At 32.6% G+C, this 72,089-nt stretch overlaps 1 protein-coding gene and 1 long non-coding RNA gene across 2 annotated transcripts; one reads left to right on the top strand and one right to left on the bottom strand.

Moving 5' to 3' along the window:
* The first annotated feature begins 9,862 nt into the window (after window positions 1-9,862).
* On the top strand, window positions 9,863-28,292 carry LOC127723708 (uncharacterized). Its single transcript, XM_052230458.1, has 5 exons — window positions 9,863-10,342; window positions 19,166-19,303; window positions 20,078-20,228; window positions 25,039-25,314; window positions 27,503-28,292. The coding sequence occupies exons 1-5, from the start codon at window positions 9,984-9,986 to the stop codon at window positions 27,677-27,679; spliced, it is 1,101 nt and encodes a 366-aa protein (XP_052086418.1). The 5' UTR covers window positions 9,863-9,983; the 3' UTR covers window positions 27,680-28,292.
* Window positions 28,293-49,896: 21,604 nt separating this feature from the next.
* On the bottom strand, window positions 49,897-58,116 carry LOC127723717 (uncharacterized). The gene is made up of 4 exons (XR_007992221.1): window positions 58,007-58,116; window positions 53,817-54,063; window positions 52,748-52,957; window positions 49,897-50,143 (listed from the first exon to the last, which is right to left on the bottom strand). It is a non-coding gene; the product is annotated as an uncharacterized LOC127723717 (long non-coding RNA).
* Between the last annotated feature and the right edge of the window lie 13,973 nt (window positions 58,117-72,089).

Below are 72,089 nucleotides of genomic sequence, written 5' to 3'. Positions count from 1 at the left end.
GTGGGATATCGTATCTATACATCTTTAATAATTGTTACAATTTGCCAAAAACTACTATTGGAATTTGTAAATATTGAACTGGTTCCGCATCTTGTCTAATATGAAGCCACTTCCTGTTGAAGACCTGCGTAAGCGGGAATATTTGTAAACCGGTATTTGGTTCCTGGAAGTCTTTAAAATTGCCAAAAGAAACATTTAATACTTATAATTACATTTTATTGCTAGGATCATGAAAACACGATTTCTATAAAGTTTTTCTTTTATTTACATGTGCACTTTATTGGGGAAGCTCGTGTCATTATGAATGTGACATTTCATTTTGAAATGAAGGTTAATTTCAGAACGACGCGAGATGCTGTTAGCCAATCAAAATAACGTATTATAATGAAACATAAATGTAATGTAATTATTTCTCCGTAAAGTTTAAGTGTTCCTGTTAATAAATATTTTGTTTCGTTTAATGGAAATAAGTGGTTTGCACTTTTATCAGTAATCTTTCATTTCCTTGTTTTTATATAAACAATTAGATGGAAATATTCATTTTGATAAGAGCTTTTTTAACTTCCTTTTTACAGGGCGTTTCTTTCATAATTCTAAATTATACTTATAATGCTCTTACTGCTAGCAATCCCAGATAAAAAAGAAAAAAACAAAGCATATTTCTTTGCAGTATTATTTCACTGACAAAAGTAAAATTCCCGACTGTTCATTTAACATGACACAGTATAATGATTAAGATGTTAATATCATGTGATAAAGAAACATAAGTCATGTGCCATGTACTCAGTACATGTATCTCACAGTTATTGAATGACTCACTATTTTGTCAGTTTAAAATACTAATAAATCATTCACGTACATCTTCATTGTTGCACTAAAACATTCTATCACTGCGTCGATAACGCTGTTGGTGGACTGCTTGTATCCAAGGATATCATCAGCTCAGTAGTCAGTGATGCGGTATTGGCGTGTTTTTTTGTTTTTTTTTTTTAATGTGGCAGAAAATACGAAACGGATAATTTCGAAATTAATAAGTCGAAGACAAACTGACAACACCATGGTAATAATAAATAAATAATGACCATAAAACAAACAACATTCTACAAAAAAAAAATACAACGTAGACAACTTAAGAATAAGAATTAAAGAACCCCACCAAAACCGGATGTGATCTCATGTGCTCCGCGGTAAGGTAGCAGATCCTGTTCCACCTGTGGCAATTGTCGTGTTGCTTATGTAAGTTCACATTCGGTGAGAAGTCTAATTCGGTAATGTCATATTCGAGGGAAAATGAAGGTGTTGTGTTTACGATAATTGGATCATATCCGTCGTCATCTGTGAAACAGATATTCCATAACTGTCAACCAGCTCTTGATGACGCCCGTGAAATTTTCAAAGGGATGACTTGAACCCTTGCTTCAATCGCTTCCTTGTAAGCAGTACCCTCCATCAAGGAAATTGTGATAGGAAACGCAAGCTCTGGGGTATCGTATCAACTGATGCTGATGTATGTTGCTACATAGCAATTGAAAGTTCACAATTGGGAAGCTGAAATTATTTTCTAACTAAAAATGCTTTACATTTAAGTTCGTTTGTTTTATAACTATTATTTATGAGTGTAACAATTATAAAAGACAATGAGATATTGCATATGTTCAAAATAAATAAAAGGTAGATCTGGCTATTAAAGTGAAGTTTGCGGAGTTTTGTTTTCTTTCGTACACTGTAAGCAATTGTTTTGCACTTTATCTCCGTAACTTTCCAACTCTTCATTTCAGTTGAACAAAAAGATCATTTAAGTAAAGTTTTAAACTTCCTTTTAACAGGACGTTTTTTTCCCGGTACTTACAAAGTTCACTTAAGATTATATATTTATAGACATTCTAAGGCCAAAAAAAAAATGTCTGTTTAAGGTTACATCATTAAAAAAAATAGGCCAGCTAGGTCAGTATTTCCATTTTATTTTATGCGACATGATTTCGAGTGGTGCATTCTGTCTTGCTGTGGTCTGAGGTGTCCATGGGATCGAGATTATTCGTATTTTTAATGATTTGATTATTTCTCTTTGTTATTGGTTGAAAACTCTTTTGAGTCCGTATTTTGAGAATTACACCTTGTAAATGCAACTCCTCTGAGATTATTTGTCAGAAAGCTCTTACACTTGGTACTATTGTTTGCCACCCCGTGTCGACATTTTGATTTGACCATTGTTACGGGAGTTATTGGACTTTGACCATTTTTGGGTCCAGGAGTATTGTTACAACAACACTTTTTGAAAGCAACTCCTCCTACTTCACCATAGTATACCATCATTTTGCTTTGACCATTTTTACGGGAGTTATGGGACTTTTTTAGGAGTACTTGTTTTACTATGTGAATGCAACTAACATGAAATCATTTGACAGAAATTTCTCATACTGTGTAGGAGTCTTCGCTATCATATATAGCTGAATAGATTATACCGTCATTTTGATTTCGACATTTTTAATGGAGTTAAGGGACCGTTACCACATTTTGACAATCGTACCACGATAACACACTAATACGCACAATTTATATATATAATTCCTCGTTTATACAGCACGGGGGAGAATTTGGCAATCTTATTGTACTTATTAGTCATTGGACAAATATCTGTAATTAATATGTACCTGATATTGATAACAATAGTTGTATTACATGTATCTAATATAACCTGTATGAAATATTCCACACAGAATGTACACGGAATATAGTAGGAATATTGCATTGAATTCCTACCAGAAAAGAGTGGTATTCTAGTCAGACAGTAGTAGGAATCCACACGGAAAATAGCCGAAATATTTAAATTAGCAGGAATTTTTTAGTACGAATATTGTATATTCCTACCAGGAATATTTAAATTAGCAGGAATAATTTGGCGGGAAAATAAAATTCCTACTAGAAAATCTGGCAGGAATTTTTCAAAACAGAATCTAAAAATATACAAAATGTAAGTGTATATTCACAAATACACAACTGGGTCAATCATTTAAGTTTGAATCTCAACAACAAAAAACAAAGGAAATGCATGGAATATATTCATTTAAAAAAGTTGACTTTTGAAATGTATGAGGAAGCTGTGATATATCCAAACATATATGTAAACGGGCAAAAATGTTGATTCTAAGATGAAATTCAAGAGTTATGAAAAATTAATAAGTAAAATTATGCACTATTGTTGAATATACTAATGACTAAATATATTGGCAAACAGATCAAAAATTTCATCTTAAAAGTATAAATTTTACCTTCAATCTACAGGAGCCATATTTTCTCATATTTCAATATTGTAGTTGTTTAACCCTTGCAGCATATTGACGGTGTGCATATAGCTGAGTCTACAAACGTAACGTCTTCAAAATACTTAAATCATTTACGACGTCGACATTTTTTCCTCAGAAAACAAACGCGTAACAAAAACACTGGACACTTAGTTTATCACATAACTTTAAACATAAACGTTAAACATATTTCTTTTTTTTTCGAACAACAAAGTGCAGCAAATACACATTCCGGAAATATAAATAGATATATGCTAAGAGCAGTCTAACGGAAATAATAAGCGACTACGTCGTGGACCCTATTCAGAAAATTGCGTTAAAACGTCATTTCTTTAAATCGTAACATAATAGCTGGACATTTAAAATTTTCAGGTGTTCAGCCTGGACTATCGAATCATTCATATTTTTCAGATTTTTTTAAACCTCTTGTTATGTACATATGGGATATCAAGTTATTTCGAAATTAAAAAATAGCAATTACATATTTTTCTTACCGATTCTTACATTTTCGAATATTAATCCTTCCAAATAACTACTTCTTACACATAACGAACTACATTCAAAACTCATCTTCCATGGCCGTTTTTGAATTTTGTTGCATTGAATTTCGTCTGACGTTATAGTCCGAATCCGAAAAATTCTATTATAAGAAAATGCGGGAAAATATGTTGAATTTGTATAAATTTTAGGTCAAAAACTCTATTTTATGCTTATTCAATGTTACAAGTTTCACCTATTTTTGCCGTTTTCTCTATGGTCGTTTCATACTTTATAGATTTAATTTTGATAACCTTACTAGTAATGTGGATTTTAATGGCTAGCATTCAATATTTTATCATAAAAAAACTTCCTATTCAAAAGATATTTTAAACACGGTTGTATAAAACTACTTTTAAAAGCGCATTTACAGTTGCCGTCAACTTTGTGCACGCCGTCATTGTATTCCAACACAACTTTTCATTCTTCTACCCTCCAACTTTTGAATTTGTGAACTGGAACTTGTTTGCATTTAACACAGCAAAATTTTGTCATTAGCAAACAGGAATCCAGTTTAAGATAATTAAAAAGATTCCATGTAGAAAGATATTCTAGTAGGAATAAATTAATTCTGGTAGGAATCTTGTACATGTAGTAGGAAAATGAATAATCTTATCATATTTTCTGTCCAAATTCCCACTTAAGATTTTCAAAACAGAAAAAAATCCATACAGACTTTAAAAATTCCAGCTAGATGGTAGGATTTTGCAAGTGGAGAAAATAAAAAATCCAGTCAGAATTTTGTTCATTTTTCATGTCCACCTACTTTCTATATAGAATCTTAGATTCTAGGTGGATTCCTACTACATTCCTACTAGCGTCTAGGTGGAATCCTACTACTTATTTTGTACGGGAAACACAGAAAAAGCAAATTGATCCCTAGATTACTGTGATGATGGCGGTATTTTTGACAAATGCAAATTAATTAACAAGCTCGAAAAGATGAGTGTGTTCATGACATGTACATGTATCATTTATATGTTTCGGAGTTTAGTTTTAGGTCCATTGTTTTCGCTGAACTAGTATACATTATTGTTTAGGGGTCAGCTGAACCCGACTCCGGGTGCGGGATTTTCTCGCTGTGTTGAAGACCCATTGGTGGCTGTTTTCTTTTCTTTGGTCATGTTGTTGTCTCTTTGATGCATTCCCCGTTTCCATTCTCATTTTTACAGGTAGTCCATTTGAAAATGACAAAACTCAACCGGCTGTTAATTAATAGATTTTTCTTTATCGAGGGAAAATACATAGAAATTCAGAGGAAATATTACGTTTTTATAGTAATGCCATCTTTTTAGGAGTATTTTGTGTAGATTAGATTTTGTTTATATAAACATAACATTAATAGACCTCTTGGTACGTTGAATAGAAATAATTGTTGTTTAAAGGTCAAACGATTTTTTTCAATTTTGCATCCTTTAATATAATATAGCTCATCATTAGCGTGGATCGAAAAATATCCATCCGAATTTCACAGTTTTGGTATTGATTGAGCGCTCTTGGTGAAGGTAAATCAAGAAAAGCGCGTCGGACGTATAAAAATAATTGAGTGTTATTTTCATTTTAATAATACAAGAGTCAGAAAAGGTCACTTTCCATAATTCTTGCAAAATGACGGAATGTTCATGTTTTACCTTTGGCCTATATGTTAAAACGGAATTTTCATAATACAACTTTTTAATGTCCCTGCGAAACAGAAAATATCACAGACCTGAGTTAAGTAGGCAAATTAAAGTCCATAAATGAGTGGTTTTTTTTTTAAATAATGAAATATATAAACTGTAACAGTTTAGTAAGGAAAACGGAAGTTTGTGATTCATGGTACGATTCTGAGGATTGTATTTTACCAAGGGACCGTGCAATATTTATCAGGCAGTGGGACCGGTGCAAACCACTGTTGGATAAACACATTTTTCATCCACCTCAGGCATAGGGTCTCCACTTTTTTTCACCTTTGGTGACCATAGGACATGAAGATTTATTCAAACTATTGCTATCAAACAAACAAACAAAATATTAACTAAATATCCAAACAAGAAATATTTGTACAATCATTAAAATAGTTTATATTATAACAAAAAAAAAAACAATGTAAACTTTTATTAATTTGTTATATTTAAAAGTATAGTTTGTTTGTTAAAATATATTAGATTAAAAATATATGTTGCTAAACTTTTTTCTCAGTATACATGTGCTTCATAATAGGAAACGCACTTAAATGATATTTACTATAATAATTGTTTGATTGGCAAATTTTATAAATGTTCAAGTATGACATATCGGCTCTTTATGGTTTTGGCTTAAATCATCATCTCTAATATTTTATCATGGAAATACATGATATGAATTATCTCATGTTTAACAATTTGCAGACAAAATAAACATGAACATTAAATAACAAGTATTAATTATCAAATAAACAAGTCAAATGAAGAAAACTCTTTCAATGTAAATAGGCATAGTTGAACAACACATACATATATTTTATCAGATGTAATTGCATACCCTATGCATGCACTTTAATATTTCATAAATGTAAGAACCGTTCTTGCATGTTTTTACATGTATATATCTTCATTAACAAATGAAATCAAATATCCATGACATAAATTCAACAAAAAGAGGCAAATATAATTGGAGTACATACAAAATTCAAACTCTTCTATTCTTCAAATTTAGCATGTGTATAAGAGTATATTTCTTTAAAGGGAGCTAATACATGTTTTCTTCAATTTTTATTTTTGCAAGTTTAGGTTCATGTGGACCTTTTGGCTAAAATGGCTGCGTTTTCTCCTCAAAATTTACTCTGAGGACAGACAAACCTGTGCATCTGGAAAAGTTTTAAGGCATAGCATGCCCTAGATAAATAAAATTCAAATACATTGTATGTTTTAGAAAATTAAAAACTTAACTGGATTTTGCGGTGCACTTTTTTTCGTCCCAGCAGAAGATGATAAAATTAACAAACAGTTGAGTTTCACTTGATATGGTCCACTCAGGTACACAGTTTAAATCACCAATGATTGTCAGGTATCTATTGTCCATTTATTGTCCATGTCAATCAATACAGTTCACTTCAATTATTACCTTTGGGGAAGTTCTCAAACCTCTTTCACAACTTAGTTTATTTTGGCACCGTCTGGAGGAATGAAAAAAAGTGCACTGCAAAATCCTGTTTAGTTTTTAATTTTCTAAAACATAAAATATATTTGAATTTTATTTATCTAGGGCATGCTATGTCTTAAAAATTTTCCAGATACACAGGTTTGTCTGTACTCAGAGTAAATTACGAGATGAAAATGCAGCCATTTTAGCCAAAGGGTCCACATGAACCTTAACATCACATCTACAATAGAAATACTTTTATTTTTTTGAAGGTTTACATTAAAATAAATGTATTAAGATCAAAATTTGTATTTGCAACTTTTCTGTTCATAGAAGACTTCAATAAGTCATAAAAGTCATTTGACAAAATTAAAGCAGATTCTAGATTTCCTTTCTTACGATTTGAAGACCAAATAATGCCAATGGTAAATATAAAGTAAACGTTCAAGAAAGCTTCTCTCCCTATTTTTTAAACATCAAATATCTCGAAAAGGAGTTCCATATCCTATCAATATTTTTAGCTTATTTGTTCCTTATAAACTTATGCTGTTCTGATTTATAATATCCATTTTAAATTCCAGACTTTTTTAAAATTTTACTTAAGTACAATCTTAAAAGTCTTTAATATTGTATTATTAATCACGTACATACTTAAAACAACAATATCATGTCAAAATCAGTTTTCATTTATTATTGCATCACTAAGGGCATCCTATCATTATCACTTAGTGCCAGATTAATTCAGATAAAGTTTATAAGACAAATACTTTTTTTCTGCATGGAAGTCATAGGACATTGAGTTTTTACATCCCAAATCAGTATAGGACATTCACTTTTTTTTGTCAGAACAAGAATTTGCACCGGTCCCACATCCCTGATATATATTGCGTGGTCCCTAATGGATTGGAAAGAAGAATATTGTTTCTGAAATCGTCTTGGGTTTATTATTAGTCAATGAAACTGGTCTAAATAAGAGGCTATCCCAAGCTTGCACGTATCATTTAACCAACTTCTGCTTTCTATCGTGTTAAGGTTTTCAGTGTAAACTAAATCAACAATCAATCTTAGAATAAAATTTTTTTTAAAAGACAACCGATGTACCATATTAAAAGTAAGATATATGTAGCCACGGAGCATTACAAAGAAAGTTGGCAAGACCACATTTACCTGCATGTTTCTCAATAGACATAGTTGAAAGAAGATTTAAACAAAATATCACCATTCGTATTATGAAATTGTAGCGTTGTAAGCTTAAAAGATACTAATTATATGTTGATTTCATCATAAAAAACATACAAATGCGGCTAAAAAATTGTGTCTCAAATACTTGACAGATGGTCAAGTTCACAAATAAATAAATTTTGGATATTTGCAATTTATAAGTTTATAAGAACAAACATAGACCCAGTCCGTAGTAGTACGTAATATCAGAAATATGAGACACGCGTTGGAGCTTACAATTGAGTAAGACGTTTCGGACAGACTACATGTACCACTTCGGCCATACTTTGTTTCAGCCATGAGATTTTGTTATGAATGTTATAACTCGGGGTTGATAATGTAATTGTTTCCACATAACGACATGAACAAATGGAAAATACTTTAATTATAAATCATGCAATGATATTTTGTGCTGAAAATCTTGTCAGTTTTAATTTACACGACTCATGATGCAAAAAAATCAACCTGAGACAAGACTGACGTGTGGATAGGGGTCCTCCGTGACGTGTGGATATGGGTCCTCCATTTCTGTATTCTTTGTTTTTTATGGTAATTTTTCTTTATTCTTTATAGTTTTTGTCCATTTCTCTCTATTCTTTATATTTTTGCAACCCCGTTATTCGCTCTTCTTAACTTTTTGTCTTATTTTTTCTACTCTTTTTTATTTTTTATGCCAAATTTTCTGTAGTATTTGCCCATAAAATCGGTAGTTTGCGGATTTTGTGAGTTCATTGAAATCTATGGCAAACAGACTTTTTAATTTGTATTAATTAGTTAAAAATACATAATAAACATTTCAAATTAGATGCATACTAAAGGAATAAAACTAAACAGTCCTTGTAAAACATGATGAAATTAGAATTTAAAATGCCAATGCACATTTTAAAAGAATAAAATTTTACTGAAAAAAGCTTCAAGTTGTAAAAACTAGAGTGTGAAATTTTTTTTCTAATAAAATGCAAAACAGAAATAACAGAAACTAAAATTTTAAGACATCTAAAACGACTAAAAATAAAGCTTAAACCTTGAATGTATACATAAATTAAAGAAGCAAGTAATAAGATCAAATTCCAAATGTATAAAAATAGATGCATTTGATAATTATACATCCATTCAGAACTCCGGATTCATCCTTTACTACACCTACTGTTGCACCTGAAATATAATAAATATGTAATAGGTTAAAATGAACAATGTTATGTATGATGAATAAATTAATTTGAATTAGTTATGTGTTATATCAGAGTCTGGTTATATATATGTATGGCTAATTTATTTATTTTATTTATATATTTATTTTAAGAACTTTTAAAAACTATTTTTATTTTGTTTTGTTTTTTCACTTGTTTGTAATGCTTTTTAATCATTGTTAATTTGATTATCATTTATTTTTTTCTATCATAGATTCCATTAAATATAATTATAGTTAATACTTATTTAAAGGAAAAATATTTCAAAACTAACAAGGGACGTTTCTTAACTCTGTGAGTAATCAATTTATTCACTAATTGCAATGATTTCCGCTTTTATATAACGTTTATCCCGATCCGATGATATTTAATAATAAAACCGCATGCGGAGTCGCGCAGACACTGCCTTTTTGAATTAATTGAATTAAAAAAAAATCCCGTTTAAACATTTTTTTTTGTCAAGGTCCTTCCAGAACCAAATCCAAGCATTAGTGAAACCTTAACTGATTATCTCCCCTTCAAAACGCGCCGTATTTTCGATTTGGACAGAAAATGACAACAAATATATGTAAGTTGTTAGTTGAAGATTGTTCAACTTATTACAACTAGGTGCAGTAAATTATTAGCAGACATGACAGAAGAGAGTGATCAAGAGAACTTGAATCAATGTTATTGTGATAGTAACTCGAGTGATAATGGGCAGTTTCAGTCTGGGCTGCCACAAAACAGAACGTGCAAATGGACCATTTTGGACCTACGAACAGTTGGTCTTTTCTACTACAATGAATCTACACCTGTCATAACCCTACTAGACATGATTACCAGTCAAACAGGGATGTTTGAACAGTTATCTTTTGAACAAAAGCAAGTCGTCCAAAGTCTTCAGAGAAATATAACTTTTAATTACTCTATGGATGACATAACTTTTGGTGATGACTGTTTGAGTGAAACCCAAGAAAATTTGAACATAATCAAACAGGAGGATGTTGTGTAAGTCAAATCTATCAAAACGGCCTTTCAAAGTCATAAGTATCCTGATCCTGATCCTAAGGTCAATATTATGACACAACTGTTCTCTTTGTACTGGATTTTTTCATCCTGGTACTTAATTTCTCCGTTAGTATTTTCACACGGTACTTATTGGTTAATTTGTTAGGTGCAGGATCAGGGGTTTTCAGGGATAAATGAATCTTTAAATCACCCTGAAATTTTTACATATTCTCCAATTACATCTGCTGTTCTTTTGTACGTCTCCTTACTTGCTGGTATCAAAGGACATAAGCTAAATTTGGGCTTTATCCTTTTCTGCCAAATTCAGACACGACAGTTCAGTCCACGATCTCGCATCTGGCAATCTCCGGCATCTGGCCAGAGTATAATCAAACCTATAGATAGGTATAGATTTACACAATTTGAGCAAGAATTATTGCAGGTTGCTTATTTTTAAACATGTTAAATGTCCATTCGATCATAAACCAGACAAACATTGACAAATTCTTGTACAGTTTAAGATTGTTCCTGAAAATTGAATGGTCATGCTTTGATCAAGCCTGATGTGCTTAGCTATATTAAGTACTGAAAGCATAAAGAAAATATATCACGAACAGTGATTACTTTCAACAATTTTTCTTCATCTTTACACAAATTACATTAATGCCAAACCAGAACACACTATTACAGTCATGTCTTTCAAGTGAGTTGACATACATCATGCATGACATGTTACTGTGAAAGTACTTTTATTCGTGTGGTACCAATTTTCGTGGTTTTATCCACGAATTTAAGTGTCCATCGAAATATAACAACTGTTGTCCAAATCAAGACATGAAAAGACCCCCTGTAGGTTTGACTACATACATAGTGCCACTACAAATATTTTTCGATCCTTTTATGTTCAGAGAAGGAAATCAGATATTTTTTTAACCTAAAGCATGTAACAGAGGAATTTGTGTACAAAGAACTATGCAGTTTAAATATAAGTAAGAGCATGGGCCTAGATGGTATTCCAGCAAGGTTTCTTAAGGATACAGCCCCAATTCTGAAAATACCCATTACTTTCTTTCTCTGAAGGTACGGTACCTGACGATCTGAAAATGGTAAAGGTCAAGCCCCTACTTAAGAAAAATGATAGACATACATGTAAGCCTGAAAATTACAGGCCTGTTAGCATTTTAAGTATTGTTTCTAAAATTCTAGAAAAAGCTGCCTATAAGCAACTTGAAAAATTTTTGATTTCAAATAATTTATCATTTGAGTTTCAGTAAGGATTTAGAAGTTCATATTCAACTGATTCTTGTCTCATTCACTTGATAGATCACATTAAAGCTCAAACAGCCAAAGGTCTTTTTACAGGCATGGTCCTATTAGACCTACAGAAGGCATTTGACACAGTAGATCACAAGATATTATGTGACAAATTAGAAGTAATTGGGGTTAGATCTATACCTTGGTTTGAGTCATATTTGACAAACAGAAAGCAGGTTGTAAGTGTAAATGGGGTGATTTCAGAAGTGTGTAATATTACATGTGGTGTCCCTCAAGGCACATGTAGCTTACTGGGTCCACTTTTGTTTTTGATATATGTCAATGATCTTCAAACTACACAGTGTTCCAGCTAGGTCGTTTTCACAGGGCGGTCCGCCCGCCCTTTCCCGAGTGCCGCCCTGTGCCCTTTTTAGAGTGAGCAGGGCGCCCTGCCTTTTTTGAAGATCGATTGGTATATCATGTATATTATTTTGTTCGTATTGATATGATCAGCCAATTACGAAAATTTACCTGGCGACAAGTATATGACTTTGTTTACGACCCCAAGCTAATCAATGGTTACAACAGGTGTCATAATCTGTTGTTGTAGGTTATCCGTTTATCGGATGGGTCATTTAATGATCATCAACATTAATTCATTCAAATAGAATCGGTCAGTCTGCATTTGTCTTTGAACTTGAAGAAATGAAGAAAGATAACTCAATCTTATTTTTTCCTAGCATTGAGTAACCTACTAAGATAGTATAAAATATGTCTTCATACTTCTGGCTTTAGAATTTATATGTTTAGGTGTTTTGAGTTATGGGAAAAGTTAAAGAGGGTCTTAGTAACAGGGTTGGTAGGGTGCCTTTGTCATCTTTTTCTGTACTTTTTATTTTCAATCCAAATTTTCACTGTTCACTATATCCTAACATTGTGCATTTACAGCTGTTTTGTGCTGTTTATTTAATTGCCATTAAGCACAGAAAAGGTAGAAAGGTGAAACTTGTAAAGTGTGTCAGACCATAGAAACAGAATGAAGCAGGACATTTTTCAAAAAATACTGCATATAAAGCTAAACTGTGCCAAGCAATGATTTAAAACTTGTGTCACAAGCTGCTTGATAAGTTTTCAGATAAAAAGTAGAAAGATAGTTTTTCTCTGGGCTAATGATGTTGTTCTTGTATATTTATAACCAGTGATTCAATGAACAAACAATGTTTGATTATAATCTTTATTAAAACATGCCCTTTTCATATTACCGGTATCATATCACGCGTTAAATGCCCTTTTTCAGGATTGGGACCCTGCCCTTTTCAAGGCTTTTGAAATCCTAGCTGGAACACTGCTACATGTAGCATCGACTCAGACTGTAAAGTTTTGATATATGCAGATGATACTGCAATTTTATTTTCCCATATGGACCCTGGGGTCATCTCGCATAAATTATCCAGAATGCTGGAATCATGCCATGATTGGTTAACTGACAATAAATTGTCCCTACATTTGGGAAAGACGGAGAGAATAATTTTTGGTCCTGGTCAAAAACTTTGGTCTTTAATACCGGGTGATTTTGCTATCTCCTGTAATGGTATTAATATTGAATCCAAAACTTTTGTAAAATATTTGGGAATAATAATTGATCAGTTTTTAACTGGTGATTTTATTGTCAACTCTATAGTGAAAAAAGTCAATCAAAGGCTTAAATTTCTATATAGAAACAAAGAGTGTCTAAATTTTCAATCTAGGAAAAATTGTGCTCTTCATCACTGATTCAATGTCATTTTGACTATGCATGTGCATGCTGGTATGAAGGTATATCAAAACAAATGAAGAATAAACTTCAAGTGGCACAAAATAAGATTGTGAGATTTATTCTGCAATTACATCCCAGAAAGAGTGTGACATATATTGAATTTAAGAAATTGGGCTTTTTAGATATTGGTAATAGAGTCAAACAACTAAGACTCAATCATGTTTTCAACATTTTTAACCATATATGCCCAAATTATTTACATACTAATTTTGTTAAAAATGAAACATCTTTCAATACAAGATCTAGTCATGCTAGTAGTAAAAACTTTTATATACCAGGAATTAAAGGGTGTGAATCCACTACTTTCTTTTATAATGGAATAAAAGACTGGAATTCGTTACCAGACATGATTAAAAGTTGCCCTAAAAAATATAATTTTAAAGTACAAGTGAAAAAGTTTTTGATGGATAAATTTAGATCCATCTTTAATAGTGAATTTAAGTTTTATTAATTATACTGGGGCTTTGACCATATATCTGTGATAAATTCTAAATGATTTGTGCTTGTATTTTCTGTGTGTCAACCCTTGGTGTAAACTGGAAGTCTCGTTATAAAAGGACCCCACTGGAAATAAGTTTTAATAACTTTTGTGGGTCATCCTACAGTCAAGGGTGTAACTTGAATAAGTTATTAGGGAAAAATAACATACATGTGTTATTACGGATACTTTCTCTTAATCTGTAGTAACATATGTTTGTTATCAGTTAAATGTACCATAAAAAAAATTATTTTCAGTGGGCACTTGGGAGTTCTTGAAACTTGCCCAGTAACTTAATACATAACCTTGAAAACTAATTTTCCAATTCAATTAATACATTTTTGATCAACCATGGTAAATCAATGAGACAAGGCTTTTAAGTGATAACTTAGCTTTAATAACAAGGCTTAGTTATTACAGGCGTTTAACTTATTACATGAGACACTTGGGAATGACTAGGAATCTTGCACAGAACCTCATTACATGCTCTTATCATTATTTATTACTATAAATTAAAATACATTGTGATATATGTAGGAGAAAAGGCTTTAAAGAGATGTAGAGAAGCTGTAATAACACCCTTTAGTTATTACAGGCATATTTTTTCTGTAATAACATGGGTGTGTTATGCATGATTGGCAAACTACGGGCTGTTATCATGGTTATATCTTTCTAAAGTTTAATAAACATAAAGACAATTATAATATCAATAGAACTAGTACACAATTTAACAAAATAAAGGATGTATAATGCCCTTTGAAACATGTAACATACATATGTTATCACAGATTTTTGATTTTTTAGCCCTCAATAACAAATGTATGTTATTTTTCTCTAATAACTTATTAATGTTAGACCCTTGACTGTCCTAAGATATTAAAAAAAAAAAATACGGGCATATAATTATAATCTAGACAAAACATTGAATATCAGCAATCACACTATGAACTATATGCAGTGGCTTAGCACCAGTGTAGCATGTACAACTTCAGACAGTATTTTAATCTTTCAAAAAAAGTCCTATGGCATTTAACTTTTCAATTATCATGAAAAATTAATTTTGAAAGATGAAAGTCAGACTTCCGTTGATGATATAGAATGATGAAGTGTTTATTTTATCTCCACATAGTTCTCTCATGAAAAAAAAAAGATTTTATATTGGACTTGCTTTTTTGTCGAGCCTGCGACTTTTGTTGCAGAAAGCTCGACATAGGGATAGTGATCTGGCGGCGGCGACGTTAGGTAACTTCTTAAAAGCTTTATATATTAGAAGGTGGAAGACCTGGATGCTTCATACTTTGTATATAGATGCCTTATGTTACGAAGTTTCCGTCTGTCATATGTCCATTGTCCTTGACCTCATTTTCATGGTTCAGTGACTACTTGAAAAAAAAGTTGAGATTTTTTGTAATGTTAATTTCTCTCTTATTATGAGTAAGAGGATACCTATATTTGGTATGTGCGTACCTTGCAAGGTCTTCATGCCCGTCAGACAGTTTTCACTTGACCTCGACCTCATTTCATGGATCAGTGAACAAGGTTAAGTTTTGGTGGTCAAGTCCATATCTCATGCAGATACTATAAGCAATAGGTCAGTATATTTGGTGTATAGAAGGATTGTAAGGTGTACATGTCCAACTGGCAGGTGTCATCTGACCTTGACCTCATTTTCATGGTCAGTCAGGGGTACTACTTGTACAAGTAATTTTTATTTACTTGAAGAAGTAATTATAATATACTTATATAAGTAAATTTGTAGGATACTTATACAAGTGTATTTTATTTACTTGTATAAGTAAATTATTTTTTGGCCTAGTTATGTCCCTTAGACATTCAGATTTTTTTACTTATACAAGTAAAAAAGTCATCATATCTTCTTTTCTTGAATCTTAGAACTTCTTTGCTCTAACAGAATTTTGAATTGTTTGTTCTTTGCAGATGTCTTTACTATTCATTTAAGTGTAATTTCATGCACAATGAAAATCTCATTTGTCTGTTATCTTTAGAACACCATGAACACTGCTCATTAACAAGCCCCCAAGGAGCAATTTTTGAAGGCCTTGCACAAATACTTAAGATCTTTGCTCAATCAGTTTCTTTGTTGAATTAATGAGATGAAACATTGAACTCTTATAAAAAATTATGAGCTAACCTGAGAAAAATTGTTAAAGGCATGATTTTACATCTCAAAACTTGAGAATTTTTGTTGGACTGTAAAAAATTTACTTATATACAAGTAAATTTTTTAGAAAATTAAGGGGAGATTATTCAAACATTTTAATTAACTTGTATAAGTATATTTTATTTACTTCTTCAAGTAAATAAAGATTACTTGTACAAGTAGTACTCCTGACTGAGGGTTCAGTGGTTATAGTTAAGTTTTTGTGTTTTGGTCTGTTTTTCTTATACTTTATGCAATAGGTCTACTATATTTGGTGTATGGAATGATTGTAAGGTGTACATGTCCAACTGGCAGGTGTCATCTGACTTTGACCTCATTTTCATGGTTCAGTGGTAAAAGTTAAGTTTTTAGTTTTGGTCTTTTTTTCTAATACTATATGCAATAAGTCAACTGTATTTTGTGTATGGAAATATTTTATGATGTACATGTCAGTCTCGCAGGTTTTATTTGACCTTGACCTCATTTTCACTGTTCATTGCTCAGTGTTAAGTTTATGTGTTTCGGTCTGTTTTTCTTAAACTATAAGGAATAGGTCTACTATATTTGTTGTATGGAAGGATTGTAAGCTGTTCATGTCTGCTTGTCATGGTTCATCTGACCTTGACTTCATTTTCATGATTCATTGGTCAATGTTTAGTTTTCTTGGTTAAGTCTGTTTCTTAGAAACTATAAGCAATAGGTCAACTATATTTAGTGTATTAAATGATTGTAAGGTGTACATGTATTTCTCGTTTGGTTTATATGACCTTGACTTCATTTTCTTGGATGATGTTAAGTTTATGTAACAGTTGTAGTAAAGCTTTCATTTAGGACTATCATCATAATATCAATGGTTAGTAAAGAAGGCGAGACATTTCAGCGTGTGCACTCTTGTTTTCATAGGTATTAGTTCAAAGTACATTTGTTGCATTTTTGTTGAGCCTTCAACTTTTGTTGAAAAAGTGAGACATAGCGATCCTACATTCCGTCGTCGTCGTTGGCGTCCACAAATATTCACTCTGTGGATAAAGTTTTTGAAATTTTAATAACTTTCTTAAACTATCCTGGATTTCTACCAAACTAGGACAGAAGCTTGTTTATGATCATAAGATAGTATCCAGAAGTAAATTTAAAAAAAAAAATCCATTTTTTCCGTAATTTACCTCTAAATGGACTTAGTTTTTCTGCCAGGAAACATTACATTCACTCTGTGGTTAAAGTTTTTAGAATTTTAATAACTTTCTTAAACTATCCTGGATTTCTACCAAACTAGGACAGAAGCTTGTTTATGATCATAAGATAGTATCCAGAAGTAAATTTTGTAAAAAAAAAAATCCATTTTTTCCGTATTTTACTTATAAATGGACTTAGTTTTTCTGCCAGGAAACATTCCATTCACTCTGTGGTTAAAGTTTTAAAAATTTTAATAACTTTCTTAAACTATCCTGGATTTGCACCAAACTTGTACAGAAGCTTGTTTATGATCAAAAGCTAATATCTAGAAGTAAATTTTGTTCCTGTTTTTCCATATTTTACTTATAAATGGACTTAGTTTTTCTTCCAGTTAACATTACATACAGTCTGCAGTTAAAGTTTTTAAAACATTTATTAGATTCATAAACTATCCTGGATTTTTACTAAACTTGGACAGAAGCTTCTTACAATCAAAATATACATGTAGTATCGAGAGGAATATTTTAATTTTTTTCTTCCTCATTTTTGTTGAGCCTGCGATTAAAAGCAAAAATAGGCGAGACACTGGGTTCCATGGAACCCTTACAAATTTTTTATGCAACCCTGTTCTTTAAATGACATGTTTATGGTCCAATTAACACCTTTGATGATGGGTAATCTGTTGATCATTAGATCTCGGGTTAATTAGTGTAACCACTTCTGATTACACTGGGGGACCAGTTAAAATATTAACTTTGCAATTTCTTTCAATCGAGACAATTTGTATTCAGAGATGAATCAGCTTATTTCTGAACATGCTGAAAGCAATTATTTTATTAAAATTTGATGAATGTTGTCAGAAATGAAAAATGAATATGTAAGAGAAAATGAACAACATAAAATTATTTTCGAGAATCTTTGTTTCTGATGGGTTCAAATTCTTCACCTGAATTTGTTTTCAGAAAACTAAAATCCACGAATTTAAGAACCCACGAACATGTAACTTTTGTTCAATTCACGAAAATTGATACCCACGAATAAAAGTTCTATCACAGTATTGAATTTTTTAATAAATTATTGGGAACTTCATTCATCATGTTCATAAAAGCAAAATTGGAATCTTGTGTGTATAAAATATTTCAAGTTGGTAAGTCAAATAAGAAAATTTATTCTCCAAAATGGTGGCCAAGGGAAATAACTCAAACTCAATTTGAAACTTACATACATGTATACACAGTACACACACACCAGTACCATTCATACCAGAAAACATCTGAAAACTCAATAAAAAATGAAAGCAGCTTGATATTTCCTGAAAGTACTATTTGATCATGTTGATATGGTCTTATAGTACTGCAATATTAATGAATACTATAATTATCAATTTTGAGAAATATATCACATTTACTGAAATAAATTATATATACATGATATATAGGGGTATATCAACTTCAGAAATATGATTTTTGTGACTTGTATGGAAGTTCCTTGTATAGCAATATAGATGACTTAATTATGCCAAAGGTAGATAACTGTACACATGGAACTTCCATACAAGACACAATATTGAAATGATGAACCAGCAGCTCAGAAAAGGGTTAAACATATATTATATCAGGGAGATCAGTATTGCCGTTGTCAAATTACATATCTGACACTTGTTTATGTAATATTTGATCTATTAATAATGTTGTCAATATATTGGATTTGTATGCAACTGTCATACAAGTGAGAGGTTTAGCTAGCCATAAAACCAGGTTTCAATCCACCATTTCCTACATAATGAAATGCTCTTACCAAGTCAGGAATATGACAGGTGTTTTCCATATGTTTGACAAATGTATGTTTGAGCTTTTGATTTTACCATTTGATAAGAGACTTTCCGTTTTGAATTTTCCTTGGAGTTTGGTTTTATTGTTATTTTACGTTTTAAAATTTCAGGCTTGCAGAAGACTTTCTAAGAAATACAGTTCTGATGGTACATTCAGGGATGCTACGATCTCAACCAGACAAAGTATCAAAAGGAGTGTTTATAGATTTGTTCAACTCTTTTGTAAAGATGTGTGGCTTAATTCCTGTGTAAGTTTATTAACAGTATAATCATACTCATGTTGTGTCCTTTTTATAGCCGACTATGCACATAAAAATAAGAAGTCATGATTGAAGGTGTAGCATGATTGCTAATGAGACAATTATATCCATTAGAGACCAAATGATGTAAATGCTATAAGTAACTATAGGTCACTGTATGCTTTCAACATGTTTTGCTCATTGTTGAAGCTTTTACAGCGCCCTCTAGTGGTTTACTTCCTTGTCATGCTCGCCCTAAAGGTCTCTGGTTGATAGTTTCAAGAACAATTTTAAGAAAAATCTATGGATTTAGAGTTGGAGATTTGATGATTTTAAGACAAATTAAAGAACCTTTTTTGCTGATTCTATGTGCTTTTTACACTAACTTTCAAGGATCTCATTTAGTAATATTTTAAAAAGTAAAATTTTGACTAAATCTGTGACATAGCCCATTTTGACCTTAAACATTAGTTTTTTTACTTCCCAACCATTGCATTTAAAAAAATGAAATTAGCTTGACTTTTACGCAGACCATTTTGAGGATCGCAAATTGAACTGTGAAGTAAACACTAATTTGATTAAAACCTTTTGCTCTCAACTGGAGGTTGATACCAAAAGTCTATATACATATACTTAAACAATGCATGCATACACATACAGCTTCGTATTATCTTTACACCTGTATTTGTATAGTAGAAAGGTTGATTGCAGGATAAATATAGGTATACAATTCTATTCCAAAGTAAATTGCTGTGTCAAAACATTATTGTTTGTTATTTGCAGAAGTGGTACCGAGTGGAGGTCAAAACAAAACATTCTCCAGAGTGAAGTATTGTCAGAACCAGATGTTATACTTACTACTGCAGACTCATTGGAATCGATCGTCTTTCCATTAAGTGCAGTATCTGTAGTATCTATTGTGGACATTTTAGAGGTAAACATTGTTATAATTCCATATAAAAAACATACAAGCAGTCAGGGGTACTACTTGTACAAGTTATTTTTATATAGTAAATAAGAATATACTTATTACTTGTATCAGTAATATTTTTTTTACAATCCCTAAAATTCTCATGTTTTGGGATTGTAAAAACATGCCTTAAACAATTTTTCTCTGGTTAGGTCATAATTTTTTATTATAGTTCAATGTTTCATCTTATTAATTCAACAAAGAAACTAATTGTGCAAAGATCTGAAGTAATTGTGCAAGGCTTTCAAAAATTTACATTTTGTCACTTCATGGCCTATTATAGCTGACTACGCAGTTAGGATTTGGCTCATTGTTGGAGGCTGAATGGTGACCTGTAGTTGCTAACACTCATGTCATTTGGACTCTGGTGGATAGTTGTCTTATTGGCAATCATACCACATCATCTTGTTTTTATATGAAAAGATAAAGCCGTTAAAAATTGACAGTCTGCACCAAAAAAATTTCCAAGTTCTAGTCCGAAGACAAAAATTCAGACATTTTCCTTAAGGATGTACACCTCTGAGGAGCCAAAAATTTCTAGAATTAAACTTTTTTTCTTAACCTGATTTTTGGGTTAATATGACTCTAAAAAAATAATTGGTGAAGAAAAAATCATATGGTGGTGCACTTCTTTTTTTGCTACGGTCCTTTGAAAGTACCCAATTTTGATGATTTTCCCATTTTTCATCAATTCTTACTTATTTTTGGGCTATTATCGTGAAATAGTTTCACAATTAAACTTTTTTTCATACTTTCAATAAAGATGAAGTGAACCAATTTGAATAAATTTAACCTAAAAAAACTATAGGTAGGTGTAAAAATAAGAAAGTTTTATCATATTTCGATGCTTTTTTGTGTCAAATTTACCATGCTGTCAATTTTGTAAATTTGTGATTTTTCTCTGTTTTAAGAACAAAATGCATATTATTTCAACTTCTTTGTTATAAATGATTGAAAAAATACATATCTAAGAAATTTGAAAAGAAAAAAGTGATATGGGATGTACATGTTTCTGGTAAAATCATTTCTTGTACCCCTCACCCATTTTCTCAAAATTTTGGCTAAAAAGACTGACTTGATTGGTAATAAACTTTGAAAAATTGATTTCTCAAAAACTACTTATTGTAAATATACAATTTTTTCACAGAGTTAAGTTTGATTATAACATTTTTTAAATTCATTCATATTTTCCACTTGTATCATATATTTTGGAAATAATTCCAGAATGAGATTTCAACGAGACAAAAACGTCAGAAGAATACATCCTTAATATGTGTCTAATTAAAGTTCAGTCTTCACGATAAACTTTTAGATCTACAGGCCCGGAAGTAAATTTTTGGAAAAATTTAGTTAGATTCTGTTGGCCTGTAGACATGATTTTTACAGGCCCTAGAGCAATTTTACAAGCCTGGGCTGCTGGGCCTGTGGTTCAGTGTGAAGACTGAAAGTTTTGCAAAAATTTGCTACTCTGAATAAAATTTTACTAGCCTGGGGCAGTTCTTTCTCTGCAAGTGTAATTTGTTGTGTTGATTATGACAGACGAAAGTCATGTGATTGTTAGTTTTCCTACTGGGCACTCTAGCTTTCTCCACCAATAAAAACTGACTGCCACGAAATAGCCAATAATGTTAAAAGTGGCATTAAACACCTATCAATCAAACAATCAACCAATGAAAGTCATGTTATAAGTTGCTTTCTATGACAAGTCATGAATTAAGAGTGAAGGGCAGGATTTTGACTTAAACTGTATGAATGTATCCATGCACAGTTTTTGCCCTACAGATAGAGAGTTATATTATATTGAAAAAAAATTACTACTGTGGATTCATTTATTTTCATGGATTCAAAGAAGAGGGTGGTAAAGGGTTATTTTCGTGCAACGTGTTTTGCCATTTTTATTTCATGTGCAGCCGTGAAAAAGGTTCGTTATTCACCGTGTTTCGTGAAATCGGTAAAAAGATCAACGTGCAAGAAATTTTTAATTGTTCATTCATTGTGAAATGACAATTCTATTTTGCGTTCTTCCGTGCAGATACCCCCCTTAACGCCCCTCAAAGAACATTGTATTTTCGTGGCTATTTGATATCTGGGTTTTAAATTAGTCTGAATACAAGTTAATAAAAAATTTGTACTTCATTGCACATTTTAATTAGTGGTTCACCTTTAATCAAGAAATCAACGTGAATTGGTATCCAACGAATAAGAATGAATCTAAAGAACCTCAAATAGAATTTCAACATGCTTGAACCTCTTAATAAAACGAGATGTGGAGGTACTGGTATACGTTAAAAATAGCAGGAAACAATAAAAATGTAGAAGATTCAATATAGAATAAGGAGATATGGTATGATTGCCAATGAGGCAACTATACAACAGAGATAAAGTGATGTGAATGTAAGCAATTTTAGGTCACTATATGGCCTTTAAAAAGTAGGAAAAAAACGTAACCATATATATAGTCAGCTACAAAAGGCCAAGACGTGAAAAAAATGTGAAACAATTAAAAAAAAAAAAACCAAAACAGAAATGAAAAACAAATAGAGGAGAAGTAACCAATGACAATCACTGAATTACAGGCGCCCGAGTCGTAGTCCTGACTTTGGACAGGCGAATAAAGAATGTGGCAGGATTAAAAATACCTATTTAGCAGGACCACATGAGAACAAATAGTAAAAATCATTTGTAGATGGCTTGACTCATTAGATTAATAGAAAGTCAATTGATAAGGGATATCCATCCATGACACAAAGTCAGTACCTGCACAGCAAATAAACACACAAAAAGCAAAAGAACAGTGCTTTTATTGCTGTTCTTCATCTCAAAGTCACAAGCCTATTTCAGGTATGTAATCATGGTAATCAAAATTGAAAGACCAAACCTAAAAATAATTCCTGATATAATATTTATGCCATGGAAATGTGAAATCAAGGTGATTTGATAAAAAAACAGGCCATAATCTTGCCGGCGAAATGACGATTTAAGTCGCCAAAGAATTTTGAAAATCGCTAAATCTCGCCGGCCGACTGACTTCATAGCGAAGACAAATCGCTATCAAAATCGGTAAAAGGGAGACAACTTGTGATTGACAAGTCTCACAGGTAAAAAAAATGGCGGCTGACAAGGAAACTCGAGATTTTCGAAACGACCCAGGACTAATACTGTCAACGATCAAATTAAATAAATACAACGGCGACTTTGAACATCCTCGGATATAACTTTCAAAACTGTTCAAACGGAAAACTGACCGTCTGTTTAAGTTATCATATTACGATAATTTTCATCTGAGGATGTTGCGTAATCACTCAGCTGATTTGTTTTATTTTTACAACTTACACGAATCGATCAATTTTACTATTCGGTAGGTAAAAGGTTGGAATTAACGGTAGATTTATTATATTGATTGAATAAAAATTGAAATATAAAAGGTAGAAAGACTGCTGATGGATAATGTGATGGCAAACGTACGACACTCGACCAGGTTATGATCAGCAGTGGATTGTTTCTCACGACCATTTCGTTGATATGGATGATATTTTTAAAAAATGATAGTAATTAGCTCTTTGTCGGATAATTAATATGCGATTGAAAAATATTTTCATTTATAGACTTACAATCTTTAACGATAATCTCAATTTACAACTAACATAATGTCCTGGACATTCAATAATGTTTTACAAAATAATGACAAGTGGTGATATTAATTAAATTCCCAGTCATGTGCAATTCAACAGGAAAACTGGGAGTTATATTTTTTCTGGAATTTTAAAAATAAATTGAGGCAGATGCACATGAATTTAATGCATCATAATCATGATAATATTACTAGGCTACTCCCTCATGTCCCAATCAACAAATTTTATTTTATAGAACACAATGGTATCAATAAATAAATAAATAACAACTATATATTGTCTAAACCTTTTTATTAAGAACTTTCTATATATACATTGTGTACAATAACATATGAAAAAACTGCAAGTATATCTTTTATTGAATATAAAACAATTTCCTTAGTGATAAGCACGAAAACACGATGCAACCGAAACGGTAATGGAATCTCACTTCTCCAAGAAATTGACCACTTCTCCCTTCTCTCTCTTGGAAGGAGAAGTCACTTCTCCCTCTTCAAAATCCTAGATTAGGCCCTGAAAAATGCATATAAGCATCTGAAAAAGGATTTTTCTATTAGTCTAAAGAAAGTAGTGGAATGCAGCATTCATTTCCCTATTATAATATTAATGGGAGATATGATATATATGAAGATTTACTCACCATGGAAAAGTCATACATGTGTTTCAAACATACAGTGCCTTCTAGTAAAATGACTTATATATGAAAAAGGAAAGCATCTCTGTATCATGTTTATATACAATTATTATCCCCAAGGCAATACTTGAGGGTCTGGATGGGATTTACAGAATAAAGAATAATATATAGACAAAAGGTGTAGAGTAAAGTGCAAAATAAGTAAGGAATATAGAAAAATAGACCCAAAGAAAATAAAGAATAATGATGGGGTATTAAAATATAAACATGATAAAGAATAGAGAATCCTGCATCCAGAAGCTCATGTACATTTTGTACTACAAATGTAATGATTATAGTCTGATTTTTTTTTTATGAAAAAAGAGATGTGGTATGATTTATAATGAGACAAGTATCCTTCAAAGTACAAATGACATACAATCGAAAGTGGTTGTGTAGAACTCCGTTGTGTCAAAAACTTGGATGAGTCGAAGTGATTAGTGGAACTTGATAGATTTTTTTTTTTCAGGATGAAAACATGTCTGCACAATTGAATGGTCATGATGTGAAATTTGAATACCCAGAGAGAACAAGAACGAGAAGAAGTATATCTTCATGCTCTATGTCAAGTGACGAATCTGACGAGGAACCTGTTATATACGGAAGAATAAGAGAGAAAGTACTCTGTCAGCATGCTGGGGATCTACTGATGCATACACTTGAACATAACAAATGGAGAAATAAATTTGACTGTAAAACAAAAAAGTCAAAGTACCGACCTGGAATTATTGTTGTAGGAACACAGGTATAAACTCCTGAATATTTATGCATGTCAAATAGTACTTACTTTAGCTGCCTGACAGTCAGCAGTCTTTGTAAAACGAAATATTCAAGTTTCCTTTTCCAAATTTTTAAAAGTTCTTATTCCTTGTTTTGTTTGCAGAATTGTAGCTCTCTTTTATTTAAGCCCCTGTGCGACACATTGCTAGAGAAGATAAGAAATACTGGGCATCTGTTCGTCCGTCCTTCTGTCCAGTCTTGTTAGCGCTCTCGCGTGTACAATTCTTGCCAGATTTTTATATCAGCATTGTCTTGGACAAGTTTGAAAAATCAGTGCCGATCAAATATTTTTAAAAGAGTTATGCCTCATGGAAATATTAATTATATCTTTTATATGGGAAATTGTGTTGAATTTGCTCTCAAGCCTTTATTTCTCTAAGATATATGTAAAAAGTTTTAAAGAACCAAAAAAAAAAGTTTTTTTTAGTTATTGTTCTTGGATAGCATGGATCATGTGGATAGATAAAAAATGTCCAATTCCGGGGACATTGGAACTCTGTTCTTTTATCAGATTTTTTGTTCTAGAGCTATGAGGCTAATAATTACGAAAAAAACAGAAAATTCATCTGTGTTTTGAAAAACTGAAGTTAAGGATTTTCCTAATTTTTCATGATAATGTTTGATATAGAGAAATGAGTTTCTCCTTTAATGTGTCTATTGTTTACTTCTAAATTTTAAGTGTCAAAAAATAGAAAATCTTTTTATATTGTACTATTACTCATGCTCATGTTTGCAATTGTTCACAAGTTTTGGGAGTAGTTGCCTAAGAAGCCAATCTTATTACCTGTTCCACTTAAGCCAAGAATATTTTATCCAAGATGTTGAAATTATCAGACACTCCTTATTTTACCAATATTTGTGGCTTGCCTTGTATCTTGAAAACTAAAATAAATATACAACAATGTAAAAAAAAACATATGTTGTGTGAGTAAAAGACACAATAAAAACCAGCACAGTCCAGCTAGTATAATAAAGATAATCACTAATTGAAAAATAAAAGACATTGCATGTTGATTTCTCTTTTTTTATGCAATCTTTAAAAAGGCCAACCTATGTTTAGATCTAAATCATGCTGATACAGTATATATTTTACACAAACAGTAAATCGTAAATCTTATATATAATTTACATAAGGGAGCTACCATTTGATTTTTAGGGGGGGGGCTAGGATGAAATTTGAAAAAAAGGGCAAGACAGGAGTTTTGAGTAAAAAAAAAAAGGCAGGATAAGCAACTTGGCAAAAAAAAAGCAGGATGACAATTTATGTAAAAAAAGTCAGGATAAACTAATAAAAATAAAAGACAGGACCGAATAGAGTGAAAAATAAAAAGGCAGGACAGAGATAACAACTAAAAAAATGCAGGCCAAGTTTTTCATCCTGCCCCCCATAAAAATCAAAAAAGGAATTTCCCAAAATATTGGACAGTACAACAAACCATAATAACCACCTTCACCAAACTCCTTTGAAAATTGTTTATCAAGGAAAGACAAACAGGGACAATCAACACATGTGATCCTTATTCCATTATTTCGGTATAGGTACACATTGTGGTTTGGTTAAACCAGTTTTACATACATGAAAACCTTCCCTTTTGCATTTTTTGACTATTTGTCATTAAGAAAAACATGGTCAAACACATTAATCATGATAAAATTAAGATAAGAAGATGTGGTTTGATTGCCAATGAGATGACTCTCCACCAAAGACCAAATGACATGGAAGGTTTACAACTAGAGGTCACCATACAGCCTTTTACACTGAGAAAAATCCATACCACGTAGCAAGCTATAAAAGGCCCCAAAATGACAAATGTAAAACATTCCAAAAGAGAACACTTATTGCCTGGTTTTTGTATAAAACAGTAAAAAAATTAAAAACAAATATGGAAAACAGCAACAAAAGACAAACCACTGAATTACAGGCTCCAGACTTGGGACAGGCACATACAGAATGTGGTGGGATTAAACATGTTTGGGGACTTTCCAACCCTTCCCCTTACCTAGAACAGTGGTGTTACAGCCCAACATAACAAAAAAATATAAAAATCAGTTAAAAAGGGCTTTACTCACCAGATCAAAAAAAAGCACAAAAATGACTAGCAAAAAAACAGCAGACACAATGTTCATATTTACTGTATGTCATTTATTTGTAGGTTACATTCACTCTTTTGGACTACAGTTTTGATCATCACAGAGAATTAAAATCTGGAGGTGTTGAAAGGGAAAGAAGTTATATATACTACTCAGAACCAATGGATATTTTAAAGAAAGAAGAGCGGGATTTATTGCTTGAGGCATTAGTTAGAATGAGAAATACTGTAGATAGTTGAGATTCTTCTACCATTGAGAACAAAAGCATTTAAGGTTTTTGTACACAAATTACCTAATGCCAAGTTGACTGTTTTGCTGACTATGCATTTCTTCTTAATTGTTGGAGAAGAACTATGGTTTACGCCCAAAGCTGAGCACAATACAAGCAATCATCTTTGTTTCAAATTCAGTTGAATTTAAGAAATGGTATTTTTACTTTATTGCAAACCAGATGAAAAAGACCAAAATTGTGATTTTATGCAAAATAATGATCATTTTTTAATGAAAGAGTTGAAGTCTCAATGTGTTTGATTTCATATCAGAATATCTGATTATGTTCAAAAATGCTGTGATTGAATGGCTATCATTGTCAGGAGATGGGAGTGCTGTGATTGAATGGCTATCATTGTCAGGAGATGGGAATGATGTGAATAGTTTTTATTCTTGGGTAAAACATTTATTTATTTATTTTTGATTTTGATTTGAAAAAGAAGACATATTTTTCTACTGTTAGAACAAAACCAAATTATCATTTCACATGAAAATGTAAGAACAAATATACCCACTGTGTGTATAATGAATTAAGGTATTAATCAGCATCATTATATAGCTGTATTAAATATAAGTACTCTCTGGCTTAGTCTCATTTTTATACACTCGTTTACAAGATATATTATGGTATACAGTTGTCCGTTGGACACAATAACTCAAAAACGTTTTAACCAATTTGCATGAAACTTTGGTGAATTGTTTATATCTAATGACGGTAGCTCCATTTAATTTTTATAAATTTTAGATTTTACGTTTCTGAGTTATCATGGTTATGGGATTCTATTCATAAAAAATGGGTGATTTTCCAGTTTTCGGATGATAGCTCAAAAATGCTTTGAGCAGTTTTCATGAAATTTTGGTGACTGGTTTCTATCTATTAAAATATCTCCCTCTAGTTTTTATACGACCGCAAAAAAAATTTTGTGGTCGTATATTGGTATGACGTTGGCGTCATCGTCGTCGTCGTCTGGCTTCGTCCGAAGACACATTGGTTTTCGCACTCTAACTTTAGTTTAAGTGAATGGATCTCTATGAAATTTTACCACAAGGTTCAATACCATAAAAGAAAGGTTGGGATTGATTTTGGGGGTTATGGTACCAACAGTTAAGGGCCAAAAAGGGGCCAAAAATAAGCATTTTTGTCGAGCCTTCGACTTTAGTCGAAAAAGCGAGACATAGCGATCCTACATTCCGTCGGCGTCGTCGTCGTCGTCGGCGGCGTCCACAAATATTCACTCTGTGGTTAAAGTTTTTGAAATTTTAATAACTTTCTTAAACTATCCTTGATTTCTACCAAACTTGGACAGAAGCTTGTTTATGATCATAAGATAGTATCCAGAAGTAAATTTTGTAAAAATAAAATTCCATTTTTTCCGTATTTTACTTATAAATGGACTTAGTTTTTCTGCCGGGAAATATTACATTCACTCTGTGGTTAAAGTTTTTAAAATTTTAATAACTTTCTTAAACTATCCTGGGTTTGTACCAAACTTGGACAGAAGCTTGTTTATGATCATAAGATAGTATCCAGAAGTAAATTTTGTAAAAAAATAAATCCATTTTTTCCTTATTTTACTTTTAAATGGACTAAGATTTTCTGCCAGGAAACAACACATTCACTCTGTGGTTAAAGTTTTTAAAATTTTAATAACTTTCTTATACTATTTTGGATTTGTACCAAACTTGGACAGAAGCTTGTTTATGATCAAAAGCTAGTATCTAGAAGGAAATTTTGTAAAAAAAATAAATCCATTTTTTCCATTTTTTACTTTTAAATGGACTTAGATTTTCTGCCAGGAAACAACACATTCACTCTGTGGTTAAAGTTTTTAAAATTTTAATAACTTTCTTATACTATTTTGGATTTGTACCAAACTTGGACAGAAGCTTGTTTATGATCAAATGCTAGTATCTAGAAGGAAATTTTGTTTTCTTCCAGTTAACATTACATTCAGTCTGCAGTTAAAGTTTTTAAACATTTATTAGATTCATAAACTATCCTGGATTTTTACCAAACTTGGACAAAAGCTTCTTACAATCAAAAGATAGTATCAAGAGGAATATTTTTATTGATTTATTTCCTCATTTTTGTTGAGCCTGCGATTAACAGTAAAAGTAGGCGAGACACTGGGTTCCGCGGAACCCTTACGAATTTTTGTAACTTCCAGACATAACTTGTGTGTTAGTGTATGGATCTCTCTGACATTGTACCACAAGGTTCCATATCACAAAAGGAATGCTGGGATTGATTTTGGGGGTAATTGCCTCAAAATTTTAGGAATTAGGGGCAAAAAAAGGGGCAAAAAACAAGCATTTTTCTAGTTTCATGACAATAACTTGTGTGTAAGTGTATGGATCTTTCTCAAATTGTACTACAAGGTTCCATATCACAAAGGGAAAGCTGGAATTGAGTTTGGGGGTAATTGCCGAAACGTTTAGGAATTGGGGGCCAAAAAGGGGCTAAAAATAAGCATTTTTCTAGTTTCCAGACAATAACTTGTGTTCAAGTGTATGGATCTCTCTGAAATTGTACTGCAAGGTACCATACCACAAAGGGAAGGCTGGGATTGATGATGGGGGTAATTGCCTCAATATTTTAGGAATTAGGGGCCAGAAAGGGGCAAAAAACAAGCATTTTTCTAGTTTCAGGACAATAACTTGTGTGTAAGTGTATGGATCTTTCTGAAATTGTACTACAAGGTTCCATATCACAAAGGGAAAGCTGGGTTTTAGTTTGGGGGTAATTGTCCTAAACGTTTAGGAATTTGGGGCCAAAAAGTGGCCAAAAAACACATTTTTCTAGTTTCCAGACAATAACTTGTGTTCAAGTTTATGGATCTCTCTGAAATTGTACTGCAAGGTACCATACCACAAAGGGAAGGCTGGGATTGAGTTTGGGGGTGATGAATCATAAGGGGGTTCAAAAAATTTGGGGGGGGATTTTTTTTTTTTCTTTTTTTCCTTTTTTTTTCTTTTTTTCCTTTTTTTTTTTCTTTTAAAATTTTCCATTTTAAGTTGGTTATTTCTGATTTATATTTAAAAGCAAATAATAATGATATGGTAGGAGATACACACCAAACAGGATGTGTAAATTATTATATAAGTATTGTGCAATAGCAAGAAATTTTCAATTGCACAGTATTGCACAATAGCAAGAAATCTTCAATTGCACAGTATTGTGCAATAGCAAGAAATCTTCAATTGCACAGTATTGCGCAATAGCAAGAAATATCCAATAGCACAATATTGCGCAATAGCAAGAAATTGTCAATTGTACAGTATTGCGCAATAGCAAGAAATATTTAATTGCACAGTATTGTGCAAAAGAAGATACTTCGTATAAATTGCTTATTTCTTGACCAATTTCAATGGGGTTTTATTCTTGAATTCTTGGGGTTCTTTAATATGCTGAATCTAACCGTGTATTTAGTTTTTGGATTTTGGGCCCCGTTTTTAAATTGGTCCACATTGGGGTCAAAAGGGTCCAAAATTAAACTTTGTTTGATTTCATCAAAAATTGAATTATTGGGGTTCTTTGATATGCCGAATCTAACCGTGAATTTAGATTCTTAATTTTTGGTTCCATTTTCAAATTGGTCTACATTAAGGTCCAAAGGGTCCAAAATTAAACTTAGTTTGATTTTAACAAAAATTGAATTCTTAGGGTTCTTTGATATGCTGAATCTAAACATGTATTTAGATTTTTGATTATGGGCCCAGTTTTCAAGTTGGTCCAAATCGAGGTCCAAAATTAAACTTTGTTTGATTTCAACAATAATTGAATATATGGGTTCTTTGATATGCTGAATCTAACCATGTACTTAGATTTTTGGATATTGGACCATAATAGGTGAATGTCCAATTTAAAATTTTTAAGTTCTTAGACCACATTCATTCTGTGTCAGAAACCTATGCTGTGTCAAATATTTAATCACAATCCAAATGCAAAGCTGTATCAAGCTTGAATGTTGTGTCCATACTTGCCCCAACTGTTCAGGGTTCGACCTCTGCGGTCGTATCAAGCTGCGCCTTGCGGAGCATTTTATTTTTTTATAAATTTCTGATATGACATTGAGGAATTATGGAACTTGATTCGTTGAAAAAGCGACGGTTGTATCATGCAGCTCTTTATTATAGAATCCAATGTCACATTTATTGACCTTACGAACTCTTCTCACTAGAAGTAGGGGCTGTAATGCAATCCCCTTGCCCATTCCTCACTTCATCCAAACGTCCCTCCATCCTTCCAGTCATCTGTCCACTGTTTTAGTATAAACTACATAACAGAATGATTTAGTATTTAGTCAGCACCTTCAAAACATATAATGCTAATATAAGGGCTTTTTATGTCTTTCAAAAATGAATTTCCTGTTTTGCCACTCGACAGATTGAATATTTCAGCATATTTTTTTAAACCAATACTCAATAGAATGAATTTTTGTTTAGTTAGCAGTCTTTTTTTTTGTTTTTCTCACAAACTAGCTATGCTTATTGTAATCCGAAATGTCAGCACTTTCATATTTATATCAGAATAAGCATTATGAATTCTGTTCATCACAAATACTAACACTGCCTCGGTGGCAGAGTGTTTGCCTTGATTGCTGGAAGTCCTGGGTTCAAACCCCGGCCGGGTCAAACCAAAGACTTTAACATTGGTATTTGCTACTTCTCTGCTAAGCACAAAAATGCTTTGAGCAGTTTTCATGAAATTTTGGTGACTGGTTTCTATCTATTAAAATATCTCCCTCTAGTTTTTTTTTTATAAATTTCTGATATGACATTGAGGAATTATGGAACTTGATTCGTTGAAAAAGCGACGGTTGTATCATGCAGCTCTTTATTATAGAATCCAATGTCACATTTATTGACCTTACGAACTCTTCTCACTAGAAGTAGGGGCTGTAATGCAATCCCCTTGCCTATTCCTCACTTCATCCAAACGTCCCTCCATCCTTCCTGTCATCTGTCCACTGTTTTAGTATAAACTACATAACAGAATGATTTAGTATTTGGTCAGCACCTTCAAAACATATGATGCTAATATAAGGGCTTTTTATGTCTTTCAAAAATGAACTTCCTGTTTTGCCACTCGACAGATTGAATATTTCAGCATATTTTTTTAAACCAATACTCAATAGAATGAATTTTTGTTTAGTTAGCAGTCTTTTTTTTTTGTTTTTCTCACAAACTAGCTATGCTTATTGTAATCCGAAATGTCAGCACTTTCATATTTATATCAGAATAAGCATTATGAATTCTGTTCATCACAAATACTAACACCGCCTCGGTGGCAGAGTGTTTGCCTTGATTGCTGGAAGTCCTGGGTTCAAACCCCGGCCGGGTCAAACCAAAGACTTTAACATTGGTATTTGCTACTTCTCTGCTAAGCACAAAAATGCTTTGAGCAGTTTTCATGAAATTTTGGTGACTGGTTTCTATCTATTAAAATATTTCCCTCTAGTTTTTTTTTTATAAATTTCTGATATGACATTGAGGAATTATGGAACTTGATTCGTTGAAAAAGCGACGGTTGTATCATGCAGCTCTTTATTATAGAATCCAATGTCACATTTATTGACCTTACGAACTCTTCTCACTAGATGTAGGGGCTGTAATACAATCCCCTTGCCCATTCCTCACTTCATCCAAACGTCCCTCCATCCTTCCAGTCATCTGTCCACTGTTTTAGTATAAACTACATAACAGAATGATTTAGTATTATGTCAGCACCTTCAAAACATATAATGCTAATATAAGGGCTTTTTATGTCTTTCAAAAATGAACTTCCTGTTTTGCCACTCGACAGATTGAATATTTCAGCATATTTTTTTAAACCAATACTCAATAGAATGAATTTTTGTTTAGTTAGCAGTCTTTTTTTTTTGTTTTTCTCACAAACTAGCTATGCTTATTGTAATCCGAAATGTCAGCACTTTCATATTTATATCAGAATAAGCATTATGAATTCTGTTCATCACAAATACTAACACTGCCTCGGTGGCAGAGTGTTTGCCTTGATTGCTGGAAGTCCTGGGTTCAAACCCCGGCCGGGTCAAACCAAAGACTTTAACATTGGTATTTGCTACTTCTCTGCTAAGCACAAAAATGCTTTGAGCAGTTTTCATGAAATTTTGGTGACTGGTTTCTATCTATTAAAATATCTCCCTCTAGTTTTTTTTTATAAATTTCTGATATGACATTGAGGAATTATGGAACTTGATTCGTTGAAAAAGCGACGGTTGTATCATGCAGCTCTTTATTATAGAATCCAATGTCACATTTATTGACCTTACGAACTCTTCTCACTAGAAGTAGGGGCTGTAATGCAATCCCCTTGCCTATTCCTCACTTCATCCAAACGTCCCTCCATCCTTCCAGTCATCTGTCCACTGTTTTAGTATAAACTACATAACAGAATGATTTAGTATTTGGTCAGCACCTTCAAAACATATAATGCTAATATAAGGGCTTTTTATGTCTTTCAAAAATGAACTTCCTGTTTTGCCACTCGACAGATTGAATATTTCAGCATATTTTTTTAAACCAATACTCAATAGAATGAATTTTTGTTTAGTTAGCAGTCTTTTTTTTTTGTTTTTCTCACAAACTAGCTATGCTTATTGTAATCCGAAATGTCAGCACTTTCATATTTATATCAGAATAAGCATTATGAATTCTGTTCATCACAAATACTAACACCGCCTCGGTGGCAGAGTGTTTGCCTTGATTGCTGGAAGTCCTGGGTTCAAACCCCGGCCGGGTCAAACCAAAGACTTTAACATTGGTATTTGCTACTTCTCTGCTAAGCACAAAAATGCTTTGAGCAGTTTTCATGAAATTTTGGTGACTGGTTTCTATCTATTAAAATATTTCCCTCTAGTTTTTTTTTTATAAATTTCTGATATGACATTGAGGAATTATGGAACTTGATTCGTTGAAAAAGCGACGGTTGTATCATGCAGCTCTTTATTATAGAATCCAATGTCACATTTATTGACCTTACGAACTCTTCTCACTAGATGTAGGGGCTGTAATACAATCCCCTTGCCCATTCCTCACTTCATCCAAACGTCCCTCCATCCTTCCAGTCATCTGTCCACTGTTTTAGTATAAACTACATAACAGAATGATTTAGTATTATGTCAGCACCTTCAAAACATATAATGCTAATATAAGGGCTTTTTATGTCTTTCAAAAATGAACTTCCTGTTTTGCCACTCGACAGATTGAATATTTCAGCATATTTTTTTAAACCAATACTCAATAGAATGAATTTTTGTTTAGTTAGCAGTCTTTTTTTTTGTTTTTCTCACAAACTAGCTATGCTTATTGTAATCCGAAATGTCAGCACTTTCATATTTATATCAGAATAAGCATTATGAATTCTGTTCATCACAAATACTAACACTGCCTCGGTGGCAGAGTGTTTGCCTTGATTGCTGGAAGTCCTGGGTTCAAACCCCGGCCGGGTCAAACCAAAGACTTTAACATTGGTATTTGCTACTTCTCTGCTAAGCACAAAAATGCTTTGAGCAGTTTTCATGAAATTTTGGTGACTGGTTTCTATCTATTAAAATATCTCCCTCTAGTTTTTTTTTATAAATTTCTGATATGACATTGAGGAATTATGGAACTTGATTCGTTGAAAAAGCGACGGTTGTATCATGCAGCTCTTTATTATAGAATCCAATGTCACATTTATTGACCTTACGAACTCTTCTCACTAGAAGTAGGGGCTGTAATGCAATCCCCTTGCCTATTCCTCACTTCATCCAAACGTCCCTCCATCCTTCCAGTCATCTGTCCACTGTTTTAGTATAAACTACATAACAGAATGATTTAGTATTTGGTCAGCACCTTCAAAACATATAATGCTAATATAAGGGCTTTTTATGTCTTTCAAAAATGAACTTCCTGTTTTGCCACTCGACAGATTGAATATTTCAGCATATTTTTTTAAACCAATACTCAATAGAATGAATTTTTGTTTAGTTAGCAGTCTTTTTTTTTTGTTTTTCTCACAAACTAGCTATGCTTATTGTAATCCGAAATGTCAGCACTTTCATATTTATATCAGAATAAGCATTATGAATTCTGTTCATCACAAATACTAACACCGCCTCGGTGGCAGAGTGTTTGCCTTGATTGCTGGAAGTCCTGGGTTCAAACCCCGGCCGGGTCAAACCAAAGACTTTAACATTGGTATTTGCTACTTCTCTGCTAAGCACAAAAATGCTTTGAGCAGTTTTCATGAAATTTTGGTGACTGGTTTCTATCTATTAAAATATTTCCCTCTAGTTTTTTTTTTATAAATTTCTGATATGACATTGAGGAATTATGGAACTTGATTCGTTGAAAAAGCGACGGTTGTATCATGCAGCTCTTTATTATAGAATCCAATGTCACATTTATTGACCTTACGAACTCTTCTCACTAGATGTAGGGGCTGTAATACAATCCCCTTGCCCATTCCTCACTTCATCCAAACGTCCCTCCATCCTTCCAGTCATCTGTCCACTGTTTTAGTATAAACTACATAACAGAATGATTTAGTATTATGTCAGCACCTTCAAAACATATAATGCTAATATAAGGGCTTTTTATGTCTTTCAAAAATGAACTTCCTGTTTTGCCACTCGACAGATTGAATATTTCAGCATATTTTTTTAAACCAATACTCAATAGAATGAATTTTTGTTTAGTTAGCAGTCTTTTTTTTTGTTTTTCTCACAAACTAGCTATGCTTATTGTAATCCGAAATGTCAGCACTTTCATATTTATATCAGAATAAGCATTATGAATTCTGTTCATCACAAATACTAACACCGCCTCGGTGGCAGAGTGTTTGCCTTGATTGCTGGAAGTCCTGGGTTAAACCCCGGCCGGGTCAAACCAAAGACTTTAACATTGGTATTTGCTACTTCTCTGCTAAGCACGTGGCATTAAGGAGTAAATGTAAAGACTGGTTAACGCGGAGTCAGAATAATATGTCCGGGTAAGGTGACATGTCTTCCTGCGAACTGTTACCTTGTGAACTAGCATGTTACAAGTCAAACTCAGCGTGTCGTTCTAGTACAAAGCAGGCCTAAATTTCATATAACATTAACATGTTCTCATCCTGAATATGCATATTAATTTGCCGCAGGACGTGAAGCAGCCATCATCATCATCATCATCATCATCATCATCATCATCAATCATCATCATCATCATCATCATCATCATCATCATCATCATCATCATCATCATCATCATCATCATCATCATCATCATCATCATCATCATCATCATCATCATCATCATCCATCATCATCATCCATCATCATCATCATCCATCATCATCATCATCATCATCATCATCATCATCATAAATGCAAACAAAACACAAAACACATGTTTGTTATCGCAGTTGTAAGAAATGTAGCAGATGGACACTGTAGGATGCAGCATTGGATTGTGGGAGTTTGGAAGCACCATGCATCATTTAGCAGCCAATGAAAACTGCCTTCGCAACTCATCCTAAATTAAATATTAATTTGGGCATATCTAGAATATTTCCCATCCGACCTGTGATGGTGTTGGCAACTGTAAACATAACTCAAAGAAAAATGGTGCTCTCTTACACGGCCATGTTAATATCTAAAAAAAAGAATTGTTCTAAACCCAGAAGAAAATTAATACCACAGATTTTATTTAGCTCAGCTGTCAAAATTGTATTCTGAATTGAGTGTGAGCTATTTTTTCTTATGGTGAATAGGTTTTTATTGAATTTGAACTTGAACCTATCACAAACATGCGCCGAATAATTATATACATGTACATTGTATTTTCGGCATAAGATCAAATATTTATAGCCTAATGTGGGTTCAAAAATATTAATTTCACTTAAACTAATATATTACAGAAAACATACATTTACTCCCTTTTATTCATCTAAACATGCTAAAAGTAAATTCTAGCAATAACTCTTAAAAATATTGTCAGTACATCTGTTAAAGTTATTATTTCAGAAAGCAAAATGTCTTCTAATCTCAAGTTATGTTCTTCAATTGTTGTGTTCTTTCTCATATCCATAAGATTTTCTGTTATTGTAAGATCGTATAAATAGGAGCAAATTTAAAACACATTAAATTAATAAAATCATATATATTTAAGAAATTTTGATTAAAAAAAACACCAAAAGTAAATTAAAAAAAAAAAGAAAGCAGTTTTCGATGACCAAAGTTTCTGTGAGTTTTTTTAACAGTTCATTTAGATATTTCTTGAAGTTATTTTCATAAGTCGACTTATTGCGTTTCGTACAAATTTAAGGACAAATCAATGATAACCATGTAAACATGATTTTACTATAATTCTTACTTGTACTTCACATTATTTCATTAATCATGTAACAATGATTGAATAGTAGAAAAAAAATAGAAACTCTTAATCTATGGGACACCTTTTCATAATATAGGTACCAGGTCAATTTAAAACATGGAGTAAAATAAAATAGTCCTTTATTCTGATTGATTAAAAGTTTATGCTGAATTGAAAAATATATTAAGATTTAAAAAATATTGCATCTCTTCTGGGGGTATCACAGTTGAAACCTGGAAAGTGAAAGGATTTCATTGTTTACTGGAAGTGGTGCCACCTAGTAAAAACAGCAATCAGAAAGTAGAAAAAAATAGTTTTGACTTCAGGGTTTCATCTGGCGGCGGTGACAGCATAAACTATTTGTGTAAAGCTTTATATTTCAGAAGGTAGAAGACCTGGATGCTTCAGACCTTGTATGCAGATACCTTATGTTACGAAGTTTACGTCTGCAATATGTCCATTGTCCTTGACCTCATTTTCATGGTCCAGTGACTGCTTGGAAAAAAATTACAGATTTTTTGTCATGTGAAATTCTCACTTATTATGAGTATTAGGATAACTATATTTGGTAAATGGGTTCCTTGCAACAGGGTTCACCTGATCTTGACCTCATTTCATGGACCAGTGATCAAGGTTAAAGTAACATGATTAGGTCTATTTCTCAGATATTATAAGCAGTAGGTCAACAATATGTGGTGTATGGAATGAGTGTAAAGGGTACAAGTCAGTCTGGCAGGTTTCATCTGACCTTGACTTCAATTTCATGGTTCATTGGTCAATGATAAGTTTTTGTGTTTTTGTCTGTTTTTCAAGTACTATAAGCAATAGGTCAACTATATTTGGTGCATGAAATGAATGTAAGGTGTACATGTCAGTTTAGCTGGTATCATCTAACCATGACCTCATTTTCATGGTTCATAGGTCAAGGTGTTTTGGTTGGTTTTCCAAATACTAATAACAATAGGTCAGCTATGTTTGGTGTATGGGACAACTATAAGGTGTACATGTCTGTCTAACAGGTATTATCTGACCTTGACCTCATTTTCATGGTTCATTGGTCAATGATAAGTTTTCGTAATTTTGTCAGTTTATCAGATACTATAAGCAACAAGTCAACTATATTTAGTGTATGAAATGATTGTAAGGTGTACATGTCTGTCTGGCCTGGTTCATCTGACCATGACCTCATTATTATATCACTATTTCATTTTCATTAATGATTAAACAAACAAAAAATCATATTTTATTTCTATATCTTGTAGCTAATGCCCCTTTAAGATTTTCTGAAATACAAGCTGTGTTCACGTTGGAGATTAAGTGACCGTCAGTGGATTTTTAACAATGTTTAAACTGAGCCATCTTAGCGTTATAAAAAAGAGCAAAGTCCGTTTAAGCAGCAATTAAAATTCTTTGCCCATGAAAGATGCGACCAAACAAGGAGTTCTTAAAATTATTCCTAGTTTAAGTAGAATAGCAAGAATGGAATTATTATTAGAAGTTCATTACTTTAATTGGTAAAATATTGAAACACAATATCCTTTATCGTTATCAAAATACAAATTAAAATACATATAAAATAGATTAAAGAAAAACAAATTGAACATTAGCCTATACTGTATGGGTTTTTCTCACTGTTGAATGCTGTACAGTTGCCTATGATTGCTTACATCCACTTAATTTGAACTATGGTGGACTAATTGTCTCTTTAGCAATCATATCCCATCTCCTTTTTATACGACCGCAAAAAAGTTTTGCGGTCGTATATTGGTATGACGTTGGCGGCGTCGTCATCATCGTCGTCATCCAAAGACACATTGGTTTTCGCACAATAACTTTAGTTTAAGTGAATGGATCTCTATGAAATTTAAACATAAGTTTTATAACCACAAAAGGAAGGTTGGGATTGATTTTGGGGGTTATGGTGCCAACAGTTTAGGATTTAGGGGCCAAAAAGGGTCCCAAATAAGCATTTTTCTAGTTTCATGACAATAACTTGTGGAACAGTGCATGGATCTTTCTGAAATTATACCACAAGTTTCCATACCACAAAGGGATTGTTAGGATTGGCTCTGGGGGGTTATGGCTCAAACCGTTTAGGAATTGGGGGCAAAAAAGTGAGAAAAAACAATGGTGTCCTGGTTAATGGACAATAACTTAAGTACAAATTACAGTGTAAGGGAGGTAATTCAAAAACTACTTTGAATTACCTCCCTTACACTGCTTTTAAATTATGTTTAAAGAATTTTTGTATTGTCTTGAGGTGATTAGCTGTCAATTCATTTTTAGAAGTTACTATTTTAATAATTTTAAAAATGCTGATTAAGGTAAATTAATTTTAGCTATGATTATGTATGTCATTTTCTATTTAAAGACTTTTATGATGTATTTAAATGGGTTATTATGTTATTATGGTTGCAAACTCCATTGGAAATTTGAATTGAAATTATGACCATGACTGAGGGAAAGATTTTTTTTGGGGGAAAAAGAGGGGGGGGGGAGGTTAAAAAAATTAGGGGGGGGGGGGGGGGGGGGGGCACAACATTTTCTCCTCAAGATTTCAGAAATCAAAAAGAAAATCCTTCAAATTTTTTTTTTGAATAAAGGGGGGTCATTTCGAAACAGCACATAGTGTATTGCACAAAAACAAAAAAATGAATATAAATTCAAATCATATAACCAATTCTAAGCTCTTTGACTACAGTTATTCTGTATCAGAAACCTATTATGTGTCAAATATTGAATTACAATCCAAATTCAGACCTGTTTCAAGCACGAGTATTGTGTCCATTTTTGCCCCAACTGTTCAGAGTTGGACCTCTGTGGTTGTATCCAGCTGCGCTTGGCGAAGCAATTTATTTGATATTAGAATCGTTGAGATGTGTAAAATGCAGATATTAAGATGCTACCACGAAACATTTTATTTTGTAAGTTATAAAAATATTTTTTGCATTATGATGACGATTCTGAAAGTTAGTTAAATGTTTGAGCGTGATATCTGTGATGCCGGATATTATACATATTTTTACCCTAAATATTTCATCTAGAACAGTTGTAGGAGTTGCAGCCTCGCTTTCTACCTATTTCTAAGCCTTGTACAAATAAAATATATATTTCGAAACAATGTATGGTTATTCTATATATGCAATAGCAATACTAATACAAGATTAGAAATGAAATAACGAATGTCTATATAAAGACTGAGTGATGATAGATACAGTCAGAGATAAAACAATGAATTTCTATTCATAGTACAATGTAATTGAGGCTCTACATATGTTTTTATAAAAATATGAATAAGGAAACAAAAGCAATAATAAAAGACAACTCGATGGAATCCTGACAGTTAGTTTTCTCGTATGTATTGTATAGCATTTGTCATTTCGGGCCTTTTATTATAGCTTACCATGCGGTATGGGTTTTGCTCATTTTTGAAGGCTGTACGGTGACATATAGTTAACTTCTACGTCATTAGGTCTCTGTTGGAGAGTTGTCGCATTGGCAATCATACCACATCTTCCTTATTTTTAGCTCACCTGGCCTGAAGGGCCAAGTGAGCTTTTCTCATCACTTGGCGTCCGTCGTCGGCGTTGTCGTCGTCCGTCGTCGTTAGCTTTTTACAAAAATCTTCTCCTCTGAAACCACTGGGCCAAATTTAACCAAACTTGGCCACAGTCATCATTAGGGTATCTAGTTAAAAAAATGTGTCCGATGACCCCGCCAACCAACCGAGATGGCCACCATGGCTAAAAATAGAACATAGGGGTAAAATGTAGATTTTGGCTTATATCTCTGAAACCAAAGCATTCAGAGTAAATCTGACAAGGTTAAAACTGATTATCAGGTCAAGATCTATCTGCCCTGAAATTTTCAGACAAATCTGACAACCTGTTGTTGGGTTGCTGCCCCTGAATTGGTAATTTTAAGGAAATTTTTCAGTTTTTGGTTATTATCTTGAATATTATTATAGATAGACAGCAATAATGTTCAGAAAAGTAAGATCTACAAACAAGTTGTTATGACCAAAATTGTCAGTCGATCCCTGTAGGAGTTATTGCCCTTAATAGTCAATTTTTAACAATTTTTCGTAAATTTTTGTAATCTTTTACAAAAATCTTCTTCTCTGAAACTACTGAGACAAATTTAACCATACTTGGCCATAATCATTATTAGGGTATCTAGTTTAAAAAATTTATCCGATGACCCCACCTTCCAAACATCATGGCCGACTTGGTTAAAAATAGAACATAGGGGTAAAATGCAGTTTTTGGTTTATATCTCTGAAACTAAAGCATTTAGAGCAAATCTGACAGGTGGCAAAAATGTTCATCAGATTTAGATTTATCTGCCCTGAAATTTTCAGACGAATCCGACAACCCGTTGTTGGGTTACTGCCCCTGAGTTAGTAATTTTACAAAAATTTTGCAGTTTTTTGTTATTATCTTAGATATCATTATAATATCTAATATCTAATACTATTAATTATGATTTTAACCTTATTTTACATGATTTCCAAAGCATCAGTAAATACAGGTGAGCGACACAGGCTCTTGAGAGCCTCTAGTTATATAAAGAAACCATTCTTATATCTATTAATCTTATTTAAAAATGCAAGTTAACCCGAAAATTACGACGAAATTTAAAGGCACCTTTAAGGTGTGTTACATGCAGAAATGATATGTCTTATCGAAACAGTTCATAAATGAATATGCGTTTGAGCCCTTAGAATAATACTATAGATAAGAAACGATTTCCAGACCCATTGAGTGATATTCTTTGTGGTATGTGACCCCCCCCCCCCCCCCCCCCCCCCACCCTTTTCCACACACACACACAACAGACTAAGGTTGAAGTAGCAGGTGCACAAAATTAACTTCATGTCCCACTTAATGAAGATTCGGTGCAAGTTTCTGGATATTCCATTAATTTGTTTTAAGGAGTTGAGGCAATCTGTATTCATAAGCGAATTTAAGGGGTCTAGTTGACAGAAGTCTTTAGCATTTTTGGATTGAAGATCACACGGTAACTGTGAATGTCTGTTTTATATGTTGCATTGTGTGATTTTATGCTTTATTCGTGACGTGTCCATTGTCCTTGCCTGCCTTTTACTCATTATTGTCAAAGTCTGTTTTGAGCTATTGGATTTTAAAACAAGATATAACCAAAATATGAATAAGACATTCGCTTTATCTAAATGTTATGTACAAATTGTCACTGAATTCAGATTTAAATTGAACATAGCATGAGTGAATTAAAAAAAAACCTACTAAGTATAAAGTACATTCTGAAGGCTTCCGAGGCCAAAAATAACGGACTTTGTAAAGAAATGTGGCGCCCTTGTCAATAGACAAAAAAACAATTGTCTGTTTAAATATTTACCACTTATTTTATTTATTTTTTTTATTTTGCTAGTTTAAGGATGTACTTAGGTTAAATTAAAAAAAAATTGATACTATAAGTCAGAAGAGCATTAGTTCAAAAAGTATAAGGAACAAAATAAGCTAAAAATATTGATAGGTTATGGAGCTCCTTTTCGAGATATTTAATTTTTTTTTAAATGGCGGAAAAAGGCTGACTCGGACTTTTACCTTATATTTGCATTGGTATTATTTGGGTCTCAAATCAAGAGAAAAGAAATCTAGAATCTGCTTAAATTTAGAAAAATGACCTTTTATGAGCTATTGAAGTTTAATATGAAAGGAAAAATGGGTGTTATGGGGCAAAATATATTACCCTGTATCGTAGGAAAAAAAATAAGGGGTCCGAACATTTGACAAAAATTCCTAAACCTAACCGAACTACATCCTTAAAATAGCTTGGATCTCATCTTCTAAAAACATTGAATAGAATATTAAAAATCTCCCTTTTATTTATTTATGAGAGTCTGGATGGGGGTTTTTCACTTCTGTATTCACTTATTTTTAAGCCATTTTTCTCTATTCTTTATAATTTAGCACACCATTATTCTCTTTTCTTTATTTTTTTGCCTATTTTTCTCTATATATTCTTTTTTTTTTGGCCCATGATTCTGCCGTATTCGTTCATTTATGTCTATTCTGCAAACCCCACCCAGACCCTTCATTTGATACTCAATTTATAAATTAAGATTAAAGAATTAAAATCAGTAAATGAATTAGGGAGCTACCATTTAATTTTTAGGGGAGGGGGGCTAGGATGAAATTTGAAAAAAGGCAGGACAGGAGTTTTGAGTGAAAAAAAGGCAGGATGAACAACTTGGCAAAAAAAAAGGGCAGGATGACAACTTATGTAAAAAAAAGTCAACATAAACTAATAAAAAAAAGGCAGGACCGAAAAGAGTGAAAAATTAAAAGGCAGGAAAGAGATTACAACTAATCTCCCCCCCCCCCCCCCCCCCCCCCCCCCTCCCCCCCATAAAAATCAAATGGTAGCTCCCTTACAATCAAAACAAGAAAAATAATCGTTGTGGTAAACACTTATTCACAAACATGTTTTCCTTTCAATTCATTTACTGGTAACCATTTAAGACTATCTTTACAACTTTTGAGACGACCACTTACATCTTACCTGTCGTAGTCGTTGTCAACTGTATGATGTACTTAAAAAGGGAGTTCAAAACCTTTCTGTGAGATGTCAGTATGATTTGTTCGATAAGATAGTGAAGCCTATTTTTCTTTATGGGTGTGAAATTTGGGGGTTCAGTTATACAGATATTATAGAGAGAGTACACTTGAAGTTTTGCAAGCTTCTACTGAACTTGAAGAAGTCGACTCAAAACTTTATGGTATACGGCGAACTTGGTGTGTAGCCCATGACAGTCTACATTAAACTGTGTATGGTAAATTTTTGGTCTAGAATTGTTTACGGTAAAGAAAATAAGTTGTCACACATTTTGTATAACTTTATCATGTTTATGTTTTTAAAATATTCACAGAATAATTGTACGTCTGAATGGGTTATTTTCATAAAAAATATTCCTGATACTTGTGGTTATAGTAATATCTGGTTAGTACAAACTGACTTCAGTACAAAATGGCTAAATGATGGTTTAAAACAAAAGTTATTTGACCAATTTCAACAAAACTGGCGTTCAGATGTATGTAATTCGTCAAAAGGCTTATCGTAACTCCCGCGGTATTCTCAACATTCTCCAATCCCGTAGCTGCAGTTGAAATTCCGCAAAATATAATGACGCTTGCGGTCAAATAGTTTCATCGAGGGCAAATAGTTGGAAACTATTGACCGGTCAAATAGTTCAACGCTTGCAATTTGAAAAATAGTGAAAATTTTGTGTACTTATTAATTTTATTTAGAAAATGATATCTGAGGTATAATAATTAGATATATTACCAGATAGAGATAGGTTATATTTTGTAGATTTAGAACTGGTAATCATAGATTACCAATTAAAACTGATAAATGGGTAGGTTTAGATAGACAAAAAAGATATTGTAAGTTATGTCAAAATGTCAAGAATTAGGTGACGAATTTCACTTTATTTTGAATTGTAGATCTCTAGACGACTCAAGAAAACTGTTTTTAGATAAATGTTATTGTAACAGAGTAAATATAATCAAATTTTGTAAATTATTATAAACAACACATAGAAATAAGTTAAAAAAATATATATGCAAATTTATAAAGGTTATAAATTCGCTAGCAGGTCTTCCTGGTTAGCCTTAACTTTGTCTATCTGTTTTTTAATCATAATAACTGAATGATCTTGTATATAGTAATTGTAACATACTTATCTTGTCATGTGCACAATTTATTTTGTATACTACTAGTATGTTTTATTATTTCATTCTTTTAACCAATAAGTATACAGTGGTTTTAAAGAATAACATTGTCGTGTCTTGTCTTGTCTTGTCTTTCGCACAATCGTATATAACATCAAATTATTAACTTCATTATTTCATAATTTACAAAAGCATAAGTTATGAAATGAAAAAGTGATATTTGTTTTAACAAACTAATGACCAAACCATATAAACTAGTGTAATTGATTTTCAAAAATAGTTTTAGTTCGGGATTAACAAATAATAATATAGCTTAAGGTTTTGAACTATTTTCAAACTGGCTACAAAAAGAAATAATCATGATTCATTTCATTAAAATTCTTCAAAACAAAGACCGATCTCATATTTATATGTCGACTTTAGCCATGAAGCTACCTCTAATTATCAAAACAGCACATCAGAATGGAACATACAGTAGTTGCCTCCTATTTAGCATGTTGTAACTTTAATGCCATCGCATAATTAATTTATGCGATGGCATAATTGTACGTAGACAATAACTTGCTGTTCCGTGTGAGCCAAGGCTACGTGTTGAAGGCCATAACTTTGACTTATAATTGTTTACGTTTACAAATTGTGACTTGGATGGAGAGTTGTCTCATTGGCACTCATACCACATCTTCTTATATCTAAGACAAGACAAGACAAAACAATATTTTATTTAAGTCTCACCTCTTACAAAACATTTACACATTATTACAACTTCACATATAAAACAAAGAGAAACCCCTCTAAAAAGAGTTATATATGCGATGGCTAAATAATTATGGAATTGTATTATTATTTATGCCACTATATTCCCGCGCCATAGACGATCTTCTATATACATAAAATTTATACAAAATACAATTATTTGCAGGAAAATACTATTCCAGAAGTCAAGAAAACAACAATTCATCAACAGTAGTATAGTAAATATTTCTTCTGCACGTCTTTGTTCTACTAGGTACCAGTGGTAGAGTTGTATATGTTGTATACAAGTTATCATTTTGTACAAATTATATGCTTGTTTATAACAAAATCCATACTATAAAATATTGTACAAGTTATAAGTGAAGTTTAGTCAAATTTTGTACAAATTGTAATTTGTACAAGCACTTTTTGTACAAATTACAATTTATAAAAAGTCAAAATACAAATTATTTGTACAAAATGATAACTTGTACACAACATATACATATACGAATACGGATACTTTACTGTAAATCCAACTAAAGGGCCCGTTTCCGAGCATGCATATATACACACATATATATAGTATTAACTATTTGTATATGTATGTTCCAGATAATATGAGTATTTGGACCATAGGCATATGACCATACCTCGAGGACCATACGCGTATGGTCCGGTTAATGAACACGACAAGTTGCTTTCTTTGAAAAAAGAAATGCAATCGTGAACCTAAATGTCTGTTTGGTATTTAAGATCAGAAATTAAATTGTTATATATAAAGAGGCATGATTTTACCTAATTTTTTTTCATATAAGATGTAGAAAAACTGACTTGGATTCTTAATGAAACAGCAGCTGTTCAATGTTTGGAATAATTTTTTCTTGTTAAAGAAATCATTTCTGTCTCTCCCATTCCTCTCTCTTGCGACAGATAACATCACAGCATGCAGCTATTGGTAGACTAAAAGTTGGATATTTTTGTATGTGGATGTTGCCTTTTGAACCATGTCCAACTTTTTTTTTCTAAAAGCTTACACTGACCATATCGGCAGTGATGCTTAAACCAAAATTGAGAAACTGGAAAAAACAGCGAATAACAAATGCACTAGACTTCAAGATATGTCCATGCATATATATATATATATATATATATATATACAAGTCTAAATTGAAAACAACGTTCAAACCTATGATTGCGTTGGATAAAAACCGCAATTTTTATACGTGTGCATGTAAAACAAATTTCTTGGTAGAGGGGTCTAAATACAGCACAAACAACATTTTCCAAAAGACCAAAAAGTGAAAAGTATATTTTAACAAAACGCATTTGACTAGCAGGTCGAACAACTGATGTTCTTAAACCCTGCTGACTGCCATTGGCGATTGCCAAATGAATTGATCACCAGATGTTACATGGATCTTAATTAATAATTTTAATACCAAACAGAAAACAATAAACTTGCGAAAAGATGGTAAATCGCAAACATGAGGTGCAAAAAATTTATACACCATATCCGGATTTCGACAATTAATGTCTCTTCAGTGATGTTAGGGATCAAAACGGTATTTGGAAACATATATATATATATATACACTGGCTAGTTTAAGGTCAAGCAACAGTAAATGGGCTATGTCTCAAATTTTGGTATAATTTTGGATACAACTTTGGCTCGTTGAAATATAACTGAAAATCGAAAAAATAATGCATTTATCTCTTTTTTTGTCTGAAATATTATTGATTGTATTCTTTTAAAATAGGTGAATATTGTTTTAGAAAGCACATAAAATAAGCGAAAAACATTCTTAAATTTGTCTTAAAATCATAAAATCTCAAATTTCTATTACATAGATTTTTCTTAAAAAACTATATGTTGTTGGTACATGAATTTCCGTTTTAATGATGCAAATAATCATGGGGTCACCGACTTCGTTTTTATGGTATTTGCCAATTCGTTGTCTAGTTGGTAGTAAAAAAACGTCAAAAATCGACGTTTTACGGCCTATATAACGCTTATTTTGACGTTTTGTGGTATTTTTTTCACCTAGAATACTTCTTTGAATGATGTACACCGTAAAAACGAAGTCGGTGACCCCATGATTATTTTACATCATTAAAACAGAAATTCATATACCAACAACATATAGTTTTTTTAGACGGATTACGACAATTGGACTATATCCGCTATTCTAACATGACGTTCTTCAAACGCTTTGAGTACACACCAGTGGTAAGCTATGTATATATTGTTTGGGCTGTTCCGATCGTACTCCCGCGTCATATGCTTTTTTATGAATGAGCTACCCGACGTCATAGAACGTGACGTAAGAATATAAGCATTTTACGGGAAAATACACGCTTTTAAAACCGAAAATCATCACAACAAGGAAACGTAAACAAAGTGAAACGATGCTTAAATGTGTTATATAAGCCATTTTTTGTTTACATATAAGACATATGAATACAATTATCATTTAGATTCATCCAAACCTATCTAAATATGTCATTGTAAATAGTTTAAGCATGCCATTTAATCAGTTTGTTCCTTTCTTTTACGTCAATTTTAGTGCGTTTATTTATGGGAACGGCAAATAATGCCTTCACCTAGAGCGCTTCGATCCAAAAGAATGGCCGTATTTGTCCTATTAGAATCGAAATAATTCATGGGGCTTGAATATATCGTGATTTTACCACGGGTTGTCTCTTTATGCCGATATTTTACCCCTCGCTATCGCTCAGGGTAAAATATTTGTCATAAAGGGCCAACCCGTGGTAAAATCACGATATATTCAAGCCCCCATGAATTATTTCTTAATCATCTGTGAAACGGATATTACATAAAGATCAACCAACTAGGAGATATATACTCCGTATGCAGGCGCTGTTGGAATGTTGCTACATAGAAATGAAAAGTTCACAATTGGGAAGCTTAAATCATCCCTTTTGTCGTAAAGTTTTTTCAACGGGTCCTCATTGTCAATTTCTAGATGTAAATCAAGATATGAAGCAGACTATTTTTGGGACCCTTTATAGCTTGCTGTTCGGTGTGAACCAAGGCTCCGTGTTGAAGACCGTACTTTGACCTTCAATGGTTTACTTTTATAAATTGTTACTTGGATGGAGAGTTGTCTCATTGGCACTCATACAGGATACTGCTAATTTCTTTTTTAATTCATTAAATATAGACATACCGCGAAGCCAAATGGGAACTCCCAAGAAGGAGCACATGCTTTGAGCCATGAGAGCCTCAAAACATATTAAAATAATGTACTCATACATCACGCCATATTTTATGCATGCAAGAGTGCACAAGGCATTAAAATGCATATTGTCTAATGATATATGCATTCTCTTATAAAACAAAAACAACAAACAAACAAAAAAAAGCAGATTTCATATTTAAGAAGTTAATTCAACAAGTCTTGGAATACGCAAACACTTTAACTTCCATAAGGTGGAACCATTCTTGGACTCCCATGGCAAGCTTGACATACCGTCCATTTGTAGGTTTACTGCACTTCAGAACAAGGTGCTCCCCATCTTTTGCCGGGCCTTTGTAATGAGTGCATAGCTTCATTTTACTTAAAGTTGGACCAACCATAATATCCAATTTACGGAGTCTAGTACCTAGAATGAAAACGAAAACGTTTAACACTGTGCAGGCAGTATAAATACATAATCATGAGGCAACTCTGATCAAATATACCAGTTCCTGCACTGAGAAGGAATTCGTGAATATCAGAAAAGAAACGTTCAAAATATCACTATATATGCCTGGCATTCCAACAATATATGCAAAACAGATTTTTCAATACAACATGTTGACATGTATCGCCATCTTTCAATTTTATGCGGAATAAAGTAGCAATTTGTTCTTGCCAGAAACTTAAGACGAAACACCCAAAATTCATCTACGTTTGTTAATTTAAGGACATACGATACAGTTACAGGGGAGGTAATGACGTTGCGAACGTAAAATGTTATTTTCGCGACGTCAAACTGTGACATATCAGGAAAAGATAGTTTTTCGACAGATTTTTATCATTCAGACTGATTTAAGTTGAAAACGAGTTCATGGACCCCTACTTTTTTAAAATGACATTAGCTTTGATTACGTATGAAGATTATTTGTACCAAATTTTGTGAAAAAGTCACCGATGAAATTTTTTTAAATTAGATAAATATACAGCAAAAAAATGCCGTTTTTTTCTAAAATCATAAAACTATGATAAAAATTAATTATTTCTAAAGAATTGTTATACAAATTTAGACCACACTCATATAGAGAAGATATTCCAGATGCTTTATCAAAAATCCGCTTTTGTTTATCTTTTGAAACAAAAAGGTTAGGTATCATGTCTATTCAAAGGATAGAAATGTAAAAAAAAAACGAAATTTTCAGTAAATGTCTAAAATTTCGACCCCATTTATCTATAAAAGTAGAACATGAAGGTATATTTTTTATATACCATATCTGAATTGACTAGGTGAAAAAAAGCTTGTATGCAAACTTTCGTCAAAAATTCACCGTGGGATCAAAACTGTAGGCTACTTTGCTTGTGTAATGTAAAATGCGCGGTGATCACCGCGGCATCGCTTTTCAAGGATTTCGGATTAATAACTTAAGCTTATTACAAGATTTTATACCAAAAAACTTATTAAACGAAAAGATAGTCCGATACCCCAATGGTCCGAAAAATGAGATCATTTCAGTTGTTATGGGAAAAGCATGTTGGTTGGTGAGGACGGGTAATTTTGCGTTAAAATAACTGAAAGTTGCAAAAGAGTATAAACATGAAAACAATAACCTTGAGGTAAAAGCTGGGGAATAATAAAAATAAATATACAACAATCAGAAAAATAAGGATTGAGCAACCTGAACCCCACAAAAACCAGAGACGGAATATATGTTAAAGAGAGGCGAAAGATACCAAAGGGACATTCAAACTCGTAATTCAAAAATAAACTGACAACGTCATGGCTAAAAATGAAAAAGACCAACAGACAAACTACAGTACACAAAACACAACATAGAAAACTAAAGACTGAGCAACACGAACCCTACCAAAACTTGGGGTGATCTCAGGTGCTCTGGAAGGGTAAGCAGATCCTGCTCCACATGTGGCACCCGTCGTGTTAAATATGTTACTTAGGGATCAGCAGTTCCTTATCACGAAATTATCGATATTGTTTAGTACAAGTACATTCTAGACAAGGTCGCACAACTACTTTGATATGGAACAAATATAATTTGATGAAATTTGGCACACAAAAAATAGACCAAAAACAATAGCACCCTTGAACCCCTTCACAAAAAATACAGGGATAAACTCCAGGAGTAGGTTTCACAAAAAAACTTACGACTAAGTTTGATCGTAAGTCATGAACAATTCAGTATACTTACGATCAATCTTAGTCGTAAGTTTTTTTTGTGAAACCGACTCCTGTGCCTTCGGAAGAGTAAGAAGTTCCTGCTTAATGCAATCCGTATTACAGACAATTGTATTATTCTTTCATTCCAGAAATTTTATAATTTCACTAAATATCTGAGAATTATTCTTTCGGTTGTGCTTTTTAATGCAGGAGAAAGAAAAGGTGTAGTTATAAAGAATATATAGATGGTTTGTACTTTAGTGTGTATGTACTGGAATTTTTTATAATCTTAGTTTGTTTTTAAGTTAAGACTGAATTGATAAGTGCACAAGTGACCTATACAGTTTGCCTGCGAGTCATTACCCATCCATTTACGTTTTAAACCTTTTTTTTTAAATGAATTTATCAAACTTCATATGTTTTGTTTCGTTTCGATTTCGTTTCTCATTTTAGTAAAAAAATACCTTTTTTATATCATGTATATACATACGTTCAGACGATTTGCCATCCTCGATTGTTGAAATAGTTCATCTAACCCCATTGCCCCAAAAATGTCTGTAAATAATTCCGAACATTTTTTTTTCATAAATGAAAGTTCAGGGCTCCATTCTGTTCAACAGTCCGCTATCATTTGCAAAGTGCATGTAACAAATCAGCAGTCATCAATTCGATATTTAAAATATCTCTGATTTCTTTATGCTCGTAAGCGAGTTACGATAGATCTGAATTTTAATCAGATAAATATTCAGAAAACATGACCATTGAATATTATTCTAATAGATACCGGTACCTTGATTTCCAGTATTTTTATTCCCGATTTTGTACATTTTTGTCAACATCAGGGATTCATCTACTTACCGGCGCCATTTGATCTGTTCCAAATTTCAACATGATGAACTGAGAAGGAAGATCCGAGGTCTACCCACCAATATGGCTTCTTGTCAAATTTCGTGATAAACATTGTAGATAGATCGCCGTCAACAGCATTGCGTGAAGGGTAACGACTAACTATCTTTGAACTTTGACCTGTCATTTTCTTGTAAGACACATCTTCCAATCGCATATCACCTGGAAGCGGATTTAAGAAAAAAAAAGTCGTTGAACTTCCCCGCAATATTTATAAATATACAATTCGTCGTGACTCAATTGTTCAGAAAAGAAAAGTTCGTGTGCAAAGTTGTACGTTTTGAAAAGCGAATGTTGTAAGGCTTAATCAAAATCAAACTTTAATCGACTAAACATTATCTGTATTTGGAGAACCAGGATATACGCCAATACGGAAGCAACACGATATTACAATTAATCAAATGAAAAAAAATATAGAGTAGACGACAACGCACAAACTTCAAAATTAGACAAATGTCTTTATTATACTTTACATATATATTATAAACAATTATATTGGTTAACACTCATCACGTGACATGGAATAAATCAGTTAATTTTCATTCAAATGCAAGGAAGGATGAATAACCCTACATTTTTACAACCCAGCACCCTCAGTGAAATAACCTTTGTGTGTTAACAATTTTGAATATTCACCTTTTCTACTGGCCATAACTGTATAATAAAATACAAATAATAAACACCGGGTCTCTACCAAATAGTATAAACAGATTGTGAATAAGTTAACCAATATAACCACCAAAAAATCTGCCACCGTGAAACAACAACTTTTTTCTTGGTATGGCGAAATGATATTTTTAGACTTTGGTTAATTTCTTAAAACCAGTTTCCTATCTGCAATAAAAATATTAAATTTGGAGTCAATAAAACATTATCCCAATAAAAAAAATATTGAGTACACGAACGAAGCTTTCGACAATGATCATGTACGAAAGTCTCACAGATGTAAATTCTCAGTCAATTTCTGAAACTGAATAAAAATGGCATGCAATTCATATTCCGTTTCGTATGTCTATCATACCTTCACAAACGTTTTTCAAACTTTGTCTGAGCATCTTATCAGTCCTTTTAAGTATTGTTTCCAGCGTGTTCCCGGTTTGCAGAATTGTCTTTTCTAGTCTTTCGTTTCTGGCCAGTTTCACTTTATCACTCGCAAAGGAAACTTTGCAAGCAGACGACAACATAGTACATCCGAATATCAAAACTGTAGTACAATATAAAATTTTATCAAATTTCATCATGTAAACAGCCAACAGTAACCATTTGTGCTGTAAAAAAGAAACACGGGATAAGATAATATCACGCAAAATATCAATTAACAAGCGGTTTGTTTATCCCGCACTAGCAGTCATCCAGATTTTATAGAAAATGATGAGCGAGGCGAAAATTTTTTTGGGGTAAAATTATCGAAATATTCTTTATTAAGTTGAGCACAATCCATGCTTTGCAAATTTTAGGAGAGGCACACGCCCGCCACGCCCCCGCCTGAATCCACTCCTGCTGACGCAAGATTTATTTAATATACATTGTCAAAATATTTTACCACAAAATTATAATGTGGATCAATAACCAAGTCGTTGAAGATAAAGTACTAAATGCACAAGGTAACAATCTTTTAGAATTATGCCTGTCATCAATACTACGTATACTTAACGGCAGATACATTGGTGATTCCTTGGGATATTTTACATGTTTTACGCCCAATGGTATGAGTACAGTCTATTATGCTATTGTAAGTAAGAGTCTCCTGACCTCAGTAATATACTTTAAAACTAATGGAATCAAATACCTTTCAGATCATGCACAAATTGAAACTCCAAAAAACTACATGTATTAATCCAAAATCTCTCATCTGAAACTTTTATATTTTAGGAAATTATAAACTTTGAAACAAAGAAATATGCAGCCTCGGAAAGTCAAAATGGGATAGATCAGGCGACTAGTGAGCTCGATTTAATTTTATACAACTTAACAGAAAAATCTTGTACACTTAGACATGTTAGAGGTAAATCAAAATTCAAAAGAAATATAAAAAAGAAGTAAAAATGGTCAGATATTTAAGTATCTATACTACTAAAATAACGAGGTCCAATTTGTTATAGCCGGCATGACGTAAAAACGACGATTTTCCACATACTATATAATCCCAATAATCAACAATACGATACCGATACCAATAGTATATTATGTCACATGAAGTTTCCTGTTACCTTCTGTAGGTGGCACGGTAGTATTTCCTGGCCCATAGGGATAATGATAGATATAGGAAGATGTGGTATGAGTGCCAATGAGACAACTCTCCATCCAAGTTACAATTTATAAAAGTAAACCATTATAGGTCAAGGTACGGCCTTCAACACGGGGCATTGGCTCACACCGAACAGCAAGCTATAAAGGGCCTCAAAAAAAATTACTAGTGTACGCGGGTTATTCAGTGTGCACCACATTTTTGATGTTATTTCTTCATAGACAGAAAAAATATTACAGTCATTCCTTAAATAAAGAATACTAGTCTTCACTTATTTCTTACCAAAAAAAATATCAATGTAAAGGAACCCCTAATGTTATCTCTATTTCAGCTTTATATGAGTTAATTGAATAAGTAGGGACCCCTTACCACTTACTGGTTCCAAAAAAAGCTCATACTGGTGTCATGTTACTACAGAACTACAAATTAAACCTGAAGAAAACTAGTATAGCTGTACTTGTGTGAAAAAAAATAAGAAATTATGCACTTTATTTATTTTGGTGAAAATTTTAAGACGTACAGGCAACTAAAATATGTCGCGCCTCTGTTTTTTTCCACTTCAATACCCTATAAATTTGATTAATTATATATATATATAGTTAAAAAAAAGTTAAATTTTGTTTATTGTAAGTTTATTGTGGTAAGAAAAGAAGCCGGGGGACGTGTTCAAATAGAAAGATATTAAAAGCAGAGAAAACTGTACATCTTCCAATCTGCATTACTTTATCAGATGACAATACGAATATTAAAAATCGATGCTAGAAATAAGGCATATTTACTTTAATTCAGTCATTGACCCGCTGGTGTGTTCTAGTATGAATATAAAAAGTCAATAAATGCAGTTGGTAAAGAATTAAGACAAAATCCTTTTAACTGTTTACTGAATCATAAATATTTGTGTTTACTCAAATCTTTTAGAAAGTTAACCAAACAAAAAAAAAATATAATATAAAAAGAAAATCTTTGACAAACTTTCAGATTCAATGAATAAAATTCCACAAGAATATTGGAAAAATACTAAAATCACTAGAAAACAAAAATATAGATGGAGATGAAGATTTAAAAGTAATGCTAAAGGACAGTGAAAGCGCAATAAAACATTTCCAAAATGAAGGAAAATTTCCAAAAATAAATAATGACTTCCAAATTAAAATTGAATAAAATCAAAAAAATATTGAAGATACTATTTCTTTTAACCCGGACACTAACAGCCCTATTACTTGTTCTGAAATTAAAGGTGTAATAAAAATCTTAAAAAATAGAAAAGCAAGCGGACGGGTCTTTAATGAGGTAATTAAATTTTGTAGTCCAGTAACTACCAAAGCATATGTTAAATTATTTAAACTTATTTTAAAAAACAAAACGGGATACTATCCAACTTCATGGAATTCTGCATACATAACTTTAGTACATAAGTCAGGTGACAAATGCAATCCAAGCAATTACAGAGGAATTTCTTTAATTAATTGTATATCCCAACTATTTAGCAGTATCTTAAATCAAAGAATGATTAAACTATGGAAACAAATATTAACTAATTATATTTTCCAATATTTGAAAAGGTTCATGTTAATTTCTGTAAAAACATTCTAGGTACCATAAAGACCTCTTCTAATTTAAGGGTTAAAGCTGAACTTAGTAGACAGCCAATAGAAAAATATATAAAAACGCAAGCAATCCGTTATTTGGCTAGATTAAATACTGAAAATATAAACCTATTTCTAAAAGAAAGTTATACATTAAGTAAATAATTGACTCACAAGGAGTTTATACACATGCCCCACTTTCATCAAAGATTCTACACAAGAAATGAATATTGATATACAAAAAATAGTTTCATGTCAAAATATGAAATGTGTAAAGAAAAACTAAAGACTTGGATTAAAAACATTTCAAGCAGCTTGTACTCAGAATTACTTGAAAATAAAATAAATAGTTTAAACAAAAATAACAAACTTTTTTCTTTATAAAAGCATTAAAGTCAAACAAGACCAAGAATTTTATCTTATATATCCAAATTCTGAAACTTGACGTTTATTTACAAAAATAGAATAAGTGACCATAATTTACTTATAGAAAAGGGCAGATACTTATACCTCGAAACCAAAGAACATGTCTAACTTGTAAAACAATAGAAGATGAAAACCACTTTCTCCTCTACTGTCAAAATAATAAAATATTACGTATTAAACTTTTTAATGGCATCGCATTAGATAATCCTCATATTCTCAAATCTTTCTGAAACTGAAAAACTAGTAGTCCTGCTAAATCCTTCAAATATATTTTGTTGTTGTTATTATTTGTATTTGTCAAAAGTATAATGTTGTACTTATATGACAATAAAGAATTATGTATTACGCAACTGATTCGAACGATCCTAATTATATATAAGTATATACATAAAGCCTTTACTTCAATTTCTGTTATTGATAATTCAAAGCGAGACGACAACCATACATGCATAAAAATAAGGAGATGTGGTATGATTGACAATGAGACAACTATCCACCAAGTTCAAATGAAGTGTAAGCAATTATAGGCAACCGTACGGCCTTCAACAATGAGAAAAACTCATACCGTATAGTTGGCTATAAAAGGTCCCGACATGAAAAATATGAAACAATTCAATTGAGAAAACTAACGGTACAATTCATAACAAAACAATTTCGAAAAACAAATCTGCCAGACATGCCATATAACGACAACCACTGAACAACAGGCTCCTGACTTGTTATTACAGGCACATAAAGAATGTGGCGGGGTTAAACATGTTTGTGAGCGCTCAACCCTCCCCATAACCTGGGACAGTGGTGTAAAATCAGTTGAAAAAGGCTTAACTCATTTGACCGATACATAGCATAAACACACCAAACAAAATCGCAGACCGGACGTGTCAGGGTATTTATCCATCCCTCATCCCCAACAACAAAAAATACACTAAGTACATATCTGAGAGTACTTACAGTTTCTGACAGATATTTATCATTTCCATTCCATTTATCTAGCCCTTTGAGTGCCAAGCTTGTTGTGCCGGAGGATTTTTTGAAGATTTGTTTATCAGAGTGATATAGTGACGTCGTACGTAACAACCATTGTTTGACGTAACAATGTTGCAAGGAGCTTGATGTGCAGTGCATGCCAATGTGTAACGTCGAATATTTATGATCATTAATGGTGTCAGAGTATCTCTGTCATAGTCCGTTCGAATATTTTTAGATTTAAAACATGTATTATTTCAATGTTTTCTTGTATTTTTTTTTTCGTGTCATCACTTATTTATTAAAGCACTGAAAAACAAAGGAAAATGCATCGTTAGTTTCAAGAAACGTATCTTTGATCAATAAAGAAATAGAACAGCCAATTGTATATCTATGTTTTAATTGACAAATCGAATGTTACTATCTAATTGTCGGTCAAGTAGGGTCATGTATCAACTAATATGAAGCCTTTTCCAGTCCAAAGCACCACCTTGAAAACATCAAAGAAAAGCGATCGTTTGAATGTAATAACAACAAAATTGATCTATGTTTTGAGTGCGGGTGGTTTCCCTGTGTGTTATCAGCTGACTCTATAAAGAATCACTCACTTCGTAAAATACATATTGATCGATGTTTTCGATGCGAGGTCTGCCATAACCGACGTTCAATTGTCAATAATTTTGACGTAAAACAATCAACTGGGTGTCAGTCCGGTTTGAATATTCGTCCTGAACATGCATGAAATATCTTCCACTGGACGTTAAGCAACCAACAATTAATCAATCACTTAAACACACGGACAGATGACAGACAGACGACGAACCGAAAGTGAGCAACTATATACATGATATATAACTACCATTTAAACTGAATTTGTATATAAATATCGAAATGTATCAGTCATAACATGTGTAAGTCAATTAAACAGTCCATAAATTTCGTACGATGATGTTATAATAACCGGGAAAATATCTTGAGAATAGAATCTATTATGACAAGTATTATAGTTATATCTTAAAGAAAAAAAATATTCTTGTTTGTTTTTGCCATTATGTTGTCTGATGTTTTTTCCCCGCTTTATTGTTTTCGGTAATCAGTGCCATGAAGAATTTATATCGCAAAACAAGACAACCGACCCTATTATTCCTATTACTGAAAAAAGCATGTGGAATTGACATTCTACATATTATACCCATTCAAATCACAATGTGTTTTATATCATTAAAACAGAACTGTCCATAACAGATATATGTAGTTTTAGACAAGATTATTACGACAGAATTTAGCAATTCTAAAAATGAAAACAAATACTTTTATGTCGTTATTTACGTGCATTCCACATAAATGATTTAAACTTCTATCTATTTCACTAATTCTAATTGATACTTAATGCAACCAGTTTTGATAGTTCAAGCTGGTCGAACACAAGACGCAATTTTCCTAGCGTTAGCCGGGAAACCTCCAAAAAATTATTTTAATACCTTGCGTTCTCATTTATGTATATAAACTTACATGAAAAAAAATAAAAACTAAAACAACACCTCGTCAAAATTTGATGAAGTATATCACTTCAATGTAACTACTTATTAAATTCAAAAGAATACACAAGTCGTGATCGAGCGTAACACGCATTTTATAATAGCACAGGTGCTTGGATTGCAAGTGCTTGTTTAACTTTTTAGAATTTTGAAATCAATAGTTCATTCCAGATAGTTTCTCCTTTTTAATGATAAGATTTACTACTTTGTCCATCAATTAAGTGTGATGCATCGTACTTGTAAATGTGCTTTTTTAAATTTTTGCAGTAGGAAAAATACTTCCATAATAAATCTATATTTGTAATAATAGTTTGTAAAAGTTCCGGACATTTATGATATCTAGTGGAACTCGCCATTAAGTCGTACACATTTTACTTTGCACACTCCTTGAACCTTCATTGGAGCATACAAGTTCCTTGTAAAGTTCTAATTTCCAAAAACTACCATCAGATATCTAAAATCGTCCCAGATACTATCGCAACTTTGCTTAATTAATCACAAAATGTGTTTATATTTTGTTGCTGCTTTCACTGTATGGACACTTTAGCCCTTCAGTCGAACACCACAAATAACGCGGTGTCTATATAGGACGGACATCTTGAACATAATATTATATACCAAATTAATTTATTCAATTAATTAAACAAGAAGGTTTGTCATGCTAGTGAAGAAATACGAAAACTCTGCAAAGAAACTTAAAAAAACCAGTAGTAATAACTGTAGCAAATTACCGGTTTGTCTCTATAATTCTAAGAAAATTTGCTTTGAATATAATAGATAACAGTAATAAATAGATATTTTATTTCTTTTTGAGATATTGTTCACTTCTTGAACATCATCGTTTTCATATTGTTGTTGCTCTTTAAGTCTTATTGTGCTCTGGTTCTGTGATGAAAACGCGGATTAATGGAGCGTGGCCGGCCACCATGAATTCGCCGTCAGAGCATTGTGACGTCATCGCCTTTGTGATGCCATTAACGACAGAAGAGAAAATAACAAAGCCGATAAATCGGCTCTCGGCACAGACGAAGGAAACTCTGAAAGCCGATATATCGGCTTTTTGCATAGTAAGGGCTAGCAAAATAGCACAGAATATACAAGTCTGCCTCCCTACCTTGTCGTTCGCCTAGACAGTCGGAAAACAATGGGACTGATAGTAAAGCCCGCTATTCTAAAGTTGCGTTAATTTCGCGGAAAAAAATCAAATTGGCGGCAATTTGTAAAATATTCGCTTTACTGTGTATTACTTGTCATTGGAGCTAGAAAAAAGTACAAAACAATGGATAATTTTGGTATCAAATTAAAGCTCTAGGTCTTGGGATTACTGTAGAACCTTTATGATTGTTTCTCATTAATAATGAAATACATATACGAAATTATGATAGAGGGCATATTTGCCCTGTTACTCAAATCAGAAGTACCTGTTTTTATATTACCCAACTTCTGGGAACCAGTATGCTCTAATATGCAAATAAAGATATGCACAAGGCAGAATAACGTGATTGCCTCTTTATTTGAACTTAAGATAGAATACTAGCTATAAAGGCTTTAAAGTGCATAAATTAACATAGAAAACAATGGGAATATGAATTAGCGGATTTATTCCAGAAAACATATTTGAAGCAAGTATGCATGTGCGTTTCAGGAGCATTCTTTCTTTCTTCGCTCAGAAAATACCAAAACAAACAAGTGTTTAAATAGACTAGACACATGTGCATTAGCTTTACGATTTGATTTTCTGACATAATGGCATTAATATGCATGAAATATTTGCTACTGGACTTTAAGTAGAAAACATTCAAATCAATCCGCTATATTTGATACAAAGCAAAACTGGCAGTGCTATCAGATTTACATGATAATATATATTTTTCAGCCATCTGTGCAAACGGAAAATTAAGTGATGCACGAATAAAAAGAGATGTGAGATGAACGTCAATGAGACAGTAACCCAATTACAGAAATAACCGATATATTTTTCAGCTAGCAGTGTACACGGAAAATTAAGCGTGAAATAGAAGGAGAATCAGATGGGATTTATACGTCATTGGAACAGCAGCCCGACGACAGAAATAAATTAAAAAAACCAACAACAAAAAACAAAAAAAAAACAACCAGATGCATGTATAGTCTTCGACAAATAGATAGGTGACCACACAAATATGTCTCGCTCTTAATTGTCTCGATTCCATGACAGATATATATATATATAAATTCAACAGAAACAGTAAAGATCTACTATTAACACTCAGTTATCAGAATAAAAAAAGGGAGGGGGGTCATGACGATATGACATGCGACCAATAACGACAATGTTTCGACTGACGTGGGACACAGACACGATTAAGAAAACGAAATGTAATGGGGTTAAACTCTAGTTTGATTTTTAAATCTCAACCACCCCCCTTAAATATTACATCATTACTAGGAGAGAAAAGGGAAGAGTATCATCTAAGATTTAATCCCGTCGCCTCATTGTACGTACGGGTTTCACTCAGTCCCAACGAGGGCTAAATTCCCAACTGAATAGACTGTAATTACTAAACTGCGGTAAGATTAAAAATTGTGTAAGGCAAACTTATATGTAAAAATTGATTCATAAAAAAGGGTATAATAATACGGAAATATTTCAAAGTTTTGCAAAATTTGTATTTGTTATCAGGAAAAAAGCATGATAAAGACTCATTTTATGTTTGAGTCGTTGTTTAAATTTTTTTTGGCACAATTCAATTTTAATCTGAGCAGATCACAACATTAAAAAATACGAAAAATGCCAAAAAAAAAGCTACAAACGTATATGATACGTATATAAACGATCCAGATTTTTGCCAATACCTTCTCTGATGAAATTTTGCAAAATGTGTACTTTATAAGGGTTTCAAACCCTTTATATCGTATGCTAACATATGAAAGAAATAGCTTGTTTTGTTTCGTATTATGTATGGAAAACATTTTTTTTGGTGTTTTTGTATTACTTTTGCTTTTTTGTATTGTTTTGTGTTTTGATTTTTCTTTTAGAAAAGGGGGTGCTGTGAAATCGATTTTTCTTAATGGTAAACATCAGCTATAAATTGAGAAAAAAATATTTTCAATGTGTAGTAAACAGGCAAAAACTTTTTTTATATACCACTTTTCATGTGCAAAAGGTGCAGTTTTGATTATAACGGCATTATAGGGAAGTAAATCAGCAAAAACTTAAAACTTTAGCGCGGGACTTTCTTCAGCGTAAGCCTACGTAAAAAAGACGAGTAACAGTGTCGTGCAGTGCCGTCAATCTGAGTAGATGTACATTTTATATCACAGTATATATACTATCTGCAACAGAAGAAGAAACAGCATAGTTTCATATTAAACGATTAAAACTGCTAACGTCTGTTTTCAGTCGAAGTCACTGGCATAACCATTCCGTGATGGAGAAAAACATTCGTACGCCGAAGTTGACGAAGTCACTATGGTACCAGATGTAACAAAACTGTAGAGAAACATCCACTAAGTTGGCCATGCAGAAAGGAAGTCAATTTAATCGATCGTCTAATGGAAACACAGGGAGAGGATCTGAAAAATCTGTCTACACTGCAGTGTAAGAGGAAGAATCAAAAGTTAACACTGCAGAAGAAGCAGTTAAAGTGATTAAAACAAGACAGAATATTACAGAACAAAGACAATTGCATATCGAAAACGGCTCTTTTAAGAGTCACACAATTATTTCAAAAAGAGTATGACTATTGTTGATATAAAAACATGTAATCACCAAAGAAGATATTTTTTACATTTTCCTCTTCATTTAATTTTTGCTTATTTGAATTTGTCTCCAGAAAATTAGTAAGACTTACAAAAAGCGTACAAGGACGTCTGTGATGATTTCAAAAAAATGGTTTGTGTGTAAATTCTTTTATTTTGCATTTGACTTGACTACCAGAAGGTATAGAACCACTAATTCGGTCCCGGTCACAAAGAACATACAAGAAAGTAGTACATATGTAAAACAAAATAGTTCCTACGCATAACTGCTGTAACTTTGTCAAAAAGTACAAAGCAATGGGTAATTTTGGTATCAAATTAAAGCTCTAGGTCTTGGGATTACTGTAGAACTTTTATGATTGTTTCTCATTAATAATGAAATACATATACGAAATTATGATAGAAGGCATATTTGCCCTGTTACTCAAATCAGAAGTACCTGTTTTTATATTACCCAACTTCCGGGAACCAGTATGCTCTAATATGCAAATAAAGATATGCACAAGTCAGAATAACGTGATTGCCTCTTTATTTGAACTTAAGATAGAATACTAGCTATAAAGGCTTTAAAGTGCATAAATTAACATAGAAAACAATGGGGATATGAATTAGCGGATTTATTCCTGAAAACATATTTGAAGCAAGTATGCATGTGCGTTTCAGGAGCATTCTTTCTTTCTTCGCTCAGAAAATACCAAAACAAGCAAGTGTTTAAATAGACTAGACACATGTGCATTAGCTTTACGATTTGATTTTCTGACATAATGGCATTAATATGCATGAAATATTTGCTACTGGACTTTAAGAAGAAAACATTCAAATCAATCCGCTATATTTGATACAAAGCAAAACTGGCAGTGCTATCAGATTTATATGATAATATATATTTTTCAGCCATCTGTGCAAACGGAAAATTAAGTGATGCACGAATAAAAAGAGATGTGAGATGAACGTCAATGAGACAGTAACCCAATTACAGAAATAACCGATATATTTTTCAGCTAGCAGTGTACACGGAAAATTAAGCGTGAAATAGAAGGAGAATCAGATGGGATTTATACGTCATTGGAACAGCAGCCCGACGACAGAAATAAATTAAAAAAACCAACAACAAAAAACAAAAAAAAAACAACCAGATGCATGTATAGTCTTCGACAAATAGATAGGTGACCACACAAATATGTCTCGCTCTTAATTGTCTCGATTCCATGACAGATATATATATATATAAATTCAACAGAAACAGTAAAGATCTACTATTAACACTCAGTTATCAGAATAAAAAAAGGGAGGGGGGTCATGACGATATGACATGCGACCAATAACGACAATGTTTCGACTGACGTGGGACACAGACACGATTAAGAAAACGAAATGTAATGGGGTTAAACTCTAGTTTGATTTTTAAATCTCAACCACCCCCCTTAAAAATTACATCATTACTAGGAGAGAAAAGGGAAGAGTATCATCTAAGATTTAATCCCGTCGCCTCATTGTACGTACGGGTTTCACTCAGTCCCAACGAGGGCTAAATTCCCAACTGAATAGACTGTAATTACTAAACTGCGGTAAGATTAAAAATTGTGTAAGGCAAACTTATATGTAAAAATTGATTCATAAAAAAGGGTATAATAATACGGAAATATTTCAAAGTTTTGCAAAATTTGTATTTGTTATCAGGAAAAAAGCATGATAAAGACTCATTTTATGTTTGAGTCGTTGTTTAAATTTTTTTTGGCACAATTCAATTTTAATCTGAGCAGATCACAACATTAAAAAATACGAAAAATGCCAAAAAAAAAGCTACAAACGTATATGATACGTATATAAACGATCCAGATTTTTGCCAATACCTTCTCTGATGAAATTTTGCAAAATGTGTACTTTATAAGGGTTTCAAACCCTTTATATCGTATGCTAACATATGAAAGAAATAGCTTGTTTTGTTTCGTATTATGTATGGAAAACATTTTTTTTGGTGTTTTTGTATTACTTTTGCTTTTTTGTATTGTTTTGTGTTTTGATTTTTCTTTTAGAAAAGGGGGTGCTGTGAAATCGATTTTTCTTAATGGTAAACATCAGCTATAAATTGAGAAAAAAATATTTTCAATGTGTAGTAAACAGGCAAAAACTTTTTTTATATACCACTTTTCATGTGCAAAAGGTGCAGTTTTGATTATAACGGCATTATAGGGAAGTAAATCAGCAAAAACTTAAAACTTTAGCGCGGGACTTTCTTCAGCGTAAGCCTACGTAAAAAAGACGAGTAACAGTGTCGTGCAGTGCCGTCAATCTGAGTAGATGTACATTTTATATCACAGTATATATACTATCTGCAACAGAAGAAGAAACAGCATAGTTTCATATTAAACGATTAAAACTGCTAACGTCTGTTTTCAGTCGAAGTCACTGGCATAACCATTCCGTGATGGAGAAAAACATTCGTACGCCGAAGTTGACGAAGTCACTATGGTACCAGATGTAACAAAACTGTAGAGAAACATCCACTAAGTTGGCCATGCAGAAAGGAAGTCAATTTAATCGATCGTCTAATGGAAACACAGGGAGAGGATCTGAAAAATCTGTCTACACTGCAGTGTAAGAGGAAGAATCAAAAGTTAACACTGCAGAAGAAGCAGTTAAAGTGATTAAAACAAGACAGAATATTACAGAACAAAGACAATTGCATATCGAAAACGGCTCTTTTAAGAGTCACACAATTATTTCAAAAAGAGTATGACTATTGTTGATATAAAAACATGTAATCACCAAAGAAGATATTTTTTACATTTTCCTCTTCATTTAATTTTTGCTTATTTGAATTTGTCTCCAGAAAATTAGTAAGACTTACAAAAAGCGTACAAGGACGTCTGTGATGATTTCAAAAAAATGGTTTGTGTGTAAATTCTTTTATTTTGCATTTGACTTGACTACCAGAAGGTATAGAACCACTAATTCGGTCCCGGTCACAAAGAACATACAAGAAAGTAGTACATATGTAAAACAAAATAGTTCCTACGCATAACTGCTGTAACTTTGTCAAAAAGTACAAAGCAATGGGTAATTTTGGTATCAAATTAAAGCTCTAGGTCTTGGGATTACTGTAGAACTTTTATGATTGTTTCTCATTAATAATGAAATACATATACGAAATTATGATAGAAGGCATATTTGCCCTGTTACTCAAATCAGAAGTACCTGTTTTTATATTACCCAACTTCCGGGAACCAGTATGCTCTAATATGCAAATAAAGATATGCACAAGTCAGAATAACGTGATTGCCTCTTTATTTGAACTTAAGATAGAATACTAGCTATAAAGGCTTTAAAGTGCATAAATTAACATAGAAAACAATGGGGATATGAATTAGCGGATTTATTCCTGAAAACATATTTGAAGCAAGTATGCATGTGCGTTTCAGGAGCATTCTTTCTTTCTTCGCTCAGAAAATACCAAAACAAGCAAGTGTTTAAATAGACTAGACACATGTGCATTAGCTTTACGATTTGATTTTCTGACATAATGGCATTAATATGCATGAAATATTTGCTACTGGACTTTAAGAAGAAAACATTCAAATCAATCCGCTATATTTGATACAAAGCAAAACTGGCAGTGCTATCAGATTTATATGATAATATATATTTTTCAGCCATCTGTGCAAACGGAAAATTAAGTGATGCACGAATAAAAAGAGATGTGAGATGAACGTCAATGAGACAGTAACCCAATTACAGAAATAACCGATATATTTTTCAGCTAGCAGTGTACACGGAAAATTAAGCGTGAAATAGAAGGAGAATCAGATGGGATTTATACGTCATTGGAACAGCAGCCCGACGACAGAAATAAATTAAAAAAACCAACAACAAAAAACAAAAAAAAAACAACCAGATGCATGTATAGTCTTCGACAAATAGATAGGTGACCACACAAATATGTCTCGCTCTTAATTGTCTCGATTCCATGACAGATATATATATATATAAATTCAACAGAAACAGTAAAGATCTACTATTAACACTCAGTTATCAGAATAAAAAAAGGGAGGGGGGTCATGACGATATGACATGCGACCAATAACGACAATGTTTCGACTGACGTGGGACACAGACACGATTAAGAAAACGAAATGTAATGGGGTTAAACTCTAGTTTGATTTTTAAATCTCAACCACCCCCCTTAAATATTACATCATTACTAGGAGAGAAAAGGGAAGAGTATCATCTAAGATTTAATCCCGTCGCCTCATTGTACGTACGGGTTTCACTCAGTCCCAACGAGGGCTAAATTCCCAACTGAATAGACTGTAATTACTAAACTGCGGTAAGATTAAAAATTGTGTAAGGCAAACTTATATGTAAAAATTGATTCATAAAAAAGGGTATAATAATACGGAAATATTTCAAAGTTTTGCAAAATTTGTATTTGTTATCAGGAAAAAAGCATGATAAAGACTCATTTTATGTTTGAGTCGTTGTTTAAATTTTTTTTGGCACAATTCAATTTTAATCTGAGCAGATCACAACATTAAAAAATACGAAAAATGCCAAAAAAAAAGCTACAAACGTATATGATACGTATATAAACGATCCAGATTTTTGCCAATACCTTCTCTGATGAAATTTTGCAAAATGTGTACTTTATAAGGGTTTCAAACCCTTTATATCGTATGCTAACATATGAAAGAAATAGCTTGTTTTGTTTCGTATTATGTATGGAAAACATTTTTTTTGGTGTTTTTGTATTACTTTTGCTTTTTTGTATTGTTTTGTGTTTTGATTTTTCTTTTAGAAAAGGGGGTGCTGTGAAATCGATTTTTCTTAATGGTAAACATCAGCTATAAATTGAGAAAAAAATATTTTCAATGTGTAGTAAACAGGCAAAAACTTTTTTTATATACCACTTTTCATGTGCAAAAGGTGCAGTTTTGATTATAACGGCATTATAGGGAAGTAAATCAGCAAAAACTTAAAACTTTAGCGCGGGACTTTCTTCAGCGTAAGCCTACGTAAAAAAGACGAGTAACAGTGTCGTGCAGTGCCGTCAATCTGAGTAGATGTACATTTTATATCACAGTATATATACTATCTGCAACAGAAGAAGAAACAGCATAGTTTCATATTAAACGATTAAAACTGCTAACGTCTGTTTTCAGTCGAAGTCACTGGCATAACCATTCCGTGATGGAGAAAAACATTCGTACGCCGAAGTTGACGAAGTCACTATGGTACCAGATGTAACAAAACTGTAGAGAAACATCCACTAAGTTGGCCATGCAGAAAGGAAGTCAATTTAATCGATCGTCTAATGGAAACACAGGGAGAGGATCTGAAAAATCTGTCTACACTGCAGTGTAAGAGGAAGAATCAAAAGTTAACACTGCAGAAGAAGCAGTTAAAGTGATTAAAACAAGACAGAATATTACAGAACAAAGACAATTGCATATCGAAAACGGCTCTTTTAAGAGTCACACAATTATTTCAAAAAGAGTATGACTATTGTTGATATAAAAACATGTAATCACCAAAGAAGATATTTTTTACATTTTCCTCTTCATTTAATTTTTGCTTATTTGAATTTGTCTCCAGAAAATTAGTAAGACTTACAAAAAGCGTACAAGGACGTCTGTGATGATTTCACAAAAATGGTTTGTGTGTAAATTCTTTTATTTTGCATTTGACTTGACTACCAGAAGGTATAGAACCACTAATTCGGTCCCGGTCACAAAGAACATACAAGAAAGTAGTACATATGTAAAACAAAATAGTTCCTACGCATAACTGCTGTAACTTTGTCAAAAAGTACAAAGCAATGGGTAATTTTGGTATCAAATTAAAGCTCTAGGTCTTGGGATTACTGTAGAACTTTTATGATTGTTTCTCATTAATAATGAAATACATATACGAAATTATGATAGAAGGCATATTTGCCCTGTTACTCAAATCAGAAGTACCTGTTTTTATATTACCCAACTTCCGGGAACCAGTATGCTCTAATATGCAAATAAAGATATGCACAAGTCAGAATAACGTGATTGCCTCTTTATTTGAACTTAAGATAGAATACTAGCTATAAAGGCTTTAAAGTGCATAAATTAACATAGAAAACAATGGGGATATGAATTAGCGGATTTATTCCTGAAAACATATTTGAAGCAAGTATGCATGTGCGTTTCAGGAGCATTCTTTCTTTCTTCGCTCAGAAAATACCAAAACAAGCAAGTGTTTAAATAGACTAGACACATGTGCATTAGCTTTACGATTTGATTTTCTGACATAATGGCATTAATATGCATGAAATATTTGCTACTGGACTTTAAGAAGAAAACATTCAAATCAATCCGCTATATTTGATACAAAGCAAAACTGGCAGTGCTATCAGATTTATATGATAATATATATTTTTCAGCCATCTGTGCAAACGGAAAATTAAGTGATGCACGAATAAAAAGAGATGTGAGATGAACGTCAATGAGACAGTAACCCAATTACAGAAATAACCGATATATTTTTTCAGCTAGCAGTGTACACGGAAAATTAAGCGTGAAATAGAAGGAGAATCAGATGGGATTTATACGTCATTGGAACAGCAGCCCGACGACAGAAATAAATTAAAAAAACCAAAAAAAAAAAAAAAAACACCCAACAAGATGCATGTATACAGTCTTCGACAAATAGATAGTTGACCACACAAATATGTCTCGCTCTTAATTGTCTCGATTCCATGACAGATATATATGCATATAAATTCAACAGAAACAGTAAAGATCTACTATTAACACTCAGTTATCAGAATAAAAAAAGGGGGGGGGGGGGGGGGGGGGTCATGACGATATGACATACGACCAATAACGACAACGTTTCGACTGACGTGGGACACAGACACAATTAAGAAAACGAAATGTAATGGGGTTAAACTCTAGTTTGATTTTTAAATCTCAACCACCCCCCTTAAATATTACATCATTACTAGGAGAGAAAAGGGAAGAGTATCATCTAAGATTTAATCCCGTCGCCTCATTGTACGTACGTGTTTCACTCAGTCCCAACGAGGGCTAAGTTCCCAACAGAATAGACTGTAATTACTAAACTGCGGTAAGATTAAAAATTGTGTAAGGCAAACTTATATGTAAAAATTGATTCATGAAAAAGGTATAATAATACGGAAATATTTCAAAGTTTTGCAAAATTTGTATTTGTTATCAGGAAAAAAGCATGATAAAGACTCATTTTATGTTTGAGTCGTTGTTTAAATTTTTTTGGCACAATTCAATTTTAATCTGAGCAGAATCACAACATTAAAAAATACGAAAAATGCCAAAAAAAAAGCTACAAACGTATATGATACGTATATAAACGATCCAGATTTTTGCCAATACCTTCTCTGATGAAATTTTGCAAATTGTGTACTTTATAAGGGTTTCAAACCCTTTACATCGTATGCTAACATCTGAAAGAAATAGCTTGTTTTGTTTCGTATTATGTATGGAAAACATTTTTTTTGGTGTTTTTGTATTACTTTTGCTTTTTTGCATTGTTTTGTGTTTTGATTTTTCTTTTAGAAAGGGGGGGGGGGGGGGGGGGGGGGGTGCTGTGAAATCGATTTTTCTTATTGATGAACATCAGCTATAAATTGAGAAAAATATATTTTCAATGTGTAGTAAACAGGCAACAACTTTTTTATATACCACTTTTCACGTGCAAAAGGTGCAGTTTTGATTATAACGGCATTATAGGGAAGTAAATCAGCAAAAACTTTAGCGCGGGACTTTCTTCAGCGTAAGCCTACGTAAAATAGACGAGTAACAGTGTCGTGCAGTGCCGTCAATCTGAGTAGATGTACATTTTATATCACAGTATATATATACTATCTGCAACAGTAGAAGAAACAGCATAGTTTCATATTAAACGATTAAAACTGCTAACGTCTGTTTTCAGTCGAAGTCACTGGCATAACCATTCCGTGAGGGAGAAAAACATTCGTACGCCGAAGTTGACGAAGTCACTATGGTACCAGATGTAACAAAACTGTAGAGAAACATCCACTAAGTTGGCCATGCAGAAAGGAAGTCAATTTAATCGATCGTCTAATGGAAACACAGGGAGAGGATCTGAAAAATCTGTCTACACTGCAGTGTAAGAGGAAGAATCAAAAGTTAACACTGCAGAAGAAGCAGTTAAAGTGATTAAAACAAGACAGAATATTACAGAACAAAGACAATTGCATATCGAAAACGGCTCTTTAAAGAGTCACACAATTATTTCAAAAAGAGTATGACTATTGTTGATATAAAAACATGTAATCACCAAAGAAGATATTTTTTACATTTTCCTCTTCATTTAATTTTTGCTTATTTGAATTTGTCTCCAGAAAATTAGTAAGACTTACAAAAAGCGTACAAGGACGTCTGTGATGATTTCACAAAAATGGTTTGTGTGTAAATTCTTTTATTTTGCATTTGACTTGACTACCAGAAGGTATAGAACCACTAATTCGGTCCCGGTCACAAAGAACATACAAGAAAGTAGTACATATGTAAAACAAAATAGTTCCTACGCATAACTGCTGTAACTTTGTCAAAAAGTACAAAACAATGGGTAGTTTTTTATCAAATGAAAGCTCTAGGTCTTGGGATTACTATAGAACCTTCAAATTGATGATTGTTTCTCATTAATAATGAAACACATATACGAAATTATGATAGAGGGCATATTTGCCCTGTTTCTCAGATCAGAAGTACCTGTTTTTATATTACCCAACTACCGGGAACCAATACGCTCTAATA

This window comes from Mytilus californianus, unplaced genomic scaffold (genome assembly GCF_021869535.1).
Source record: "Mytilus californianus isolate M0D057914Y unplaced genomic scaffold, xbMytCali1.0.p SCAF_13, whole genome shotgun sequence".
NCBI lineage: Eukaryota > Metazoa > Mollusca > Bivalvia > Mytilida > Mytilidae > Mytilus > Mytilus californianus.
Note: the sequence above shows the minus strand (reverse complement) of the source record. Positions and strands in the feature narration are given on the sequence as shown.

Excerpts from the sequence above, each read along its gene's own strand:
- LOC127723708 (XM_052230458.1), top strand. The coding sequence starts at position 9,984 with ATGACAGAAGAGAGTGATCAAGAGAACTTGAATCAATGTTATTGTGAT. Across the intron at positions 10,343-19,165 it reads ATCAAACAGGAGGATGTTGT|GCTTGCAGAAGACTTTCTAA; the intron begins GTAAGTCAAATC and ends TTAAAATTTCAG. Across the intron at positions 20,229-25,038 it reads CTATTGTGGACATTTTAGAG|GATGAAAACATGTCTGCACA; the intron begins GTAAACATTGTT and ends TTTTTTTTTCAG.